Source organism: Salvia hispanica, chromosome 3 (genome assembly GCF_023119035.1).
Source record: "Salvia hispanica cultivar TCC Black 2014 chromosome 3, UniMelb_Shisp_WGS_1.0, whole genome shotgun sequence".
NCBI lineage: Eukaryota > Viridiplantae > Streptophyta > Magnoliopsida > Lamiales > Lamiaceae > Salvia > Salvia hispanica.
Window position 1 is genome coordinate 47,448,948 of NC_062967.1, and position 71,754 is coordinate 47,520,701.

General features: G+C 35.5%; 8 protein-coding genes, 1 long non-coding RNA gene and 2 pseudogenes across 9 annotated transcripts; 3 read left to right on the forward strand and 8 right to left on the reverse strand.

Annotated features, from left to right (window-relative positions):
• Nucleotides 1-8,597: 8,597 nt before the first annotated feature.
• LOC125212973 lies at nt 8,598-11,668 on the reverse strand (annotated as a pseudogene).
• Nucleotides 11,669-15,971: 4,303 nt separating this feature from the next.
• LOC125212546 (protein BRANCHLESS TRICHOME-like) lies at nt 15,972-17,058 on the reverse strand. Its single transcript, XM_048112749.1, has one exon. It carries the CDS (start codon nt 16,933-16,935, stop codon nt 16,231-16,233), a length of 705 nt encoding a protein of 234 aa, XP_047968706.1. The 5' UTR covers nt 16,936-17,058; the 3' UTR covers nt 15,972-16,230.
• A 2,768-nt stretch (nt 17,059-19,826) lies between these two features.
• LOC125211742 lies at nt 19,827-23,401 on the reverse strand (annotated as a pseudogene).
• Nucleotides 20,046-20,477, reverse strand: LOC125210371. Its single transcript, XM_048109927.1, has one exon. The coding sequence runs from the start codon at nt 20,475-20,477 to the stop codon at nt 20,046-20,048; it is 432 nt and encodes a 143-aa protein (XP_047965884.1).
• A 1,867-nt stretch (nt 23,402-25,268) lies between the features above and the next one.
• Nucleotides 25,269-27,022, reverse strand: LOC125213966 (protein CANDIDATE G-PROTEIN COUPLED RECEPTOR 7-like). Its single transcript, XM_048114791.1, has one exon. It carries the CDS (start codon nt 26,911-26,913, stop codon nt 25,597-25,599), a length of 1,317 nt encoding a protein of 438 aa, XP_047970748.1. The 5' UTR covers nt 26,914-27,022; the 3' UTR covers nt 25,269-25,596.
• Nucleotides 27,023-29,745: 2,723 nt separating this feature from the next.
• On the forward strand, nt 29,746-34,612 carry LOC125211348 (reticulon-like protein B16). The gene is made up of 6 exons (XM_048111086.1): nt 29,746-29,985; nt 30,720-30,863; nt 32,177-32,354; nt 32,444-32,585; nt 33,898-33,967; nt 34,319-34,612. Exons 2-6 carry the CDS (start codon nt 30,722-30,724, stop codon nt 34,483-34,485), a joined length of 699 nt encoding a protein of 232 aa, XP_047967043.1. The 5' UTR covers nt 29,746-29,985; nt 30,720-30,721; the 3' UTR covers nt 34,486-34,612.
• A 2,131-nt stretch (nt 34,613-36,743) lies between these two features.
• Nucleotides 36,744-39,514, forward strand: LOC125212138 (probable lysophospholipase BODYGUARD 1). Its single transcript, XM_048112218.1, has 4 exons — nt 36,744-37,562; nt 37,640-37,968; nt 38,223-38,422; nt 38,946-39,514. The coding sequence occupies exons 1-4, from the start codon at nt 36,821-36,823 to the stop codon at nt 39,268-39,270; spliced, it is 1,596 nt and encodes a 531-aa protein (XP_047968175.1). The 5' UTR covers nt 36,744-36,820; the 3' UTR covers nt 39,271-39,514.
• A 3,724-nt stretch (nt 39,515-43,238) lies between these two features.
• Nucleotides 43,239-45,108, reverse strand: LOC125212947. Its single transcript, XR_007174802.1, has 2 exons — nt 44,855-45,108; nt 43,239-44,751 (listed from the first exon to the last, which is right to left on the reverse strand). It is a non-coding gene; the product is annotated as an uncharacterized LOC125212947 (long non-coding RNA).
• Nucleotides 45,109-54,206: 9,098 nt separating this feature from the next.
• On the forward strand, nt 54,207-55,239 carry LOC125212233 (homeobox-leucine zipper protein ATHB-12-like). The gene is made up of 2 exons (XM_048112334.1): nt 54,207-54,598; nt 54,793-55,239. The coding sequence occupies exons 1-2, from the start codon at nt 54,296-54,298 to the stop codon at nt 55,075-55,077; spliced, it is 588 nt and encodes a 195-aa protein (XP_047968291.1). The 5' UTR covers nt 54,207-54,295; the 3' UTR covers nt 55,078-55,239.
• A 5,272-nt stretch (nt 55,240-60,511) lies between these two features.
• LOC125210797 (methionine gamma-lyase-like) lies at nt 60,512-62,630 on the reverse strand. Its single transcript, XM_048110392.1, has 2 exons — nt 61,813-62,630; nt 60,512-61,249 (listed from the first exon to the last, which is right to left on the reverse strand). Exons 1-2 carry the CDS (start codon nt 62,579-62,581, stop codon nt 60,678-60,680), a joined length of 1,341 nt encoding a protein of 446 aa, XP_047966349.1. The 5' UTR covers nt 62,582-62,630; the 3' UTR covers nt 60,512-60,677.
• Nucleotides 62,631-68,025: 5,395 nt separating this feature from the next.
• Nucleotides 68,026-70,266, reverse strand: LOC125211874 (methionine gamma-lyase-like). Its single transcript, XM_048111824.1, has 2 exons — nt 69,426-70,266; nt 68,026-68,721 (listed from the first exon to the last, which is right to left on the reverse strand). The coding sequence occupies exons 1-2, from the start codon at nt 70,192-70,194 to the stop codon at nt 68,141-68,143; spliced, it is 1,350 nt and encodes a 449-aa protein (XP_047967781.1). The 5' UTR covers nt 70,195-70,266; the 3' UTR covers nt 68,026-68,140.
• Between the last annotated feature and the right edge of the window lie 1,488 nt (nt 70,267-71,754).

Here is a 71,754-nt window from a genome sequence, read left to right on the forward strand (position 1 = left end):
GTTACAAGCCATTTTGATAGTTAAATCTGTAATTATAAATTTTATATTTAATATTTTTATGAATTGCATATTTTTTATTTTAACTTTTTACTTTCAAAATAAATTTATAATTATAAATTTTATATTTATTATTTAGTCAAAATATCACTAATTGGGCGTTGATCGTCAGTTTTTTTTACGGAACCGTAAAAAAAAAAACCAATCTGACGACAATTTCATCTGTTTAGGACCTGATTTTCAAAAAGTGAATATTTTTTAGTAAATTCATATTTCGGTCATATATTTATGACCACTTTTTACCTTTACTCTAAAAGCAATATATGGTAGAGTTCTTAGCTAATTAACTATATTATGAAACAAATTAAAATTTGATACATCAGTACAAGTTAAGTAACAATTTGGATTGCAAAAAATTAATAATTTTTATTTAAATTCGTTACTTCCATAATTCAATTTCTTTAAATTCTTATTGTTTCGAATGTTATAGTTGAACCTTGATAACAAAATCATACTTTATGTTTCTAACTAATCTATTTAATACCTATATTATTTTCTACTTTTTTCTTATATAAAATATTAGAGTTTTAAGCTCCATTGAGTATATCATTAAATAAATTAAAATTTAATAAAAAAATTAATAAAAAAATAATAATAACAATAATAATAATTGACTTTATAGTTTTTGTTTTAAGAATTTTGTAATTTTTATTATACTACTTCTTTCCTTTCCAAAATTTTAATTTATTTAAATTTTTTATTTTTAGAATATTGCAATCGAACTTCGATCAAATAAATAATTACAAGGTATTTTTTCTTTTGCATTATAAATAATTGAGTTATTAGCTCAATTCATGAAATAAAATTAAGAAAATATATATACTATATTAATACTAATTGGGTGTAGGTTCTTTTATATCTTACTTACTATTCTAAATTATTCAATTTTGAAAATTTAATTTGTTCAAAATTTTAATTTTTGGAAAATTATTGTTCGAACCTTAGTCAAAATAAATATAATACTAATTGGAGTTATTGTTTTAATTTTAAGTATTTTATAATATTAGTACTCTAGTTTGAACCTTAGCTTTATTAGTCTTTATTATAGAAATTAGATCACCTCCTAATGAGTATTTAAGAAATGGGAATAAGTATTTATCTTGGTTCTGTCCGTCGTTTAATTTGCAAAATAAATTGATAACAAGCCCATGTTATTTCTTGATTGAGATAGGCCCGCATTGAGTTTATTTAACATAATCGAAATTCAGAGCCAATTAAATCCAAATGGAGTACTACTCCATCACCTAACTTCCCCCAATGTAAAAGCCACTGTACATTTGCATTTATACCAAACGGCTACATCGTTTAGCAGCGACCAAAAAATGTGTTTGTATTAATTAGCAGCTATTAGAAAATGTGTTTGTGAAAATAAACAGCTACTGCAGCTATTAGAAAATGTGTTTGTGAAAATAAACAGCTACTCCTTCTGTTTCACTTCAAGTGAGAACGTTAATTTTTGGCCGTTATTTTGCAAAAATGATAATAAATAATTCAAGTAGAGAGAAAGTAAAGTAAGAAATAATAATATAGAAGAGAATCGTATATACATTATTCTCTGCTTACTTTACTTTATTCTCTGCTTACTTTACTTTCTCTTTTACGCTAACTATTTGTTACTATCATAATTGCAAAACAACGTTCGAATAGAAACACATGACTATGACTTGTAGTGGGACAATGGGAGCGTAAAAAACTGTGTTGGCATTAATAGGAAGAAACAAATCAGCAATTAGCATGCGGCACGCAAATCCCCTGGGTTATGTGTAAAGCTCTCTTAACTTATACGATGATACTTATTATGGTAATTAGTGAACTTTTATAGGGGTAATTTTGTCTAATTAAATTTAAACAAAAATAGTAATGACATCTAAATTATTTAAATAAGGACTACATATATGATATACTCATTTCGTTCCACTTAAGATGACTTACTTTTCTTTTTGGTTTGTCCTAATTAAAATGACTCATTATTAAAATTAAAAAGATATTTTTTTCTACTTTATTTTTTCTCTCTTACTTTACTCTCTAAGGAATGAATCATTTTTCTTGGTACGGAGGGAGTATATATGTAAAGGATTTATTGAAATGAAACTATACACAATTGTGGCAATGGATAATTCGGATACTTGCCGTCGCCGCCGAGTGGCGTTCTAACGCCGGATTATCGCCGAGCGATCGCCGGCCACTGTGGCGACGCTCGGCGATAATCGGCGATAATTAAAATTTTTTTTTTTTTTTTTTGAACCCAACGGCTATTTTACATTCCACCCCTATAAATATTTCCTCCACTTCCTGCATCCAACACCTGCAGAGTACGCTGGGGCTCGATCCCGACGCCCCTCCGGCCCCTCCGTCTTAGATTTTTTTTTTTTAAATCTTTGTTTATTTGCGTTTTTTATTTGTAGTTTTTTTTTTCTCGTTGTATTATATTTTCCAATGATTAATACAACGATGAATTGTTCATTATTAGTCTATTTATTAAATACATTTGTAGGGAAAATTAAATAATATAAAAAATAATGATGTAAAAATGAAATGTTGAGTTAGGGAGAAATAAGGGAGAAATAAGGGAGAAACCAATGTAGCACTTGGCTAAAAACTGGGGATAAATTTTGGTGCTGATGTGGCGCTTATTAAAATTAAAAAGATATTTTTTTCTACTTTATTTTTTCTCTTTTACTTTACTCTCTAAGGAATGAATCATTTTTCTTGGTACGGAGGGAGTATATATGTAAAGGATTTATTGAAATGAAACTATACACAATGGAGTACAATAATATGGATACTTTAAGTATGTGTTTCGTTTATCATGCAATAACTAGAATTAGGCATAATCAAATTAATTATAATACCAAATTATGGAAAACTAAACTCTTTTAATTATATAAAGCCCTAATTATGAATTATACGCTCCGTTTATCGATGACAAAGAATAGATATGAATTATAAATGTTATTTGAAAACTATCATGCCCAATTATATATTGCACGTCATTAATCCTAATTATTGATTACAAATTAAAACCCTATTTTAATCCTAGTAACAATGAAATTAAAAAATATAACAAATAAATTACTGAGAGGTGTGATTGTATGGTATATATCTTTTTCCATTGAAATGTGTTACTTTTTAGAAGGGTATATTTCAATTTTTAAGAAGGTAAATACATAATATATTTTTTTTATAAGATGCTGGTAGTTGATAATATAGTTAGTGTCAATTGACAATCAACATCGTTGATTAATGTCATAGTGTTTTAATGCTGTAATTAGTTTCAAACTCCGCATGATGGGCGACAGCCGACTAAAATTATGAAATAAAATAGTGTTTTTAAAATGAGAAATAAAATATTTATGCATAAAAATATCAAATACATGAAATAAGGGCCAATAAAATGATGAAATCTTCCATATATTAAGTGTATTTAGTTTCCATACATATAGTTTATTGATAACACTTGTTAAAAAACTATTAGTTTGGCGTACCAAATCATATTGCCAACTAGATATGCCGGGACTATGGAATATTTTCTAATAGCGCATGCAAGTTTTGTTCTAAAATAAATGGCCCCAATTTAAGTAAGCCCAATTAATGCAGTTTCGATACAAGGCCCAATTTAATAGCCTTTCCACTTAACAAGTTATTAAATTGTTCTTGTTTAGTCCCAAACCCAAAATGTCACATTAGTTGTTGAGAGGAACGTGTAAATTCACATAAAAAAAATAAAAGAGGAACGTGTAAATTCCAAGCATAAATGGATCGTATAAAGCAAGCGATTTTGCACAAATGTTTATTAGCCTCAGATTCATATATATCTGTGGCAACTTGTGTGTAGAACCATTATTTATTACTCCAACCTTTTTTTTTTATGAATAAATGAATTTAAATTTAAAGATCGCGTTATGGAAGGACTCGAATTTGAGGAAGATAAGTGATGAGATGTATCCGAAAAGGTATATTTACAACATTTGACATTACTGGCTTAGAGCATCCGCATCAGGATGTTGTCCGTCCGTGCCAGTGGCATGGACCCCGACCCCGCCGTCCGCCAATGCATGCCGTCAGTCCATGACAGCGGTACGCCACTGCTCTTAAATAAGAGCATGTCCGTGCCGTTGAGAAGTCATACGTGGCAGCTTCTGATTGACCAACGACATAGCTGTTGATGTCCAGAGTCTTTAACCTAGCAGCAAGGAGCTTAGACATCAATATATGAGGTGCCGAGTTCGAGCCCTCTTGACATCAATTGTAATTTCCTCATTTCTTAGGAGTTTATTTGTAATTTCCTCCTTTATATTGGAGATAATTTTTTAAAAAAAAAATGGCATAGCCGTTGGCAAATTGATTATTTTTTTTTAAAATTCGAAATTAATTAAAAAAATATTTTTAAATAAAAAAAATATTTTCCCACTTGCCGATAAATTATTACCGTTTTATACACATTTTAAAATTATTTTTCAATTTTTTTTTCCAAAATTCACATTTTCATCTATAAATACTCCCACTTCACACAAAAAAATTCTCATAACACTACACAATTCTCATCTATTCTATCATCTAAATTCTCTCATCTATTTTCTCATCTATTCTCTCATCTTTTTTCATCTATTTCCTCCCGCGGTTGGAACCACGATTGGTTCGGCTCTGAGCCATTCCTTAGTCCGGAAAACGCAATTTTCGGCCCCTCCTCAAGCCGAATGTTCTCAAGTTCCGGGTGGCTACCGGCCTTACCCGGTGGACGCCCAAGATGCCGCCGATGGGCGATACGGGTGGGCACCCGAATCCGGCTCGGGAAGGAGCGGCAGCTCTACTCCTACTCCTCCTACTCGTGGTACCCGCACCCGTATACTCCAGATGAGATGATCCAGATGTTCAAAGCCTACTTGACAGTCTCCAAAGATCCGGATGTTGGCACGAACCAAACCGTGGAAATGTATTGGTGGCGCATCACTCGTCTTTACAATGAAACCCGGCCGGGGGAACCATCTTTCGTAATGATAGTATGGTGCGCAATTGCATCTTCAAAGCCAACAAGGCAATCGGTAAGTTCCAGGGGTATTACCAACAGGAAGAGCGGGCGGCGGAGAGCGGCAAGAGCGACCTCGACATCATCAGTGCCGCCTTGGCGACCTACCAAAGCTTGGAGTTGAAACCGTTCAAGTACCTCAGTTGTTGGCAGGAGGGGCGCCAACATACGAAGTATAGGGGTGGCGTAGTAGCATCCTCCTCCAGCTCCTCCAGCCAAACGGTCGAGGTCGGTAGCCCTATCCGACGGAGCCTCCTATGATGTGGCTACCCAGCTTTCCGGAACTAACTTGGGTAGCCCCGACGTTGGCCCGAACAGTTCCCGCCGGCCGCAAGGAAGGAAGAAGGCGACGGCCAACCGCCGTCGCGCCCCGACTCCATCCGTCCCCGCCCCCGCTCCTTTATGCCAACTCAACCCTCGACCAACTCGCTGTGGACCCTCTTGGGTCAACTCAATACGACCGATAGGTCTAACATGACTCCCGACTAACTTGCAACACATGTGGCAATGATACGGGGTCTCAAGAGAACATTGGGGATAGATGACTAGTCTTCCACGGGTGTATTTTTAGTCTTTAATTATTTATTTTTATTTTTTAGGATTTTAATTATGTAATTTTTATTTTTTAGGATTTTAATTATGTAATTTTTATTTTTTAGAGCATTCACAATGGAGGGCCAATGGAAGGGCCTTCCCCATCGGCCTCCATAGTCCCACCATTGCGGCGGAAGGGCCTTCCGGCGGCTCCCCCTCTCTCCAAATGGGCCGATGTATCGGCCTTGGCCGTCGATGAGGGCTCGTCGATCGGCCCTCCATTGTGGAGCAAGGGCCTATCGACGGCCCTCCCTAATTTTTTTTTGTTTTTTTAACTATTTTTTTTATTTCATTTTTTCTACTATAAATACCATATCCCATTATTTATATTTTCCACACCAACATCTTATCTTCTCTCATTTTATCTCAATACACTTTCTCTCTCTAGTACATTATTAAATGTCTTCCGGTAGCGATTCCGACGACGAAGTCATAAACCGAGTGGTGCAGCGCGTGCTTGCCGGGGCGGCACGATGTAGTGAAGAAGCGAACCAATGAAGATTTGCGTATTAATATTTTTGGTTCTAATAAAAAATTAAAATAAAATAGTGATGATGTGGAAATGAAATGGAATGGGAGGGCCCCATTGGGAGGGCCCTTCCATTGCTGGGAGATAGGCCCTTTGGCCAAATGCTGATGTGGAATGGGAGGGCCCTATGGGAGGGCCCTTCCATTGTGAATGCTCCTAATGTATTTTTATTTTGTAGAAATGTTTTTAGTAATTGAAGTGTTTAAATTGAATATAGAATGGTGGGACCTTTGAGCTTGTCCTTGCGAAAGAACACGGATGTGGGTGTTGTGCTCTTGCCTAAGGATAAGGAGTAAAAGTGGGTCCGGACCCACTTCCGTGCTCTTAGTTAAGAGAACGGATTGAGATGTTCTTAAATACAATATTTATCAAATTTCCACAACAAAGAAGAAATGAATGCAAACCAACTATTATTTCATGTTTCTAACTGTGTTAACGAATGTTTCTCTAGGATACTGTAGCGTAAATTTAAATTTGTTAGCAATATACTGCTCCCTCTTCGTTTCATTCCATAATAGTGAAGTCATTTTGTCATTTCGGCACGTTCCATAGCAATGGAGTCATTTTCTTTTTTAGGGTATGTTTGGTAGCTTTCCATGGCTTTTAATAAGTTTCCACATATTTGACTTTTTCGATTATTTTATATGTTGTTTGGTAGAAATCTTATTATAGGTAATACATCATTTGGTAGGGATTTGGCTTTGTACTTGAAAATGCTATTACACATTGAGTTGACAAATTTAGCCTTGCTTTTTCATCAGTGAATAAATTGGGAGGAATGAATTACTTTTATCCCAATTTTAATATTCCATACAAATAATGAAAATAAAAATAAAAAATTGGCTCATCAAATCATATGAAGGCTACAAAATGGATTCAAATTCATTAATTTCAATATGCGAATTTGCAAAACTGTAAATAGAATTAGAACAAATTGAAGAAAATTAACATGAAAAAAGGCAAAATTTGGAATGAAAAATCCCCGTTATCATCTTCGCCGCCTCCTCATCCGCCGCCGCCATCTTCTTCTGCGCCTCCTTCGCCTTCAGCGCCTGCAATTTGGAGCGATTGTAGTACGTAACGCCTAAAAGCGCCAATCCATACCTGATCAGATTCACCGGCGTGACGGTATCCTTAATCACCAACCACGAGAAGGCGATTAGGAGCCAATTCTTGACAACTCCGGATACCTCGAATTACCGCCGCCAACGAGTGCTGAATGGATGCCGCTGTATTTGTAGCGATAGGAAATTTAGAAGGGTTAATTTGGGAATAAAAAACCACAACATGAAGTCGGAGTATCAGTGAAAACATAATACCCCAAACTTTCTGGTGTAAGGAATTGCTGGAACCGCTGAAATTTTTGCCAAATTCGGTGAGGTCCGACAATTTAGTGTCGGGTTGTAAGATAAAATTGCCCGCTACCAAACGGGGGAGAAGGTGAGATGTTGGCCAGTTTGGGTGAGCTTTTATGAGGTATTATGAGTTTGTAAGGGCTATTAAACATAACCTTAGTAAAAAAAATACATTTCTTCTCACTTACGTCTCTCTTACTTTATTCTCTCTTCATCTCTTTACTTTTTTTAATCTCCATATTGAAAAAAAATGCCTCCACTAATATGGAACGAAATGAGTACTAGTATTTAGATTGAAATTGGGAAACACGTGTGTCTAACATTAAATTTGGTTCAACCTTTCTCTTTGAAAAATAATTAGAAACTTTTATAACGATAATGTTTTAATGTATAACTAGTAATTTAAGAGAAATAAAGAAAGAAAATGTAAAATAATATTTAAAATAATACAGATTTTATTGTATACTCCCTCCGTCCGTCATTAGGAGTCCCGGTCACTTTTGCGTACCCGCTTTGTAAAAATGATAATAATAAATAGTTAAAGTGGAGAAAATGTAAGTAAGAGAGAGAATAATGTTGACAAGAATCTTATCTAGGTTATTCTCTCTCTTACTTTACCATTTCTCAACTTTCACTATTTATTACTATCATTTTTACAAAACGAATGCGCAAAAGTGATCGGGACTCCAAATGACGGACGAAGGGAGGAATTAATAATTTTTTTTATTATACCCATTTCGAAAATAACAATCTAAAATAGTTATAATAAAAAAAATGTAAAATACGAAAGAAAATGAAAGAAAATAATGTTGAAAAAAATTTAGCTTATATTTGGACAAATGTTGGACAAATGTAGTATCTGATTCAATTTGGTTGTCAATTTAAAAATAAATAGCAATGACTAGTATACATTTAGTTTTAATTCATTTTTTTAATTAACTTTAAAACTTTAGAAATGACTAGAATATAAACTTTTTATATTTTCTTAATTTATCTCACAATGGTCAATAATGCTAATGTAATAACAATGTGTATATGACAACGAAATTACTTTTCACAATCAACATCATTATTGGTTCTCCTTTTTTATTTTCCATTTTAATTATTTTTGTTACAAGCATCGGGGAAAATAAGGCACAAAGACAATCATATACTTCAAATAAAGGAGAAAAGTAGTATAGTAGTTCCATTCTTCCACACCGTGCAGGCAAGTTACGCCTTAGTGGGATCCTGCATTTTCGACAGCGCCTTCTCGAATTGGGTCCACTTCTGTTCCAACGTGCCGTTGAAACCGATGGACATCCTAATCAGCCCGGGCGAGATCCCGCACTGTTCCTTCTCCTCCTTGCTCAGCTCGCTGCTCGTGCTGCTCCCCGAGCACGACATGAGGGTCTCGTAGTATCCCAAGCTCACCGCCACAAGCCCGAATTGGCTGCAGTTTTGGAGCAGTTTCAGTAGCCGGTTCGCCCTCTCCTCCGTCTCCATGTCCACGCATACCAGCCCCCCGTACCCGTACTCCTTGATCGCCATTGACTTGAGCGTGGCATGGTCCGGGTGGTCCTCCAAGCCTGGATAGATGACCCTGAGCCCGAGCTTCTTCATCCTCGTGGCGTACACCAGTGCCCGGTTGCAGTGCTCCTTCATCCTCAGCCCTAGGTGAGGGAGCCTGCCCGCCAACTCGAACGCCACTTTCGGGTTCATCGTTGGCCCCAGCAGCATCAAGCTCCCGTCACGACTGTCCATCAATGAGTTCACAAAGCTTGCTGGTCCACACACTGTGCCTGTGTTTTATTTTATTATTAGGTTCATACTAGTATGGATTAGACTAAATTACAGGATTGGTTGTACTAGTATCATGATGAAATCAAACAAAAACACAGAATTTAAGGACAAATTAAAATTGTGCACTGCCTTCTTTTTTCTTTTAGAGTGAACTACGTGTACCTTTCACTTTCACATATAAATGGTACATGATATTTATTTTATATCGTTTTTGGTATCCATGACAAAAATAACTCTAAATACTAAACATGTGATTTTTTTGTTTGAAGGATATTTTGGAAAATTTCAACTAAATGGGTACCAAACATGTCTTTTTTTTCTTTCTTTATTATTTCTTTTTTCCTTCTTTAGTTTCTTCTTCTTTCTTTTTTCTTCATTTTCTTCTTTAGTTTCTTCTTCTTTCTTCTTTCTTCATTTTCTTCTTTCTTTTTAGTATTTTACACTTTTATACATACATCTAATTGCATTCATAATATAAATCAAGAACAAAACACCTAATTAAATTAATTATTTAAAGAAATTAAATCATTTGAATATTTTTTATTAAATTATTTTATACTCATTTTAAGGTTAGAAACACCTAACTAAAAATATTCAACTCTTTATATCATTATGAATACTATTCACAATTTTAAATTTTTATTAAGACTATATTGGTTAGTTATTAAATTAATATAAAAAAATAACAAAAATAATCATTATTATTATATAGTAATATATGATTCGTAATTTTAATAATTATACTATAATTATTTATTAATTACTACAAATATTTAGTATTATATCAATATTATTATTATTATAATTAAATATAATTATAATTAAGTATATTTGAATGATACTAAAAAATAAATTAATTTAATTTATACCATCAAATTGATTAATAATAATAGTATAAAGAGTGAGGAGAATGAGAGAAATATTATAATATCATTTTTGGTACTAGTTTTGTGTATGTCTAAATTATCTATGACACAAATGGAAAAATGTATTTGTTTAGAGGGCATTTTGGGGTGAAAATCACATGAGGTACCAAAAATATGGTTTATAGGTAAAAAAAACGACATAAAATAAAAATCAGGTACCATTTATGTACGAAAGTGAAAGATCAGGTACCATTTATGTAGTTCCGTCTTTTTTTTTAAGTCAGTCAATTCTAAATTATGGAGCCAAATAACCAATAAGGACATCATGGCATATGATCCCGGCCATAATTCGGTTTGGATACCATCAACTCTAGACCAACGCTTTTTCCCACATCGCAGCTTAGCTTATAAAGAAAGCACATATGAGGCCAAAAAAATATACTCACGAGTGGTGGATTACAAAAAATAAAGAATCATGCTTTTTCTTGGGTCCGGATTTTTATTTTCGATTCTTATTAAGCTTGGTTAGCCATGGTTAAGCATGTACCAACTTCAACAGAAACGAGTATTTTTTTTTAATTGTGAGTGCCTAAGACAACTTTAACTTTATGATAAATTTGTATTTAGTGGAGTAATTAACATCAATTTTCACTAATAATGGTATGGAAATAAGCAGATTAAAGGGGAAACAATGTACCTGCGATTAAATCGGCTGCACCGCTAATGAACTTTGACATACTGTGCACAACGATATCCGCACCAAGCCTAGCCGGAGAGACCAACATGGGAGCGAAGGTGTTGTCGACGACGGCTGTGATCCCCTTATCATGCGCCATCCTGCATAGCTCCGGCACATTAGCAACAGTGAGCGTAGGATTAGACATGGTCTCAAAGTAGAGCACATTAGTCTTTCCCTGGACCATGGCATTCCGCACTGCCTCGTGGTCACGGATGTCCACAAACGATGTCGTTATGTTGCAGGTGCGGGGCAGGAAGTGCGCGAGCAGCGAGTGGGTCCCGCCGTACAATGTGCGCGACGCCACCACGTGCCCTCCTGCGCTGCACAGCTGGAGGATCACGGAGGAGACGGCCGACATGCCGGAGGCCGTGCAGGAGGCGGCCCAGGTTGAGCACGGTGGGGTTAAAGTGGCGGCTGTAGGAGAAGAAGCCGCGGTCGGGGCCGAGCTCGCCCATGATAATGCGACGCATCGTCTCAGGCTCCATCACGGTGAAGGTGGCAGAGGCCTCGATCGACATGTTCACGCCGCCGTGCTCACCGAACTCGTGGCGGGCATTGGCCAGCGCCGCCGCGGGGTCCTCTGGGTGCCGCGACAGGGGCTTGGAAAGGGTATGGTGCTTCGTGGCGGCTGGGAAGGGGTCGCAGTGGTCGGAGGAGGAGCCCGAGCGTTCGTTGCTGCTAACCACGGACGCCATTTGGAAGGTAGATTTGAATTTTTTTTCTTTGGCTTTGGCTTTGGTGAGAGACTAGTGAAATGGTGTCTCTATTTATAGAGTGGAAGGTTTGAGATTTATTCCTATTTTATTAAGATTATGTCGAATTATTCAGTAAACATGATCAAGGTTAGTAATTATCATTAATTCATTATGCAAGCTAAATTCCTAATTGCAGACTGCGACATTAATTTGTGCTTGGCTCATTTTGCTACATTTCTCAACTTTTTAAGCGGATGAGATCTTCAGTCCCGCAGTTTTTTATGCTTCACCATTAATTTTATTTATTTTATAGTAGTAGAAGTTTAGAGAGTAGCGGACTAGCGGTAGGACTAGTGGTTAGGGCGTGTGTTCGTCCACTACTGGAGCCGGCTAACGGATGACGGACGAACGAGACAGACGAGCGGTCGGGCATCGGTGGGGGCCGTTAGCCGATCGCTCGTCCGCTATTGTGGTGACGCAATCGGCGTCCGCATTTTTCCATTTTTTTAAAAAACACTCTATATATACGTCTCGTTGCATTTAATTTCATTTGCACCACTTGTGTTAATGAGTTTCTCTTCCTTCTCTCTTCATTTCTCATTTGATCTGTGGATATAAAATGGCTAGCGATGGGGATGCTCCCGACTCGCGGCGAATTAACGAAGAGGTGCTGGCCTATACATTTGCGGAGATAAATCGGTTGGTGCAAGAGCACTTAAACCAACAGCAGCAGCCGACTGTCCCTCGCCCCATCCATCATCGAACTGTAGTCACCTGTGATCACCTCGATGCCCACCAACGGTTGCTTGACGACTACTTAGCTGAGCAGCCGTGGTTTGGGGAGACCTTTTTCCGGCGGCGTTTTAGAATACACTGGCCACTATTTATGAGTATCGTGAACGCTTTAGAGCGTCAGTACAAGTATTTCCAGTTCAGGGAGGATGCGAGTGGTCGATCCGGTCACTCGCCCATACAGAAGTGCACTGCTGCAATCAGGCAGTTGGCTGACCAACATGTTTCACGAGTACCTTCACATAGGCGAGACGACTGCCCGCGAGTGTTTGGAGAATTTTTGTCAGGGCGTCATTCACATATTCGGGGATAGGTATCTTCGTAACAATACCCAACAATTTCTCCAAACAAACATGCCCAAAATGTCATCTTATGCAAAGGTGCATGATTTTAATCTTTTTTCCTGCTAACACGAGAAGTGACATACTTAAGAGTCATTTTGGTCGTCTCACAATAAGAGTCACACTTCATTTTTACCATAAATGGTAGGAATGTCTCATATTCCACTAACTAATTTTACTCACATTTTATTATAAAACTAATATAAAAAAAGTGAGTCTCATCTTTCACAAACTTTTCCAACCCACTATTCTTTCTATATCTTAAAACTCATGTCCATAATAAGATTAATCTTTATTAACGCTTTTCATTTACTTTCTACTATATTTCTTAAAATTTATGTCCGATATATACAGTGGAAAATAAAAACGAGTATTCTAGTAAACGGTGTAAAGCAGCTAGGGTATAAGTTTGAAAGAAGGTAGGTGAATAATTATAAAACGGAAAGAACAAAAAGGTCTTTCTTTGACTTTAGGTACTTTTCATTGGTTCTAGTAAAAACTCAATATTGGACGGCTGTAACTTAACATCTTTTTACCCATTAATTTGGTCTCCTGTTATATTGATATGGACATAATATTCTATTTTTTTTTGGAAGGGAACTAATATTTTTTTCATATATTTATTTATATTTTAGTATTATTTAATTGTTATTATTTTATTTACATTCCATAGTAGGTATGATTTGATTTGCTTTTAATTTACTTTTTTTAGTTTATAGGAGATCTTTTTGTACCACACATATTATAAATATGTGTGGAGTCTTTTGTTATTATTAAGCAGAATGAATTAAATTAATATTTATCATATCATTCTCTCCCTCGGTTCTCCCTCTTGGAGAAATAGCCAGTTTCTCAAAGTCACACAATTCATTTAATTTCTTAAGATAGGAATTAATGTCATATGAATTCCTATCAAATTGGTGTTTTTATTAGGTTCGCATCCTCCAATTGATTTCCTTTCTACCACCATGTCCGTTTTGCTGTCAGACTCTCCTCCTACCGCTCCTCGATTTTTTGGTGTTAAACCCATGAGATGGATTTTTGATATTCAAGAATATTTTGACTATTATTTGTTCTCTGATTCCGATCGCCTGTTCTTTGTGAGGTTATTTTTTGACCATCCAACATCTGTATGGCTCCATAAGTATCGACGCACAAATCTTGATTGTTCATGACAATAATTTCTGGATGCTGTTTATTGTAACTTTGATGAGGATGTCATTTACTTGGCCGAGACAAATAAACTTCTCAACAAAATTATAGAGGCAGACGCATATTTAGCTAAAAAGGAGGCCACCTCTGTTTCTATCATTGAGCCTGTTGCAAAAAATGATGATGAGCCAACAACAAATGTCAAGTCTGATCCCATCATCAATGGGATCATAAAAATTGATGTGAATCGCCTCAAAAGCTGGATGAGCCAATGATTTTGGCGGAAACCAAATCACATAACCTAAAAATCACTGTTGTCATCATTGGTTATGTCACTGAAGTCGCGGAAGAGATCTCATGTCCAACGACGGTTTCTCTATCACTCGTTGCGGTCCCAAACGATATAATTTTGTTTGCAGACGAAGGTCCAAACAAAGACATCGACAACGAGATGGAAGATTATTTTTCTAACTTCCACCTTGAGGGCAAGGTGGTTTTCTGACTTCCACCTTGAGGACAAGGTGGTTTTCAACGATGAAAAAGTTGATAGGGACCTGATATTCTATTTTATTCTGAAAGGGAGCTGGTATTCTCTTCATATATTTATTTTATTTATTTATATTTTGGATCATGCCACCATTTCCAAGTCCCCCCTATATTTTGGAGCTGGTATTCTCTCCTTTTGCTGAATGTTGTTGGATCATGCCACCGTTTCCCAGTTCCCCCTATATTTTAGATTGTTTCATCTCTTTAAGATATTTTCTGGATTTTAAACAATTTTATTTCAAAGTACGGTGGATATAATTGGATTATTAAACCGTGAAATAGGGATTGATAAGCTGTATTTTAGGAAATTAGGGCACCTGCAGTTGTGCTACGAAATTCAGTCATATTTGAACCATACACTAATTTTGTTTTTTATCAGTTGACACAAGAAGTTTTATTTCAATCACAAAAAATATAAAGCAATCACAGAATTTCAGTTTCATTTCATCTTTATTTGGCTCAGTTCAAGTATTATGGAAAGCATAGATTATTAAATTCCATTTTAAATGTTAGTATATATGGCATTGTTGTTGACAAATTGTTAGGATAAGATCATATATTAATATGGTACCGTATAATGGGTAGTGAAACCAATCACTATCCTGTTAACAACAGAGAAGAGCATCAGTTGATAATATAGTTAGTCAATTTGCAATCAACATCGCTGATTATTTAATGCTGTAATTAGTTTCAAACTCCGTATGATGGGCGACAGGCGACTAGGGCATGCAAGTTTTGTTCTATAATAAATGGCCCCAATTTACGTAAGCCCAATTAATGCAGTTTCGATACAAGGCCCAATTTAATAGCCTTTCCACTTAACAAGTTACTCCCTCCATCCGTTCATAGTAATAGAGTCATTTTATCATTTTGGTACGTTCCATAGTAATAGTCATTTCCCTTTTTAGTAAAAGTCAACACATTTTCCCACATCTACTTTACTGTCTCTTACTTTATTCTCTATTCATCTCTCTATCTTTTTCATTTTCCACTTTATTCTCCCTTTACTTAACTCACCTAACACAATTTTTCTTAATCTCCATGCCGAAAAGAAACGCCTCCATTATTATGGAACGGAGGGAGTACTTATTAAATTGTTCTTGTTTAGTAAGGAGCAACTAAATGGCATCCCAAACCCAAAATGTCACATTAGTTGTTGAGAGGAACGTGTAAACTCCAAGCATAATAAGTGAATTAAATAAATTTTCAACTTCCAGCCTCAGATTCATATATATATATATATATATATATATATATATATATATATATATATATATATTCATTTTTCAAGATTTGTGGCTACTCATAGAACATTATTTATTACTCCTATTTTTTTATGAATAAATGAATTTAAATTTAAAGATTGCACCATAGAGGGACTCAAACTTGAGGAAGATAAGTGATGAAATGTATCCCAAAAGTACAATTACAACATTTGACATTACTGACTTACCAAATACGCACAGTATTTATCAAATTTCCATAACAAAGAAGAAATGAATGCAAACCAGCTATTATTTCATCTTTTCCACTACCAACAAACACATGAACACAACACTTCAATTCTACATCAAAATTCTTCCCATTGCTACTGATTCAACAACTAAGACACTAAGCACCGTATACTATAACTTCCAACGGATTATTCTCCCTATAAACATAAAAAGAGCACAAAATTCATAGCAAAAATAAAAAAAAGTAAAAAAAATCAGCAAGAAATCAAGAAAGATAAAAAAAATTTAAAAATATAACTACATCATCTTGCAATAAGGCCACTGAACCTGAGCGGCCCTTTCTGCTTGAGTAGTATCTTGAGCTGCGCCTTCTGACACTCCAATTTGCTCCCCAAATGCTTACTACTTGTGCAACCGATCGCTCTCACCACCTTTGGAAACTCCACAAACCCCTTTATCCCTCTCTTTATATGCGGATTCTCAGCCTCCTTCGTCGTCAAACAATTCCTCTGATCATCTCCATTTTTTATTTGGAGCTGGGAGAGCTTCTCCTCGAGGAAGAACTTGGCGTCGGAGAGCTTCATCTGCAGGCGCTCCTCGCGGATGACCTCGGCCGTGCGCAGCATCTTCCTCTCCTCCTCCATGTCTCTCTTCATCTTCGCCATCTCGGCCTTGTGGGCGGAGAGCTCCGCGGAGAGGTCGTGGCAGGCGCGCTGTAGCGCCTCCCGGGCGCGCCTCTCCTCGGCCAGCTCCCGTGCGAGGCGCCTGTTGAGAGACTCCATCTTCTTGCGAGCTTTGCGCTCAGAGTCCATGTGCGGCTTGATGAAGGGTAGGTCGGAAAAGGAGGCTGTGATCTTGCGGGATGATATAGGGAGGTGGAGCGTGTGGATTTGGGTGTGATCTTGTTGTTGGTGGGAGATATAAAAGGGATTCTCATAGAGTTTCCAGGTTGGGGAGATCGGGGTGGGAGGGAAAGGTGGTTCCACTTCCATCACCATTGTCATCATATCTCCCCCATTCTTGCACACCCTTTCTTCATAATATATTATGGTTTTTTTTAGCTTGGGCCTTGGGTGTTGATGTGAAGAGTAGGGCCGACTAAGATGGATGAAAATTCTTATTTGGAAGATTAAAGTAAGAGACATGTATCACATGCAACGCTTGTTGGAATTTAATGAGATTCGATGGTGGGAGGTGGACGTCGCCGAATTGTATACATTGCTGAATTGTCTTGTTTTAATCTTTTCAATACAATACAAAACACATACATTAATGTTATTTCTAGTATTGTAAAGACGAGTGACTTTAACTAATAATATGTCACAAAATAAATAGTAGGACTAGACAAAGATTTGAAGTAACTGCTTATATATATGTAGTGACTCTTAAATGGTGCTGTTGGTGATGGGTCTCACTCACATGCTTTAGTGTGAGTTAACTTCACGTGGAAAAGGTGAATGTGCTTTCGAGATGCATACACAAACCACACATGTGTCTCTTTTGATTAGTTTTTATTGATATTGAACAATGATGAGTAAATTATACTCCCTCTCCCAAGGTAGTCGGAGTATTTTTTTAGGCAACGGGATTTAAGAAATTGGTGTGTTTAAAGGTTAAAGTGAAGATAGTAAAATAAGAGAGAATATGACTCAACTAACTTAAGACGGAAGGAGCAATAAGAATTGATGAATTCTAATTGAGCTGAATGCAAATCTTTGAACAATATACTGTATATGCCTAGAGTCTGAATTAAATGTAGTAGTAAGTCATTTTGTAGGACAGGTGGATCTATTTTCTGAGGGATAAGAATAGTGAGTCCAATACAGAATGCGCAGTCTGATTAATTCAGTTATTGTACTTGATAAAATATTAACTTTATTATGTGGGTAGCTTGGGACTGAATCTATTAGTATTCCATTAATGTTGTGGAGTAATAATTAAAGTTTAGTTAAACTAATAAAAAGAGGTAATACAGTGGAAAAATGGGGTGTCGAACGCAATGCATGTAATGATTGTAGCGTTTCACTTTAACCACATGGGATGCTCCGCTGCTGTGTCACCTTCCAGGGTCCCTCTCCCTCTATCCAACCACCTACTATTTCACACAATCTTAACTAAGTTTATATCATATGTGGCATGGGGCGACCTCAACTATAGTCTATATATCCACTCTTACGAATACTACCATTAGTCATTACTGTCTAATTTCATCAAATATAAACACATCAGTTTTAGTTTCATATATAAAATGAATAATTTTATCTTTTAAGTCATGGACATGAAGCATTGGTGGGGCAAATGACCCTAAAAAATTTATAACCTTGCTACTTTTTTTTTAATCAAATTTACTTGAATTTCTCCAATAAATGCCCCTTCTCAATATTTCAATTTTTTGTTTATAATATATTTTGTCCCTCCCACACCAAACATCAATTCCGGGATCCGGCGTCCCTGTGGAAAAGGGTTATAATTAACCGTATCTTTAGATCATAATTAAATCGATAAAACTTCTTATTATAACTTCAATACACGAATCTTTCTATTTATGTATGAATCATAATTGCGAAAAGGCGAAAACATGGCCAAACACATATAGAGCCATAGAGGTAGTGGAGAACTAGAGTGTCCCCAACGGCCAATGGGTATACCAATTCATAATTAAGTCCAATAATGCAACAAATAGATTAATACAAAAGAAATGAGTGATGTTGATAACTTTATAATTTAATTGGCAATCACTTGAAACATCAATATTTCCTCAATCTTTATCATTACAAAACACCAATTCGATCGTGTGAAAGTGTAGGCTCCTTCGCACATCAATCAAAATAAAGGGAATTTGGTCATTAATTTTGGGTTTTAAAATATAAGTCTTGTACTATTCATGTGACAATTAAGCATCTCAAAATTTTTACCACAATTTTCACGGGCTACCATATATTTATTTATATTGTAATTATAAAATTAAATAAATAATTAAAAATTACTTGACTAAACTAAAAAAGCACATAATAAAATTTGTGTCTGCATATGTACTCCCTCCGTTTCACTATAGTTGAGTTGAAACTTTTTGGCACGGAGTTTTAGAAAGTAATGTTGGGTGTGTTAAATAAATAGATAAAAATAGTAAGAGAGAGGAAAAGGTAGAGTGAATAAAGTATAAAGTGAATAAAGTAAAAAAGAGAAAAAAATGACCATATTTGGAAACGACTCAACTATGAAGAAACTTCTCGAAATGGTAAAATGACTCAACTATAATGAAACGGAGGGAGTACTATCCATATATGGTGTGTACTTGTTAACACTAAAAACCATTGTTTAACTTGATATACATACACAACAACTTGTAACAAATAATATTATCACAAATATTAAATCTAAAAAGGAAAAGAGAAGGGCCAACCCCAACAAAGTCGGGGCACCATACAATTCTGCTATCATTATGCGATTGTAGCCTATAGGCCTTACAATCCACACAAAATGCATTGGGTTTCTGCCTTGCTAATTTTCACTTCCCCTACCTTATTTTTTAGTACTAAAACAAAGGAAAAAAAATTTGATCCCTTAAAAGTTAGTAACTCCCTTATTCTTTTCATTGTTCGGCACATGTGCAAGAGTAGATGTAGGGCAGTGCTTGATGAAAAAGAGGTTGAATTGTTTGGACTTTGGAGTTGTAAGTAGAAAAGCTAAATTCAAGTTGGCAGAGACAAGAAGTGAAGTAGTGGGGCTAAAGAATATGAAAGAAGTACTAGCCTTGACGTTGACGCTGGGCTACCTCGTCTGAGCTTAATTATTAGATTCGATATTATTAGCCCATTTAAATCATTTGTGTGTATATCAACAAAAATTACTTTCGCTGGCTTTAATAGAGTATTAGCCTAGTTGTTACACTTGATTGTGCACTCAGAAATATTCAAGAAGAGCCTTTACCAAAACAATGCAATCTCATCTTCCCAAACAAATCTGACAAAAAACTCCCTCAAAAAAAGAAATAAAGAAACATACTAACCATAAAATAGCTATACAGTTGCAATGGACAGTTGAACATTTAGAAAAACAACATTTGGACTGAAAGAAGAAAGCATAAATTTGCATTTGTAACAGATTCAAATTAAAGTTAAAGTTGGAGCTGAAGCTGCGGATTATTTTGGGTTATGGATCTCCAGAAGCAACCATTCTTGTCTCCGTAACTTTTCACTAGCTCCAATGAATGCTCAACGCTCAACATCTGCAGAGACGAAGCCTTACGTAGGAGTCGATGTGGCAGCTTCTTCATACCTTCACACCAATTGATAGACAACCGTGTGAGGCATGGCATCACGGAGAAGGTCACAGACTCCTCTTCTTCCGCTGTTATGTCCTCCCACTCCCACCATTTGTGGCAGCCACTAAACGTCAGCCCCTTCAGTTTAGGGAACACAACAACATCATCGCTTGATGAAAAAGAAGAAGAAGACGAAGTTTCTACTCCCAAAAGCTCCCTTCCCACCAACTTCATTTCTGTTATTTGCTTAATGTAGAGAACTTCCAAGAAAGGTAGTTTCCCCATAGGTGGCAATGACACCACCTCACTTAACTCAATGAGAGTAATCTCTTTCAACAAGTTGAGTGGCGACGGCATCCAATGTGGAAGTCTGGACTCTGGAGCCTCTAAACCCCCATATTTTCAGTTTTTGCAGCTTCTGATTCGGCTGCAGAGCTTCTATTATGTCTATCCACAACAATGATGCTGGTGACAACTCCTTTTCATCCATGAGCTCATCACAGAACTGTACATCGAGTCTTTGGATGTGCGTCTTGCTCCTTAGATCTGCTTCTCGAGCATCCTCAACCAACTCCTCCACATCACTTGAACTACTAGCGTGGATTTCCAATTTTAGAGTTCCACTAAGATGGCTGAAGTGTTTTAACAATCCCAACTTGTTGCATTCACTTCCTCCATGGAATGAACTCAATCTGTGGAGACCCTTTAGTTGAGTTAGACCCTGAGGAAAACGACGACATGCAGGAGTGTGCTCGATTAGAAGGTGCTGCAGGCTTTCGAGCGTATGGAACCCTTCGGGAAGTCCAGAGAGATCACTGCAGCACTCAATGTTCAAGATATGTAATTCAAGCAATCTACACAAGCTCTCTGGTAACTCCTTTAACTTATTGCCACTTACATCGAGATGTCTCAAGTGAACCAAATTCCCAATTTTATTCGGAATCTCTTCCAGGGAGCAGCATGTTAATAAAAGAGTATGCAGTTTAAGCAAACTACACATGTTCTCTGGTAACTCGGTTAATTTTTCATTGCTACTTAAGTTAAGGTGTCTCAAATCGACCAAATTGCCAATTTCAGCTGGAATCTCTTTAAGAGAACAACATGCCAACATAAGACTTTGCAAGAAATGAAGCTTACAAATGATTTTGAGGTCTTCCATGGAAACTTTCGAACCACTTAATTTCAACCATCGCAAGTGAATCAACCTCTCCATTCCTTGTGGCGGAGGACCAAACAATCCCCATTTAATTCTAAACACCCTAAGACTTGTAACGCAACCACATATATTTGTAGGTGATCCTTCTCCCCAGAATAAGCTACGATATTCTTTGGCCTGAGAAACTAATAAAGGGTCACACATTTGACAGCCTCTCTTTGTAACTTCAGCAGCCTCCACTCCACCATTATTCTTCCTAACAAATCGAGCAAAATCATGCACTATATCATGCATTTTACACCATTTTATCTGTTCCCTCGAGTCATAACTTATCTCAAAGTCTTGAAACAAAGAACTCATTGCCAACTTGTTGAAGTACTCTCTTCCTTTAAGTTCCACTCCACCATTTTCACTAACAGAGCCTAGGTAACCTAACGCCATCCACTCTTCTATCAATCTCTTAACATTAATTTTCAAATCTTTAGGATAGATGGCACAATATAAAAAACAACGCTTGAGAGTAGGGGACAACTCATTGTAGCTCAAAAGTAAATGAGGAAAAAGCTCCACGTCTGCCTTCTCCAATTGCCACATTTCACTCTCTAGTACATTTTCCCACTCTTCCAAGTTGTCCTTGAATTGTAGAAGACTTCCCAAAACATTTGCAGCAAGTGGCAAGCCCTTGCACCTCCTAGCTATTTTATGACCAACATCCTCGAATTCTCGACATTCCTCGTCACCTCTTCCGGAAAGGGATATGTGACGCAACAATCTCCAACACTCTTCATCAGTAAGTTGTTGTGGGAAGTAAATGTCACTGTCTTTGGTGCCCATCATCTTAGCCACCCTTTTATTTCTTGTTGTCACCAAAATTTTACTAGCTTGTGCACCATGTTTGAGATTGACTTTTAAGAGCTCCCATTTGTTGTAGTCTTTGTCCACACATCATCGAGGACAAGAAGGAACTTCTTTCCCTTAATAGAATCTCTTAATTTGTGCAATACCAAATCTAATTGGTTGGTATTTGGAGGAATATCTCTTTTCCCACACTATCAACAATCCCTCTCGCAATCCAATCCACATCAAAGGGATCGGAAACACATATCCAAATTCTTAATTCGAAACAATCCTTTACTTGAGTATCATTATAAACAAGTTGAGCAAGGGTTGTTTTACCGATTCCCCCCATACCAACTATCGACATAATTTGCCAATCGCCACCATTGAGCATCAATTTCCTCACTAAGAAATTCCTATCTTCATCCCGTCCACATACTTTCTCGAGTTCAATTGAAGATGTGGATTGAACTCGCCACGATTTAGGTACATGATCATTTGGCGGAACAGGCAGAGACATCACAAAATTAAAATCATCTTTCTCCTTCAAACTCTGATCAAGTCTAGCTTTCACATTTTGTATTTTCTTTGCAGTATCACGATGAACAACAACTTTCTTAAAACATAAACATGAAGATGGAATGAGGGAGCAGCATACCTTTTGCTTATGTTTAAGAATATCATACTTCCATTCATCCAAAATGTCGTCCATGTCATAAGCAGTATCTTCAAGCTTTTTCAGCCAATTTTGAACACTTTGATCCGTCACTCCTCTTTTTTCTGCATCATCTAGCACATCTCTAATTGTCTTAAGCTTGTTGGAAAGACCAACAACCTCTTTCTTCACGCCTCTAACCAAATTCACTTGGTAATGAATTTGATCTTCTATTGTAGCTGTGATTCTATCTGCCACAATTGAAATTATTGCATCCACCATTATCACTACACTGTCCCCTTTTTTCCTCTGTTTTTTTCTCTGATATTTTTGTGTTCGATGGTGGATCTCAATTCATTATAAGTGAGATTAAATTTTACAATTAATTATGGGTATTCCATGTGTCCTCTTTAGCAAAGTCAACAAAATTGAAGCTATTTCGCAGCAAGGCGCTAGCAAAGTTGTCTTCACCATTTCGTCAACATTGTCGGCGTAACTATTCTGCAATAGATTTTTGTCTTGCACAATGCATCACTCTGATGTGCTTTTTTGTTAAACTATGAAATAAACTTCTCAAATCACATTTTTCAATAAGTGTATCAGACAATTTATTAATTTTACATTCTATTATAAAATTAATATATAAAATCAGAACTTATATTTCATAAATTTTTCTTGCTCATTTCTTTCACGTATCTTAAAACTTACGTCGAATTAAAGTAAGTTTACGAAAAAATAATTAATTTAGTTAAATTTTTCTGCTTTTAAAAAAACACCGTATATTTCGTATATGTCACATGTCATAACGTTAAAGCTTTATTTCACTCTCAACAAATCTCGTTAAAATTGAAAATGTATATTATTCATGTATTAAATAAAAATTGCAATTACTCCCTCCGTCCATGAAATGTTATCCAAGTTCGATATGACACGAGTTTTAAGAAATGTGAAAAAAAATAAATGGAAAAAATTAGTGGAATGTAAGTCTCACATTTATATATTATTTTTATAATAGAATGTGAGTGTAATGAGTTAGCTGAAAATAAAGTCCATTTACTAAAAATGGAAAAAAAAAAAAAACAAAGTGATTCACGAACCCCGAAATAGCAGTGGATAAGATATGGTACTTATATTAACACTTTAAATATTGGAAAAGTTTTGTTGATGGTTCTAGACTCTAATGAGTTAAATATGAGCTACTATAAAATAGAATCACTCTTAAATGAAATCTTACAGTGTCCATGGGTCTAGAAAAAATATGTTGCAGTCCCTATCTCTTCCTCACACGAAAACAGAATTATAAAATAAAATTAAGTTAAAATCTACGATAAAATGCAAACTCATATATTGTACAAACTCCAAACTTGATCTGGACATTGAAAAATGTCAACAGATGATAAAATTACATCAACACAAAATGTCAATACAACATCAACCGGACATTGAAAAATGTCAACAGATGATAAAATTACATCAACACAAAATGTCAACACAACATTAACCGCTGACACTGTGTTGACATTTTCTGTTGATATAATTTTATCATCTGTTGACATTTTCTGTTGATATAATTTTATCATCTGTTGACATTTTTTAACGATCCAGATCATAGTTTAAAGTTTGTAAAGTATTTAGAGTTTGAATTTGATCACATTCCTGCGTAATAAACATTAGTAACAAATTTGCCTCATATGCATATTCAATATGCAAGCCAAAACTTGTAATCTTTTTCCCTCTTATTTCTAATTCTCACTTCATTTATTTTAAATGGTATATTGACATTCAATGCTTCGAACTATTTTATACAGATTTCTCGATTCATATGCAATGAAACAGTATCACAATTAAAAATTATACAGCTGATCACCAAATACACAAAAAATACCATAAATGGAAATGCACCGACACACACGGGAAATCATTTGCTTACATAATAAAATAAGCAAATCCCACTATCCGGACCACAATCAAGTTCAACCCTACATGCGTGGTATTAGAATTCCCAGCTGTAATAATCAATAATGGATTGGAAAATATAATTTCAAATCTTCACCATCACCAATAATGTGTTGATGTAGCATAACAATGAGTCACTGTATCCCAAAACAATGTGAAACTTCACCACAGCAATGCTGTAGATCCACTAATCTAACATTCACCATCTACTCTCAACACAGAAGTAAGAATGAAAGGACACCAAACTATAATGAAAGACAAATCCAAGTACCAAACAGAACACCATTCTTGGATAAAAAGAAGTTGGATTTGAGGGGAAATCTGCAAATTGGCTAATCATACTGTACGGATCTCAAGTCCAATGTAAATGGTTCCATATCAGTGGTTTTTAATCCAACACAATACCTGCATTCATAGCTCATACAAAGAGCTAAAGGATTTAAAATCCTTTAATAAGCAACTGTGGATTCACTAGAAGAATCTAATTGTAATCTATAACTGATATATGAGCCAGAGCCCGTGTCAAAAATCAATCATACAACGACTAAAGAAACGCTGATCAACGAGATTTATAACACAGCAAACGTTATTCTCTAGGGTTCTCGACTAATCATTTTCTTCAACAAAATTGACAGGATTCAATCCAACTTGTGAATTTAAATTCTAGTGTTTATGTATATATAAGCCATGGCGACAAATGAAAGTAAAAGAGAAGAGAAAAGATACACAGAGGAAGAACTAGACAACCTGTATAAGGGGGAGAGCATTCATCACTATGAGGATGCAAATGGTACATCCTCTCACAACTCAAACTCGTCTTCAAGCTTCAATTGCTCCGCGGCAGCTTCTTCCTCTTCATCATCAATCACAAAATAAGGATTATGGACCTCAGGCCTGAACTTGTATCCTGTGAAGATATAGAATGCCAAGGTAGCCAACTCCCCCGCAACCACGCTGGTCCAGAAGTACTTGTACGATGTAATAGTTTCGAGAGCATAGACTACAACCCTAGTGAAGTAAATGTAGCATATGACCACGATGTAATACTGCCTAAACAAAGTGAGCTTCATCAAATTCACCGCAGCCTTGCCATCAGTCTTGGCCGCCTCGCGCAAGTTCTTGATCGACCAAACAATGGGGAAAAGCACGGCGCAGCAGCAGATGACATCTACGAGCAAGAACACCTGCTTCCACGCGATCCAATCCGCCCCAAACGGCCCTGTCTCATCAATCACAACCTGAGCTATGTTGGCGATAACCTGAAGGGGAATCACAATCATCAAAACCTTCTTCTCCTTATCCTGTAAATACGGCTTCAGAAACGACCATCCAGTTCCGATCAAAACGATCAAGGAGAACAACGTGATGCCCTTCAAAAAACTGAATATGTAAAACAGCACATCCCAACCGTGCGCCGATCCGGTGCGCTTAATATACGATTTGTCCTCAGCCTCACACAACAAATTCAACGTCTTCAGCAATACCACAGCCAACATAAAGAAATGGATTCCAAAAACAGTCGATCTCTTCTTGTACAAGACATTGATCCAAAGGGCGGCCATAATGAAATAGATGAGGGAGAGCAGGAAGTAAACCCTAGGAAGAATTGTTTTACCAGCAGAGAGATAATCGCGGCGGTTGGATCTGCCTCCTTCCAAATTGTACATCGCGGAGCGGACGTTCATGGAGACCTTGAGCTGCGGAAGGCAGTTGGCGAAGATGAGCGTGTACTGATCGGCGGAGGACTCGGCGTAGGAGAAATTGAAGGCGGAGGCGGAGGGGGAGGAGAGCTGATCGAAGATGAAGACGCGCTTGATGGCGTCGGATCTGAGGACGCAATTGATCTGCGCATCCTCGATTTGCTGGAGGACGTGCGCCCAGGCGTCGATGGTGCAGAGGAAGAAACCGACCTTGGAGAGCTCCGGCGGGTCGGGGGTGGATCCGGAGAGGGAGAGGTGGGAGACGTTGAGCTCGAGCTGGCCGCGGTGGGTGAAGCCGAACTCGTCGAGGAGGATTAAGGGGCGGGCGTCGGATCGGATCTGGGTGGAGCGGATCTCGGCGACGGAGAAGGAGGCGGAGGCGAGGAGGGTAAGGAGGAGGAGGAGAGGGAGAGACATTTCTGAGTCGGGTCGGATCTCAGTCTCTCGGGTCGAGTGGAGTTAACACTAGAATGGAAAGGAAATGGCTGTAGATTTGATGGTTGGGGTTTATTTAGCGATTATTCCTCTCTCCGAAGCTTCCTTCAAATTCAAGTCGTATATAAATATTAAGATTAAATATTCCAATTTTATTTTTCACAATATTTGAATTTTCCAAGTCAATAGTCTTGCCCACTATATCACGTTATATATAGTGCAATAAATTTCAGGATCATGATAGTAAATTAGAATGAATATACCAGATATATCTTGCTTATACGGATAAAGTTAAGATTGCTTGTGTGTTTTAAACGTGTGTGAGAAATGGAGTAGTATAATTTATGCTTATTTATATGTAAAAAATCAGGATAATTTATGCTCATGCTCGTATTTAATGATATATATGTAATTATATAGAAATAAAATTATATTCAAATTTTAATTGGTTGCACAGTCTGTCGAGAGTTTTCTTAAAAACTCAGATGTTTTCATAACATTGTAATCAAGACATTTGTCAAGGAGTGTAGACTTTAAAACAGGTCAATAAATAAAAGGTGAATGACAGATGGAGTTAGAAATTGGAGTCGGTCGGCGGCGGATTAGTGGGTAGGGGCGGAAACCACGAGGATGATGTTGATAACTCAATTTCATTATGATACTATTTAATATACTAGTAGTATTTATACAAATAAATTGTACTAGTAATCAATGTTCAGTGGGACTAACGAGATGATGTAGATTAATTTCTAATATGATAGTATTGTACTATTGTTTATCACTTCGTGCATAAAATTACATAAAGTATGATAATTAATACCGGCTGGGCAAATATATTGTACTATTCCTTATTTTATCTAGTCTCAATTTATAAATAGTGAGAGGCTATTTCGTCAACTATTTGAGTTGAGCAAAACTTAATTCTTTGCTCAGCGTATTAATGGCGGTAGAAGTGGAATAATCGATGGTTCTACTTTCCTCAATAGTCAACTTGGTGATATATAGATTATATAGATACACTAAGATAAACTGTTGATTGGGCTTATAAGAAATTACTAACCAATTTTCATTTTCTTTATAAATCGATTATTCAACTTTAAAGAATAAATTAATGGCCTATCAGCCTATGTAACAAATGGAAACATTCATATTCCTTGGCGCCGGTTTGAAGTGGTTACATTATTTTAAAAATCATGTTAATAACTTTCCAATAAAGTAATTACTACAATTTACCGATATAATTAAGGACTGAATTTTCACGCTCAACCATAGTTCATGTATCTTTTTGGCCGTATTTTGCCGAACTTTTAACTTGCTAATTGTTGCATAGGCTTTAAGTATATATACATTTGCAAGTTAATATTAGGTCAACAAAACCCTCATGTCCCAAGTTGAGAGTAAGATAACCACCTAACTTAAGCAATTCATAATTAGGAAGAGATATATTAGCAAGTACTAGTAATTAGAAACTATAGAAGATAGAGATAAATATGTAAATTAGAATAGAGAAAGATATATTTCTCTCTGTAAATTAGAATAGAGAAAGATATATTTCTCTCTTATAAAAGGAGTCCCTTCGTGTATTCTAAATCAATTCATTATGATATTCGTAGTTCCTGATACAATAGAGGAAACTTACATTTTAAACGTTTCTTATAAATGTTGAAATATAAATTAATAATCCTCTTATTAACGGTATAATTTTGAGGTAAACGTAACAAGAAAATGATATCACAATTTTTTTGGAGTATATTTATTAGTACAGTACTTCTTTATGTTTTCCCATATGATTTAGGGTGATGCTTAAAATCAAGAATATTTCCATAAAATGTGTTTCTTCTTCTCCACTTGAGAGGTGCATTTTACATGCTTTTATCACTTATATACTGTATTGTATTTATGACCTTCAGGTATGAATTTGTCACTTGCCAATTATGTCACTCAATAAAATTTCCACCTTGTTACTAGTATTAAACTTTCTAAAAAACTGTATTTTTTCTATGATGAAGTTCTAGAATCAAGATACGTAGAAGATGATCGAATGAGTAAATAATTCAAGCAAAGACATAGCTTAGGAATAATTAGATCTTAGAAACATCAACTTGTGCATCAACATCTGTAACATGAAACAAATTTCAATTCTAACGAAACAGAACATATACTACTAAGCAGATTCCAAATATTTCATAAGCATTTAGTTTTTACATCACACGACTAAACTATCATTAGCCACCAACACCAAATAATCATAATTCATATAGATTTGTGAATACCTTCATAAAATTCTCTGTCTAAAATATAATAGATCTTCATTGAGAAAATGTAATAATATACGTATTATTTAAATATTTAAATAATGTAATTATGTTTTTTTTGGTATTTAATCAATATAAATTAAAGTTATTGCATTTATTTACAAATAATAAAAAATAGAGTTAAATACTAATATGAAAAAAAGGAAATAAAAAATCAAGTTCATGATTTCAGATTCGATTGAGCATAATTAAACAGTTTGAGGCTTGTCTCATGGAATAACACTGCTCAAATAAAATACATTGTGAAAAGCAGTAACAACACCTTTGGAGAATGTGTTTGTGAAAGGATTTAAGCGTGAATTTTAAGTCTGGATATGTACGAAAATATACTTATCAGAATCATCGATTTTATAGTTCATATTTCTTTGATTTATTTGTCTCATTGTTTTATTAATTTTATACTATGTCGCATATGTGTTGGGGTTGGGGCACTATCAAAATATTGAGAGTTAGGTAGTAAAATATTAGGAGTAGTTGAATTCGAAAAATAGGCATTTTAATTTTTAATTAATTAGCTCAAGGTGTCGTAATTTCAGCCGTCGCTCAACATTTCCCTTCTCCGAAATTCCTAATCTTTCCTTCACTTAATCTTGGCTTCTGCATTTGGAACCCTAAGATCACAGAAGCTGAGGCCGGATCACCGTTGCGGTGACAAACAGTGTTGCTGCGTGGAATTGGTCTCTATCTACTTGCGACTAAATTGAATTTTTGGGCTTTCGACATTGATTTCCCCGATCAGGTAACTTCTGATCTTCTTCTCACCTTACCTTTCTGCATTTCAATTTTATTTTACTTTTGTCTAACTGTGAATAGCTATTTAAAGTGGAATTCATGTTATTCGGTTGATTTTCGAGTTGTATGTATGATTGATTAAATTTATGTAGATGACTTTCATGCTATTTGAGAAATCATTTGATATTAATTCGGTTATGGTGATTATATGCCCACCCTGTGCACAAGTCTTCGTTTCTAGAGCTCATAAAATCCGAGTGTAGGTAGAAAAACTAAAACTTTTGGATAATCTTATATCTTGTCAAAGCCGTAAATGTTCCCTTTTTTACTTATCTGATTCATTACAAAGATATTTTAATTCACTAAAGCTTAACTTCATACCATAAGGATTCAACCGAGCTTGAGCTCTGACTATTATGTTGGCTTTGTTGTGTTGTAGCCCTATTTTTGACAAAGTATAGAAAATAATATAAGTTGTGTATGCTGTTGTTGCATAGAATGTCCTCTTTTCATGTGTCATTGTGTAATCACTGAAGCAACGTTAATTTCCAAATTCAGTTAAGAACTGATTATCCATATAAGAATCCTGCTGATATCTCTTTGATGATTAAATCAACCCTATTGAATTGTGCTGTAGGTAGTCCTAACTTGGGATAAAAAGGTGTCTATTTTTCCAAATTCCTTCTTCCGTTGACATTTACAATTCTTTTGGTTGAATATTCGGTTCTGATATGTTCCTAGAAATGGAGAATTCAAATTCAGAAGATCTGTGCTGCATGGAGCCAAATGTTGAGGGAACAATTGATGATCCAGCTTCGACAAGCTCATCCTACAGCCTGTTGGGCCGTCACGCAAGTGGTCGTCACGTGGTGGGGGGCATTCAAGGTATGTAATAGTTATAAATCTTGTCATATATGATTAATTTGAAAGTATGTTTGAATACATGCTTTTCTTTGAATTTCTGAAATAGGCATTCAAGATTTGACCTTATCATGAGTTTAGTTCTTCGCCTCTTTTTATCATGCTGATTTAGAATTTAAGAATATGTGTGTATGCGCGCACAAGTGTGTGTTTGTACTACATGATTTTGGGCTCATGTTGTGTTTCAGTGACTAGTGCTGATTTTTGTAGCTCCTTGATGATATATTAGAGCTGAACTATTACTTGATGCATAGATGATGGACATTATGTGTTAACTTTTTGCAAGGAAACAAAATGCTTCTGACCACTCTTTGATAAATCATCAATGGGCTATGTAAAAAAGATTAAGTCATTAACAATCACCAATAATGTCTCCTTACTAAGAATATGTATTTATGAACTTGAAAAAGAATTTTCCTTCTATACCCGTATTTACTAATGTGAGAATAAAAGGTTGTCAATTCAAAGAGCAGCAAGTAGGTTATCTTAAGGAAAACAGAATTTGGTGCATTTTTAATTAAAAAATAGAATGAAATATTTAACGACATCTTTTTGCAGTATCGAGGAATGATTAAAATCTTGAAATGTTAATTTTAAAAATAAAATATACAGTTAAAAATTGAGTTTTGGATGTTAAATCTGGATATTTGTTGTAAGAATATCTTGAAATTTAATATGGGGCGGACTTTATTGTAATTGGAAGACTGTGTCAAAACCCTTTCTGATATTGTTATTTGCAGTATTGGTACATAAATAGGTGATGCTTTTGGGTCTAAGTAATCATGAATAATTGAATACAATATTGTTTACCTAGTATACATGCTAGCTCACTTGTTTTACTTTTATCTTAAATTTTGATGTCTAAAGTGTAATATTTTCTTTTTCAGTCAATCAGTTCTATGGCGCAAATTTTTTGCTTCTGGTAGCTTATATCACGAGGAGGAGAATTATGTGCTTCATCGCGTAGCTATGCCAATTTGGTTGTTATGGGGTGTTAGTGTTTGAAAATCCATTTCTTAAATTATAGTCTTGAAATAGGCTCCTATGCTTTGACAAGTGATTTGTGAGGAATATAACATTGCTACTGAAAGTCTGAACCTAGTGGTTGACATGGCTATTTGTTCTTGTTCTACATTATTTCCCTCAATCGATTTTATTTTTTTTCTGAATTTTGGATATCTTAGCAGTGTGTTTGTTATGCTGCCGTCCTTCATATTCCTTCCTGCTTCAACTGTTTGCCCATCTCACTGTACTGATTCTCTCCCTCTGATTTTTAGCTGCTGACGTCATATTGTGGAGGCGTTATCGGGTTTCATTTGGCTTAGTTGTCACCACATTATCCTGGCTATTAATCGAGCGCTCAGGGATACCATTTTTATCCCTTTGTTCAGATGTGTTGCTGATTATAGTTGTTCTATTATATCTTCAGGCAAACTATGCCGAATACAGAAATAAGTATGATTCCTTCAACTTTTGTGTCCCACATTTCAATTTTGTTGTGTCTATAATGAGTCGTCTGATATCTTTCTGTTTTTGGTTGCCAGACAACTTCCTACATTACCGGAACTAATTCTATCAGAAGAGATGGTAAACAATGCTGCTGCATCTTTTCGTGCCAAAGTGAACTACATGCTGCTCATGGCTCATGATATTACTCTCGGCAAAGATTTCAAACTTTTTTTCAAGGTTAGCTATGATTGATTTATGAAGATTGAAAGTAGATGATCAAATTAGTGAATGACTTCCCATGTCTTTTTCGTGCCCTTCTCATCTATCTTTTCACCCCATAGTTGGTAGAATGATACTAATAAATTTGCTGAGTGAATTCCAATGCTACTGGAGGATACAGAGAAAACAACAAAGTCAAGACTTCTCTACTTAGTTATTAGCTCATATAAATGTTCTGAGTTAGCGATAGTACTATGATATGTTTTGTGCCATCTCCCTCTTTGAGTGTTGGTTTGGGGGTGGTCCGGTTGATGGGCGACTTGGAAAGAAACCATAAAAGTCCTGGAAGAACTTAGTCCAGATAAGCTCATAATTGGATTGTCTTCTGATACCATTATCCTTTGTTCATTTCCCCTTTTTATTACTATTCCATTACTTATTTCAATCAAGTCACCGAAAATGCAGACACCAAAAGAAATAATTAAGCTTCCACTACTGTAACTCCTTTAATTAGCCAGAGTCATTACTCTCTCGAATGATCCCAAACTGCAGTCTCATTCTGGATATCATATGTCCAGAAGTAATATAACCTTGATTCAGGTGAATTGGGTATGCAAAACCTAGTTCAGTTCTTGAGAAAAACTAATGTTTTGATATTATGTTTTCGTTAAACTAGATAGTTCTTATTGTGTTTACGATCTCCAGCTTAAAGTAGCAGGTATCATATTGCTTAATATCTCCACCTACTGCTCAAGTAAATTTCTTAAATTTTGTGGAATTACAGAGGAATCTTGCGCTCGGAACAGGGCACTCCATAAAAATGGTCGACATGTATGAGTGCAAATGACATGGTTTTGATCTAGTTTAGCACTTTTACGTATTATTTTTCACTGATGTCGATTCTCTTGTAATATGATGTTGGCACTTTTAAATTGATTTTTTTTAGCGCAAGACACCTCTATTGGATACTGTGGATCTTGTTAACCCTGAAAGGAACATTGTCTACTACTTCTGGCTAAAATATGAAATAAGATGAAACAATAAACATATGCAAATTACTTTCATGGTAAGTAGTAACCAATGGGCTTATACCCGTGGCAAGAGAGTTGTCCAGTGCTATGGGCTAAACATGTCAAATAACATGATTATGCAAAACTATCCAAGATAGCATGTCTCTGGTATCTACTCTGAAATAGGCATGTGGCTTTTACCATCCATGTTTTATCCAACTTAATTGGTATGATGAAATTTTATGCTTTTATGCAACAATGCTTCTGCTAGCTGGTTCATTTGGAAGAAGTGAAATTCATGACCTTTGTAAAACTTGCAGGTCGTGATTGCTCTATGGCTCTTGTCTGTGATCGGTAGCTTGATATCTTTTGCCACTCTTTCCTATATAGGTATAGCTGTTTGTCCTTGGTATATTTGCTCGGTTTTTATTCTCTACTGTAACTTCTCAGTTTCTTTTCTTCTTGCATCCGTCGATGTTGCTATTCATGCTTCATCTTACATAAACTATTGGAAGAAAATATGACGGAGATGTAGGGGCGTATGTATGGGTTGTGGATTTTGATTCAAGCATTATGTTTGATAGTTCCATTATTTTGGTAATTTGTATCTCTTTGAAACTTGTCTTAAAAATAACTTGCTAACATGTTGCATTTCCATCAGTCTGAGCTCGGGTTTTGAGTCCCATTTTGTCATAGCAGTATGCAACCGTTGATTTTCTGATTGTCTTACATTGGCAACAGGGATCATTATTTCCATTATAATTCCAGCATTGTACGACAGATTTGGAGACCGAGTGGACCAGTGCGTCGGGATGATCCATCGACAGTTTTCTAAGCATTATAAGATAGTTGATGAAAGTCTCAATAGCAGATTACCTAGGGCTCTCGCCAAAGACAAAGATACTTAATTTTGATCTGCCACCGATTTTCGGAGTAACATCTTGTAAGAATACAGTATCATCTATCTTTTCTCGGCTAGACTTGTCCAAAAAGATTAAAAATTGAAGAAAAGTTTAATCTCTCTGTTTTCCACCACTGATTAAAATGGTTTAACTGTTAGATTAAGGCATGCATTGGGTTGATTGCGGCATGCATTAGCTGAGCATACATAAACGCTTGAAATAGCTAATAAGCTGTTTATATAAGTTTCAATAGTTTATAAGCTCGTCAAAAAAAATAAGTTTCTGATGAGTAATTTATTTTTGGGGTAGGTCCCTAAGATAATAAATTGTGGCAGGAATTTGGTATTGCCCACGACTTGTTTTGTTGCTAATATGATTAATTTACGCTTTGTAGCAAATTTTCCACGAGTTTGATTTCCCCTAAATTGAATATGGCGTGACATGTCCGTTCTTGTAGATAGACAAATCGGTCAATATAAAACAATGCAACTTTTAGTGGGTGTAAAAGGTGTGGTTTTGTGCGTTAACTTATTTTTAAAAATGTCTCCCATAATCATGGTATACAATTTTCTAAAATTTCAATTTAATTATTTTAAGTATTTTGTTAGAAATGTACTCCCACTATCTTCAAATGGAACTTCCAGTTGAGTTCAGATGGAGTTTTGATAATTGAAAGTGAGTAGACTAAGACGGCGGAATGAGACTAGTCTCATTTTCATAGATTAATTTTATAATAAATGTGAATGAAAAGAGTCGTAAAACGTGTGACTTACTTATCATTTATTGAAAAATAAACTGTGATTTTTAATTGTGAACGAACCAAAATAACAAATTGGGCCTTCAATCCACGGACCAATGGAGTATTATTAAGGGTGTCCACAATAGGGAGCCGCGGCTCCCGGCCAGTGGCTTGGCTGAGCCGCGGCTCCCTATAGCTGAGGAGGGTCGCGGCGGGGTCGGAGGACATGGGCGCGCCACCTTGTTGGCGCGGACATGGTGCCCGGGCCCGTCCGCGGCGCCCTATTGCAGCGGCCAAGAGTCGCGGCGCTGCCCAAGTTTTTTTTTTCGAATTTTTTTAATAAATTCTTCAATTTACACATTTTCACCTCAAACACATTTTACACCCTAATTTTCACTCTTTATATTTTTTTAGTCTCAATATGCAAGGTGGAGATGATGATTCCCCCGGCTATGGAGCAGCGGGCACGACGATGAAGCTGGAAAAGAAGCGGAGGATTCTGATGACGCCACCGAGTAGGCGGTGTTTTTTTAGTGTTTTTATAAAATTGTCGTATAATTTTCCCCAATCTATAATACATCGAAGATTTGGTTTTAATTTTTTTTATTAAAATATGTGTTTTTTTTTAATTATTATAGTCCGATAATTTTTATTCTAATTGAATCAAAATATACCAACAATTGAAAAAAATAATAGATTTGTGGTTGTGGCTTGTCCACTATTAGACAAATTTTTTTGTGGCTCTGGCCTGGACAAGTTTTTGTGGTCGTGGATAAGCATTCGTGGCTTGGGCATGGGCTAACTACAGTGGACACCCTAAAGGATCCCAACTGGACAGCGCCGCCCTAGATGACTCAGTCTCCTCCACAAAATAGGGACACCCTAAAGGATCCCATCTGAACAGCGCCGCCCTAGATGACTCAGTGTCCTCCACAAAATAGCCCCAAACCTGAGTGTCACAACTCCCATCTCACATCCTATAACTTTTGCTTATTATCATTATTACAGTATTGTTTCTCATCATCATTATTGGCTTTATGAGGATAGGTCCTGAGAGCCTATTTCCCAATTTAACTAGTGGAAGAAAAGATAAATCTTCCTCGAACTGGAATGGAAGCATTTATAAACCCCCTTTTTGCGAGTAGAGTTTGGCAACATTAAGGGTGGTAGGGACTTATGTCCCTTATACTACCATCCATTAATGCCCTTTGAAAAATTCTCCACTCATTAATTAAGATTTTTTCTACCACCTTCACAACTATAATATTCTAACTTCTAACGTTAGTATAAATTTTTGTCTGTTGGTAATTAAACTCAAACTGATCAAAAATAAAACATTAATTCCACATATAACCAAATAGTCCACCAACCATGCAACTAAATACTTCTCTATCTCGTATGTAAAAAGAAAAAAAAATGAATTGCCCTGCAAGTTTCTATTTTGGTCCACCATACATTTTCATAAATTGAAGAAAGATGGTTTACTTGTAGACTTGTAGTAGTGTAGTTATATATAGATCAAAGAAAGAGAGATACACAAGTTAGATTCTTGAGAAAAACTTGTATCTTCTTCGAAGGAGGTTCAACCACCACCAACTTTTAATGAATTCAATTTATCTGCAACTTATGTTTCGTGTCAGAAACAACCCCTTATTCTTCTCCATCCTGTCCCTCTCTCTCACTCTCTCCACATTTGCATTTGTGGCCTATAATTTAGTGCCCCTTTCCCTTTTCTGCTCACCTTTTTTGCTCCTCCCATTCTTGCACATTACCAATCAACATTTTATTTTTCTTTATGTTGTGAAGAAGATGATAATGGCGGTGAAATGTGGTGCGAGAATGGGAGGGCAATTGGTGAATGATATAGTGAGTTTCCTAGTGTTTAGTATGTTGGATGTGGTGGATGTGATTCTGTGCTACGTTTACAAAGTGGCGGACTTCTTTTTCGAGGCGGAATGGAAGGCGTGCTACTGTTCCGCCTCGGCGAAGGAGTCCATTGCCGGGAGAGGCAAGATCGTGGTGTCTGAGGCTCCCGGGGAGTCGAAGATCGTGCGGCTCACATGCACCAAGATGCAGCTTGAGGAAATCTCCGACACGCTCTACACGCGTCCCTCCCTCGTCTCGGCCGTCTCCAACTCCACCGCCCTCCGCCCCTCTAAGCGGACCGGCGTCCGGTCGTCGTTCACTGTGAACTCGACCGTAATCGAGATGCTGCAGGGAAGGGTCGGCGGGCAGCAGACCCTTCCCGTGCCGAGGTGGTCGGATTGTAATTGCAAAACTTGCACTTCGTGGACCGCTGCGTCATGCAGGGACACACTCTTTGTCAAAGTTGACGGAGCCCGAGGTAAATTACTGTCAACTCGCTTCATAAAAATGTTTTATTTTTTACTGTTTGGTGTGTAATAAATGAAGTGTTGGCAGAAAATGCGGGGGAAGATGTTGTCTTCATTCACGGCTTCATATCGTCGTCCGCGTTTTGGACGGAGACGCTCTACCCGAATTTTTCGAAATCCGCAAAATCTAAGTATAGATTGTTTGCGGTGGATTTGCTCGGTTTCGGGCGGAGTCCAAAACCGACGGATTCGCTCTACACATTGAGAGAGCATTTAGACATGATCCAACGCTCCGTACTTGACCCGTACAAGGTCAAGTCGTTCCACATTGTGGCGCATTCGCTAGGATGCATTCTCGCTCTAGCTCTTGCAGTCAAGCACCCTTCTGCGGTCAAATCACTAACGTTGCTTGCACCTGTACGTACCATTACTCCAACTACGCTTTCATGATACACGTGGCGTGCATCGATGATATTTAAAAAAAATGTCATTGTCAAGAAATAGTAGCCATTAGTCCTTTATCTTGGACTATTAGTGACTAGTAATTAAGGACCCACTAGAATCATGAATGAAATGTTAATTGCACCGCATATAGTTAGTTAGGATTCTAATTGGTAGTACATATGTGACGTTTATGATTTGATCTGATTTGATTTGTAAAACATTAACAGCCATATTTCCCGACGCCGAAAGGCGAGGCAGCGACGCAGTACATGATGAAGAGGGTGGCCCCGAGGCGTGTGTGGCCGGTGATCGCGTTTGGGGCATCGATGGCGTGCTGGTACGAGCACATTAGCCGGACGATCTGCCTAGTCATTTGCAAGAACCATCGCATTTGGGAATTTCTCACCAAACTTCTCACCAGAAATAGGTGCGCAATTGCTCCTACCATGTCACTCTCATCAACCCTTAATTAATTGCTGCATCAAATCCGCACCTAATTAACGTTGGTGCACTATAAACCAAGTATTGCCAATAGTCAAAACTACCATTACTTTTTTTGCTATAAACATTTCCCTTCATTTCCACACGCAACATTAATTTTAAGTTGTAGGGTCCATCGAAACGTGATAAAATCAATTATAATTAGAGTTTATTCAAGTAAATAAAATAATTACAGTTGATAATTGGATTTTACCAATTAGGACTAATACATCGTACCATGCTTGTTCATTTATTTCAGAATGATCACACATATATAGGGATATAGGATATTTTCCGGCAGGGACCATTAACATACCCTAACTAGGGTATGTTGTGATATTCCCAAATCTATCCATTCATTTAATACTACAACACCATAGATCATACTAGCTATGGCAAAACATGTGAGACCACGAAAATGAATAGCATTTCATTAATTTGATGAATGTGTTGTGAATCATGTGATCCAGAATAAGGACATACTTGATGGAGGGTTTCTTTCTGCACACACACAACGCAGCGTGGCATACGCTACACAACGTTATATGCGGCACCGCGGGCAAGATCGAAACCTACTTGGACGATGTGAAGAATCGACTCAAATGCGACATCACCATATTTCACGGCCAAAATGACGAACTCATCCCCGTGGAATGCAGCTACAATCTGCAGTCAAGAATCCCTCGAGCGCACGTTAAGGTTGTCGAAAATGAAGATCACATCACCATTGTTGTAGGAAGGCAGAAGGCCTTCGCCAGGGAGCTCGAGGCAATATGGAGGAATGCAAGCCCTTGATCAAACTTATATATACTAATACTATACTATCCTATACATCCGAAATAAAAAAAATGAGAAATGTATTTAAAAATCATTCCTAATCAAGAAACCTTTGGTTGATCGAGATTAGGGCTAAAGCAAGTGTGGAATATCCGTCATAGTTTTTTCAACTATTCCTAATTTCTTATTGTACCATGGAGGTTCTATAATTATATCACCGAATTAAATTAAATAGTGTGTATTTAATTATAACTTCTTTTAATACTTTTATATCAAATTAATTGGTGCAGTTGTTGTGAGGAGACAGTGGAGAAATTAATCGAGGCCAATGCAACGTAAGCCATGTATATACATTTATATTAATTAAAAAATTGTATTTTGATGTATAAGTGTGTATTAATTTGTTGAGTTGACTCGATCTAGTGCGTGGCCGAAAACGAAAAAGCAATAAATCTTGTTCATGTACTATATTAAATGCAGTGCTTAAGTTGAAGACCCTCTCGAGAGGATTGGGATTCCAATATTTGATAACGGCTAGACTAGAAAAACATTTTGCAGGCACATACTAGAATATAATTAATATTTCGATCTTCAAATAAATGGAAGAGCAACTCAAAAATCGGAAAAGTCCGGTGCAGTTTTATAAAATGGACAAGGAATAGTAGTATAGTACTACTATTTTTCCATTTTTGACCTTCTACAAAAAAAAAATTATAACCTATTTTTTCATATTTTTAGAGCATTTTAGGTGTAAAATGCCTATTCATATTTCCATAATAATTAATTTTGGAGTTTTAGGTGTAAAGTTGTTCATCCTCTAAAAAAAATTATAGTTGAAAAATGCGTAGAAAGGCAAAAATTTGTGTGCATTTAGATTTACAATGCGTGTATATCCTAATTAAACTCAATTAGGATTCATCAATCCGCAATTATAATTTATTAAACTTAAATGAATTTATAAAATATAATTAGAATTTTACATAGGTCGGATGCATCGTCCATCCTAATACAGTTCCTCAACTAGAAATATGTCGCGATAGTATTAATATGTAACGAGATCGGTGAACTTTATTAAAAATAAAAAAATCTCTCTTTCAAATGGGCCTTTATTCACAGAGCATATGGTAGGTATATCTCACATGAAAAGGCAAAAAACCTACTGCACACTTGATTTTACAAACAAAAGCGACAATTTTCTCTAATCCTTGAAATTTACATTTTTTTGCAACTTTAATTTGATATTCGGTTTTTAAAATATTATCTGAAAAATCTAGAATATTTTAACCAACAGCAATTAATCCAAAGCATAACGTGCAACTTTGGTTGTGCATGCACTAGGAGCTGTTTGATTGACAAGATTATATCCCATGATTGAATATGTATCATATTTGATTCATAAGATTGAAGCTCATAAATTAATCTTAGATAAATAATCATATGATAATGAATCATGACAACCGAATGTTACCTAGATGAATTATTTAGTCCAATTTCACTAAGGATCAGCCTTGTATTTCGTGATCGACTCGCTCAAGTCAAGGCATATGTTAGCAAGATAATTTCCTTTGGAAGAAAGTGATTAATTAAATGAACAAATTATAATCACGACAAAAATTGAAACAAATTAATTTTAGAATTGCTTACGTAAATGCTAACTAGTATAAGGGGAAACGATTTGAGTTATCATGAGTTAGATGGAGAATAATTCTTGATTATTTAAAAATATACGAGAAAAGTCGTACTACATATCAACATCTATATGAGAAAAGGGAGTACTCTTTATGAAAAGAACTTTTTAAAATTTTTGTCTAAACTATCAATAAATCCCATTACAAAAATAGTTACTCCAAAATTTAAAATGATTGAAGAAAGCATGTAACGGTAGAATTTGGGCTCCGAAGCCCATATATCATGGCAAAGTCACGTGTCTTGTATATCCCGCCGTCCACTAAAAAATACTCTCTCCGTCCACGAATAAGAGTCTCATTTCTATTCGACACGGGTTTTAAGAAATGTTAAGAAAAGTGGATGGAAAAAAGTTAGTGGAATAGGGGTCTCACTTATATATATTAGTTTTAAATAATATATGAGTGGAATGAGATGGTGAAATATGGAGTCTCTTTATCATTTAAGGTATTTATGAACCAGGACTCTTATTCGTGAATGGACCAAAATGAAAAAATGAGACTCTTATTCGTGGACGGAGTATCTTACACAAAATTGAGACATCACTGAAATGGAGTACATACATTAAAAATTGGATCTAATTTAATTTGAAAACAAGATTCAAAATTTTGTATTTAAATTGCAATTATCTCTAATACACTTAACCTAGAAAACCTGATAAACTAAACTAGTACTCCTCTGTCCCTGAAAATTTGTCACTTAACTTCATTTTTCGCCCGTTTCTAAAAATTTATCACCTTTCACTTTTATCATTTATGGTATAGACCCCATAACTAACCCATTCACACTCACATTTTATTTTAAAACTAATATATAAAAGTAGGACCCACATACCGCTAACTTTTTCAATCCACTTTCTATTACATTTCTTAAAACTCGTGTCGGATCAAATGGTGCCAAATTTTAAGGGACCTTCATTCCACTAACCCATTCATACTACATTTTATTTTAAAACTAATATATAAAAATATGACTCACATACCACTGCCAAATTTTAAGGGACGGAGGGAGTTTAATTTTGATCCTCACGGTTTTGCTCTTGGGATACTCCCCAAAAGGAGCCATACTAGTTTATACTTCCTCCGTCCCACGAAAGATATCACACTTTCCTTTTTAGTTTGTCCCACAAAAGATGTCACATTTTCATTTTTGAAAAAAGTTCTCTCTCACGTGAATATAAAAACCTCCTAAAATCCTATACCGTCCCACAAATGTGACATCTTTTGTGGAACGGAGGGAGTACTAATTTACATGTTGGGGCCCAAAAGACCTCATACTACTAAAATTGGAGTAGTCCATATATATAATTGTAGATCTTACTCATTCTCCGATATGGGATATGGTTTGCTTCCCCGATTTACACATAACTATAATCCATAAAGTAAGAATATTCGAACATAAATCTTAATCTCAATAATTCGATTATTATAGTGTTAGGTCTCATGTTTCAATCTTAGTATGAAATGCTTTCACATATAGTAACTTGTTTAATTTTATTACAAAAATAAGAGGCGACGATGAAATTGTGGGAGTAGAAGCAAAGACCTGCACAACTTATGCCGACACCTCCATACATCACCACTGTTCTCACTAATAAAGACAAAAATTGGTCACTTCAGTTTATTTTTTTTTTTTTTGAATTTGGGGATATCACCGTCACTCACTACTCACTATATATGCAGTGTCAGTGAGTGTGTGGGTTACAGAGAGATATAATATATATATATATAGGGGAGCACTAGGGCGCATCCTTAATTAGAGTGCTAACGTACATCCAATCACGTGCTGCCATGTGGCACGAAAAATGCAATATTGTATATATAAAAATGCAATACACATTTGTAAAGTTGTTCATGCATTTTCGCAGATTGCATTTTAGTTATAGGAAAATTGCATTTTTTATTGTTAAGTTTTGCATTTCACATAAATTGCATTTTATATTGTTAAGTTTTGCATTTTCACATATATAAATGCAATCCGTATAGATATAAAATGCAAATTAAACAGTCAATATCGAAAATGCAAAACTCAACAATAAAAAATGCAATCTTCATATAACAAAAATGCAATCTGTCGAAATTCATATTGCATTTTTCTGTATATAATATTGCATTTTTCGTGCCACGTGGCAGCACGTGATTGGATGTACGTTAGCACTTTAAAATTAGTTAGCATATTAGTACATCCCTATATATATATATATATATATATATATATATATGCAGTATATCTTTATGATAGTATAGACTATAGAGTATAGTGTGGTTGAATTGCATAAGAAATGTAGAGAAGGGGCAAGAAACAGAAATGAAAATAGTGAGAATTTGTAGGAGATGAAAGCATTAAATGTTAGGGGTGAAGCATCAGCATCAGCTTCAGCAATTGATGACACAATGAGAAGGCCAGTTTAATTTGTCAGCCTTTCTTGTCTGAAACACACTCAGATGCCTTCTATTTCACTTTTCCACATCATTTCTTTCATATCATTTCCTGTGCCTCTACCTCTCTATATATCAATCTCCCCAACAACTATTCCTATTTCCACATTCATACATCTCTCTCTCCACAGCATCATCAAACCCCAAACTGTGATATGATGAAGAATTCAACAGAGTGTGTAGAGTGTGTGTGAGTTGGTCAAGCGGTAGAGTGGTAATGCCCGAGGCCAAAGATCATAGGTTCAAGTACACACATAAACTTTAAATTTATATTCATTTGTCCATAAATAAAGATAAAGAATTCTACAAAACACTACAGATAATCCATATTTCAATATACATGTGTGGGGCTATTCATGTTAAATAAAATACTCATGCATAATGCAATTGACTTTCACAGTATAAATAAGCAGTATAAATCATGTAACCTTACACATGGAGTATATACAATTACATTATTATTCTTGATTTCTATATCCCACTGGACAATTGTTCAAGTAAACTCTACCCTCCTGACCTACTTTTTTGAAAAATCCCATCAATTCTTATCATTCAAATCATATCAAGTTGTTTTTTTCTTTCTTTTTTCCTTGTTTATATACTAGTATTTTGAAAAGAATACCTATACCCTTACACGTACTATAATAAAGGATGATTTTTTTTTTCTTCCTATTCATGAATGACAGTGATTTGAGATGGCAAGGTTATCACATCAGTAAATAGAAATTATGCTCATCAACACGCTAAGAATCATTCATACATGTTTTTCCTAAATCAGTCATCACCTTCACACTCACACACACATGAGAAACCAGCATTGTGAAATTGTAAATTAATTAATGTTCTAATTTATGGAAAGGTACCACGAAATTTGATGAAGTACTATTAGAAACTCAAAGCGTATTGCTATGAGGCTCAAACTCTGTTATGAGGCTCTCACAAATTCAAAGGCTTTAATTTGGCAGCTATAGAGGATTGCTAATTTTTAGCAGCAAAAAGAGTACGAAACCCTGAATCAACTGTGAGAAAATAAAGGTAACAGAAATGAGACATGATGAGCAAGCTGCCGATAAATGGGCAACGATTAATTTCGAAGTTGGTTTGTATATTGTATAGAGCATGAGGTAGAAAATGGTATGGTAAAAAAAAGGAGATCCGATGGAGTTCACACACATTGGAAAACCGACACGGAAAAAGTTAAGAAACAAAACAAAAACCCATTTTACGATTGTTAGAAAAGATGAAGAAGATAGAAAGAAAATGGTAATGATGAAGAAATAATACATTAGTAGCAGTAGCGGTGCAGGGTGTACTTTTCTTGTTTGAAAGCTCAAGTCAACTTTCATAATCATCACACCAATCTGCTCTTGCGTGCCTAACAACCTCAAACCAATTGCAAAACCCAACAAATTAAATAAATGCACACACACACCCAAAAATATACTACTACTACTACTACTAATAAGTAATAATAATACCAATATAGCCGGCCGCCGGCGACAAGGGTGGATTACAATTGCAAGGAAGCTAGAAATTGGGGGGAATGAAGCCTGGTCCGACGCCTAACATAGTAATAACCGATACAAACGTATGCATAAAGATGCATATGTTATGGCCTATGGGCCTCGAGCCAAACAACATTCCCCTCAAAAAGTAAGCTTCCAATCTTGGATGAGAATTAGGGTTTTCACTAATTTGCAGAAGAGGGAATGATATGAAGATAGAGAGGAAGTGTGTGAATTGCAGTAGTAGTAGTGTGAGGATGAAGAGTGGGAGAGAGGGGAGTGATAAATAAAGGGGTTGGGAAAGGAGAGAGAGAGAGAGAGAAAGGGTGTGTAAAAAAGGACAAACAAAGTCATAAAAGCTAAGCAGTGGACAGCTTTTACACATAACATAATTTACAGCAATTTGCTCCATCACTACTTAATCTCTAAGAAGGTGATTGTTAAAGTAGAGTGGAATACCAATTCTTCTGTTTTTCTCATTCTTTTGATTCCTATGATTCTTTCGGAGTTGAATCACCATGAGTTTGAAATACACTAAATGGCCATTCATTCACAATCCTTGACACAGTACCACAAGAAATTTGATACTCCATATGATTATGTTAAAATATTGATAATTAATTTCGAAATATAGTACTATGCTATATGTAAATTGTTTCCGACAAATCTAATTTTATACTATTACGTATATAAATATCTGTTTACTATTTAAACTTATAATTTACAAACTTCAAATGTTCTCAATGAGAAAGAACAAAACTAGGACATGATTTACTACAAGAATCGGCCTATTTCTCGTCTAGACATACAAGGCCTTTGACAGAAAAGAAAATTTGTAATCTAACACCATGGAATATTATTATAAAGGTAATTAATCGTTAAAAATGACCATATATGATATAAAAGCTAGTGTGTAATGTTCAACGATTCGACGTCACGCTCATACACTGTAATCCTCAAAGTTCATGCATTCAAAAACTAATGACTCATCCGTGACCACTTATAATTGCACAATCAACCTACTTTTGTAAACTATTTATCAATTAGTATTTGTATGAGTCAATAAAGATTCAATTTCAGTCAACCGAATGACTAGAATTAATGCGATGTAAAGGAGAAACTCAAGACTCAAAATAGTCAGATGTGGTATTTCATATTTTATGAACAAATATAGAACAGTGATTAGTAGTATACGTAGTACTATATTCCTTGTTATTGTCCTAGCTCAATGTTTTTAAATAAGATTTCAGATTTTTTCCAACCAACCACGAGCATAAAACATGAACGCAACTTAGTACTTATGAATTCCTTTTTTCAATCAGAACAATTGTATATCAATCAGCTTTTAAAAAAGAATAGAAATAATTAAGGGGTGGGTTGAAGCTTTTTGTTAAAGGCTTGTTTCATGCAAAACAAAAGTCTATACAGAGGGGTCATGTCCAGTAATATGGACCCATTTATACACATGTTGTTAAATTATAATATTATATAATATTCTGATGAATTATCATAGATCTAGCTATATTTAGATTAATTATCTTAAGATTTTGCAATTTCCTTTTCCAAAGGATGGGGCCATTAACCAGCAAGAATTCAACACTTAGTTTGACTTTCTATGCCAAAGGTTTAAACGTATTATTAGTAGAGAAAACAAGAACAAAAAGGTTAAATATCATATATATGCAGCTAATCCTAAACTTAAAATTTAGTTTAGTTGGTTTGAATTGTGTCCCGGTTAAATAAAGGAAAAAAAATCATTTAAATCATAATTGTTGGTTAACTTCTGATTCATCGCATAACTTATAGAAGTAGCTAATTAAATCATAACTTTTGTACATATCTCAATTGTCCCGTACAAATAAAATTTTAATGAAATTTGTTGTGATTTTCGTACTTTTCATCATTATATATTCACCAATTACATAATAATCATCTAAAACTGACCATCATAATATGGAGTGATGCTAAATTTATCGAAAAGTTAACAAAAAATCATGACAAATTTCATAAAAATTTTAATTGTATGGGACAATTGAGAAATGTGCAAAAGTTTTGATTTAATGAGCTAATTTTATAAGTTATGAGATAGACCAAGTCAACCAAAAGTTGTGATTTGAATGACAATTTTCCCGATAAGTAAATATATCAAACTATATTGAGTATATTGCTATCTCAACTAAATCGTGGAAAGATTTCTTTGTTTCAATCCATGCCTTTTAGACACGTAAAGCTATATTGGGTGAACTATATAGTACTAAAAACTTGTCTTTGGAAAAATGGACTTCATCTTATGAATTTTTTATTTTGTGTTTTCTTTACTAATTTCTACCATGCACCCATGATCATCATCTTTACACTAGTACGACTACTTTGATCTTGCTAGTTGGTTTATATACGTATTATATGATTTTGATTATTACATTGTCTTACAATGATTTTTGTAAGAACAGTGTAAACGAAAACATCAATCTCCGACCACATCATATTATACAATTAATGGGAGGAAGCAAAATCAATAATTAATGAACAGGAATATTACATTTCCCTATCATCAAAAGTTTTTGACCTAATGCATCGAAAACAGTAGTTGTTACTAAAACTTTTTGACCTTATAATTAACCTTGAATTTTGGTCCTGAGTGTGAATTGAACTGTCCAATTATTTAAGATAAAATTTATCTTTCATATATAAATATTGCTAAAAGCTCTCAATTATTATGGCTGCGTTCTCTATGCTCCATTTGATCAATGCTGAACATAGTCATTTGCGCCACAAAAGTGTACTCTTTGTTATACAATGATAAACATACACTCACATTCCTATTAGTATATGACTGAATAAAACACTTCATTATCGTCTAAAGTGTAACCTCTAGAATCCAGATCCCCTAAGTATGTCCACTGATGCTACGAGCGGATGCAGAAATGAACATTAGTATGGGTTACATTTTCAAAATATTATTTAAAATATTTTTAAGTAATCTATACAATTAATAAGGGCTTTACTATAATTATATGTATTAAATAAAAATAATTTATAAAAATTTATTAAAGAAAAAATATTAAAAGAATTCATTAATGGCTGAAGCCCCACCCTATCTAGTGTGGGCTGTCGACAACTAGCTAGAACATATTTTAATCATTCCATTGCATGCAAAGAACATATCATATGTAACAATTAATACCTAACAAATTAAAGGATCTTATATAATTGTTTGACCTGGATTATCGCATATGTATTGGCATTATAAATTAAAACGACGCAATTTGCTTTTTCTAAAATAATTAATTTCAGTGGATCATGGATTATTTGTATGAATTGCAAAAGGTGGATGGAGATGGAGTAGTTGAAAAGTAGAAAAGCTAGAATGCCTTTTTTGTGGAACCTTTTTCACAACCCAAAGTCGCACGTAAACTTAGACTAAATGTTTCTTGAGTAAAGGAAGATTCTTTGCACGCAATAAACCAAATCACAAAACTAAGAATAATTAAGTGTCATACACTTCTAACTCTTGCTGTAAAATATGTACAAACAAACAATACATAAAGCACCATATATAGCTCACCTTGATTTTCGTTTTATTTGTTGCATTATGCAAAACGTTTTGCAATTTGTTGCGTTCTAATTGAATAATTTTGGTACAAGCATGCTCACAATCTCCCTTGAGCTGTTCTTTTTAAATTCGTTAATATGTTTGTTTATGATTATTGTTCTTTTTAAATTCGTTAATATGTTTGTTTATGATTATTCACATTGATAAGAACACGGTATTTTCTTAGTATAACATTTTCTTGTGTTAGAGTTTGTATACTAGAAATCACGTTTCGAGTGATTGAATACTGTAAAACTCTTATTTTATTTTCCAATGAATAAAACAGATTATTTTTGTCATAATGTTGTTATGTTTTACATTTAATGGATGTTAATGCATGTTTAAATGTATAAGTTAACTTAACAAAGTCTAAGTCTTTGTTTTAGTAGACCGGTTGTGGGCGTCGTCCACTTTAAGGTAATACGGTCAGTTCTAAACAAAGAAAAATATGAATTTCACAACCTAGATGGAATTAGACTACCCATCGAGAAAGGTTGCAATGTCAGTCCGCATATTTCTAAGCCTTACTGAAATAAGATGACATTGGTGTGGTATAGCACTGAACGGATCTAACAGCAAGACTTGCCTTGGGCTATCTACTGAAAGGCGAGGTCTTGATAAATATTTATTTCTTAATCAATGTAGGTTAGCATTGAGCATACGGTATTGATTATGCATTGCTTTGACTTATCAAATGGTGCGGGTTTTTCGTAACCCAATTATCCTGATATATTGGGCAGTGGTGATCGATATCTAGCGGTGCTAGGATTGCTATTATATTGAATCGTGCACGAGGTGAGTCTCGTTTGATAATGTCCTCAAGAGGAGCGCGAAACAAGGTTTTATTATTCGGAACCTAGCTAGTTGGAGTTTGATTACTCTATGAATAATAAATAAGTGTTTCATGCTAAGTCCACTCTTGGAATTAATAAGAAGTTAATTAATTAAGTCAATAGCAGACATTAATTAATTAATGGACATATTAATCTTAAGCACGGGAAATGAAAGATAAACGGAAACCCGGATTACTTATAATTTCGGATTTGGATGGGGAGAGTTCAATATTACTTCTGTAGTGGCTGCTCGTAATATTCCAATTATAACTTATATTAAATTGTGGGTTCAATTTAATTAGTAAAAAGTAAATTGGATGAGCCCATATCCAAAGCCTTCCATAGATCCCTGTCTGGGCCCAAAAGGAACTTAATATAAATAGGAGAATAAAGGAGACAGAAAATAACACAACTTATTTTTCTTGAAATTTTCGAAAATTACATAGCTCCCAAGCTGTAGTGTTTTTCGAATTCTACTCCTGTTTCAAAAAGGATTTCTCCTGTCTTCTTTATTTAAGTCCTAGTATTCTAGTAAGATCAGCCCACACTGATATTGGAGTACAGTTCGGGAACCAGAGAGAAGATTTGTGGTCTAGTACTCAAAAGCTTCACGTGGAGAAGTCGCTAGCCATCTTCAATTCTTTGGAGAATTAATTAGGTATTTTTCTGCTCCGTAGAAAAGCATGTTTTAGGTTTTCAATATTCTAAAGCATGATTAATTCAAGTTATGAGCATGATACATGTGATAATTACGCGAATAGATTTTGTCTAAATAATCTGCTAAATAGATCCGATAGATCTGATTATTTGGATTTAAATTTCGCGAAATTCATGTATGCATGTCTTAATTGATTACGAAGCATGTTCTTGTGTTTTTATTATTTATCTTTATGCATGTTGAACTCAAGAACATTCGAATCATAGAACTTGAATTATTCGAACGAACTAGATGTGCGATTCGTCGGCACTTGCGCCGGGACGAATCGCGCTATGATCGATCGAAGAGGGTTGTCGAATTGAGTGGGAGCCGAGGGTCATGGGCAAGGGGCGACGCGCCGGCGAGATTGGACTCGCGCGCGCCACCAGCCGAACCCATCTAACCCTAGCCGGCCCCGATCGAACTCGACGTGCCGCGACATCAAGCAGGAGCCGCGGGAGCGACGATCACGCGGCGACGCGCTGGCGAGCATGGGCTCGTGCGCGCCGCCGGTCGAGACCGCGACCCGAGCCGGAATCTGCTGTCGCGCGATCAACCGGCGCGGTGGCTCGTCCGAGGGCTGCCGAGACGCCACCTAACCCTAACCCTAACCCTAATACCGAAACCCTAGCCAAACCCTAAGCTATCGACGCCGAACCGGAGCTGCACCGCCCTTGGCGGCTGTCGCTGGTTCGAGCGAGGTCGACGGTGGAGATGGGTTATCGCCGGAGTGATGCGGAGCAGCCGCGTCGAGGCGACGCCGTGGCTGAATCAGTCGCGGCATGACTTCGCCGGGGAGAAATTCGGAAGAGGAAGCGTTGCGCCGATCGGCGCAAACGGCCGGCGGCTGTCGGGCGGCGAATTCGCCGCCCCGGCGAGAGTCTCCGGGCAGATATCTTCAAATATTCGTCGTGTTGATTCGTGCAAACCTCGAATCGCAAGATAATGACGAAAGATTATTTTAATGATTATTTAATTATTTAATTAATAGATATCATTAAAAATAATATTATTTAATGAAATAAAATATTTTGGGAAGATTTCCCTAGATTTTAGGAATATTTGGATTATTTTCTATATCTATGAATATTTTATATCCTAGATGATATAGATAAGAATAATTTAATAGTTTCCTAATTATAATATATCTAGAATCTATAATATGATAAGTGTTATTTGTTAGTTGTTATTTGATATGTGAATAATAAGTGTTATTTGTTAGTTGTTGACATTTTCATACGAGTTGTTGACATTCGATATTCTCGGTATTGATATGTGAATTATAAGTGTTATTTTTTAGTTGTTGACATTTTAATAAGTGTTATTTTATTGAATGTTGAAGATTTGAAGATTTGAATGTTGAAGAGATTTGAAGATTTGAATGTTGAAGATTTGAAGATTTGAAGGTTCGAATATTTGAAGATTTGAATGTTGAAGATTTGAAGATTTGAAGATATGAATGTTGAAGATTTGAAGGTTGTAGATTTGAAGACTTTGCGGCTAGAGTTTTAGAGAGGATTTTAGAAAATTATTTCAAACACAATTTAATGAAAAGACAATTATACCCCCTTGTTGACATAATGAGGTATTTGTTGACATTTTGTTAATCTTATGGATTAGTGACCCATATTGCATCTCATTTCTCAATTTAGCTAAATAATCTCAACCTAACAAGACCATATATATATATATATATATATATATATATATATAGGGTCTTGTTAGGTTGAGATTTATCAACCTAATTGAGAATTGAGATGCAATCTCAGCCACTCATCCAGAATATTTGTGAAATGTCAACAGCATGTAGTTTATGTCAACAGAGAGGCATAATTGTAATTTTATTAATTTTTTTTATTAATTTTTTTTCATTTTAAAAAAAAAAAATTTCAACTACATATACAATTCATGTCAACTACACATCAAATGTCAACAATTTTATTCAATAAATACTATTTGACATGAATTATACATGTAGTTGACATTATATTGTGTAGTTAACATGAATTGTATATGTAGTTGACATGGATTGTACACATAGTTGACATTATATGTGTGTAGTTGACATGAATTGTGTGTGTGATTGACATGGATTGTACACATAGTTGACATTATATGTGTGTAGTTGACATGAATTGTATATGTAGTTGAAAAATAAAAATTTAAAATTTTAAAAAAATTAAAAAATTAAAAAAAAAAAAAAAAAAAATTAAAATTAAAAATTAAAAAAAATATTTATTGAATAAAATTTACCATGATATTACCATTCTGCCCTTTCATAATTAATTAATCTAAAGATATTTTTCATGTGGAAAAATCTGGACCACTCATTTAATAAAAATGAGTGGCTGATATTGCATCTCATTTCTCAATTAGCATAAAAAAATCTCAATTGATCACAATCCTATATATATATATATATATATATATATGAGTTGGTCATTAACCCTTGTAATCCTTAAATGAGTGATAAATTGATTTGTTTACATGATTCTTTTTATAATTTGTTGTTTTTGTATAGTTGATTACTTGATGTGTCTACAATTTGTCGTATCATTCTATTTTTTTACGTAATGGATTCGACATTGAACTGTGAATTTACCATATGAGAATTAAATTTCTGAGTAATTAAGAATGTTCGATTCAATTAGGCGTCCAACACACCACATTCTTAAGAACTGCACCGAACTACAAACATCATTTAATAATAGATTTAATTAATTAAATAAATATTTATGAATATATAGTATGTGCTACTCATCCATCCCGGCTTAATAAAGACGTTTCTATTTTCACATAGTTAAATTATTAATACTATTAAAGTAAGAGAAAGAGAATAAAATAAGAAGGAAAAAGAAATAATAAAGTAGAAGAAATGACAAAATTAGAGAGATAAGAAGACAAAGTAGGAGAGATGACATAATTAGAGAGGTAGTAAGAAGATAATGTAGGAGAGAGAAGTGGGTTAATTATACCAAAAGAGGAAAACGTCTCACTTAGGTTGGGACTTACGGAAAAGGAAAACGTCGTTTGGGAGCACACTATACCGATTTGACCGGTGAACCATAAATCAATAGTTTTATGGATTCGGATACTGATTTTATTTTTAAACATTGCAATCCATGCTATTTTATGCTCCCGTGTCAAATCACGTTGGTGCTTGATGATTCTCTATTCGGGCGCATATTTTTCGAGTTAAAATTGGTAACGGCCCATTAAGTCAAAATTTGTAAAGGCCCAGCAAGTCAAAATTGGTATTGCTATTAACTTTTTTTTAGGGAGATCAACTAGACCCTAAACATTAATTTCTATTGAATTGGTTAAGACATAAATTTCTATTAAATTTTACGTTTTCATGTCATCCATTTATGTAATCTATACCAGTACAATTTGAACACATGGATCAAAACCCACAATATAAATCTCGAAAAAAATCGCAGCACAATCAAGGAGGCTGCTACATATTACTACTAATCTACTATACTAAATCATAATTAAGGCAGTGCACTTCAACATTAGATAGATATGTAGTACTAGTATAAATAGAACATCTATAATTGTTTATTAAGATGGACTTTGATACTTTGAGATAATTGTAACTTTGAAATAGCTAGGATTGCAAAAGTCCTTGTAATAAAGAGAGAATATTTAGCTATATATACACATCATCATACAAACATAGCCTATAAATAATTTGCATTATCAGTCACTAGCATGATGAGATATGTATATATTCCGAGGACAACAAAGGCCAATTTTGTCTTATAACTAATTACTACTCAATACGACGTGTCAACCGCCGAGTGTGAAATCTACTCTTCTTTCTTTCTCATCTTCACATCGACACTTATTTTATTTCCCATCTCCAGCCAGAATCAGGATCACCCTTATCTTCAAACTTAATTCCAGTCGCTTTCACCCCACTCTCATTTCCTATATATCCTCTCTATCTCCTAATCTTTAGTAGTATCATTATCTTTACTCCCCATTTAAGATTCATTATTTTAGGATGTTTTAGTGAAGATTTATTTTTCTATTATTTCTTATTACATCTGCCACAACTCAATTATAATTATAGTAGAATAAGTATAGCTTAAAACATCGACCATGAAAAATAGACTAATATACAGAGCTGACACCTGGTATGTTATATAGCAAGTGCTAGTGGCCCACCAGAAATCAAGATATACACGTTTAATTTTATTTGACGTAAAGACGCTTCCACAGAGCCAAATAAATGAGTGACAACAAACTAAGCCTTCGCTTCCCAACGTCCCAAAACTGTGGAAAGCATGTCTATCAATATTCAAAAGAGCTTCAGAAACTGTAGGAAACAAAGATTCAGCGATGACCAAATCAAGTCACTGGAGACGACATTCAAGACGGAGGCTAGACCGGAGCTACGCCTGAAGCATCACCTAGCTAACAAGCTTGGGCTGCAGCCACGACAGATCGCGATATGGTTCCAGAACAAGAGGGCTAGATCAAAGTCCAAGCAAATCGAGCAGGAATACAGTGTGCTTAAGTCCAACTACGATCACTTAGCTCTACAGTTTGAGGCATTGAGGAAAGAAAACCAAACATTGCTTATCCAGGTATCAGTTCTTGCTTCATATTTACTTTACTACAGGGGTTATAGGCTTAGATTAGATTGATGATCAGGTTCAGGTGCGAGCTTTCTTTATCGACTAATCCATTAACCGTTATATATTCTCAGTCTAATCTATCAGCTCCAAAGTAAATAACTAACTGTGATATGATATGAGTCTAAGCTTTTCACAATTCACAGGTGCAGAAACTCAGAAAGAAGGCTGATTGCGAGGAAAATGACAAGAATACATTGAAATTGGCAGCTTCTGAGATCCCAAGATTACTACTAGACATCAACGGCAATGAGATATGTGGTGAACTGAAAGGAAGAGTAGATTACCTGGAGGAAGAGGCAGATGCTGACGTTCTGTATATGGCTCAGATTGCTGAAAGTTCCTTACCATCGCCTCAAGACAGTTGTAGCTTAGAATCTTGTAATTTTCTTGATAATACTGGAGGTAGTGCACAGTGGTGGGACTTCTAGTTCTAAAATATAGAGTGAAGATACGTGTGTGATCGATTAGGGAGCAGAGTATTATGAAGTAGGTTGTGTAAACTCATACTGCATACTTCTTCCAATTTTTATTTATGTTTGCTGTAATCACCCTGTAAAAGCAAAGCCATCTCAGATGGATTTTCGTGATCATAAGGCAGAATCCAGGATTAGCCTTGTGTTGCATTTAAAATATGACATTCTGTTCCTAAAGTAAAAAAAGAAGTAAGTCCAAAGGGAAAAAGTAAATATATGCTACCAAGGTAGAAACACATGCTGCCATGTAATATTTTGAAAAATATAGGACAGCCATAAATGAGGCTTAGATATTCACAGAGCAAGAAAATCTGTTCTAGCAAACACTTACCAAACCTTTTGCTTAGAGGCATATCGATTGTAACATGGTGAGATTTCAGACCCCAACCATCAGACTGCAATTTGTTAATTGAAATTCTTCCAGGAATTAGTACTAAAACTATATATTTTCATTGAGGTTCCGGAAAATATTAAATGAGCTTGCACAAGCAGTAGGAAGCCGAAAATTGGTCCTTCAAGCTAAAAGTTTTGGTTACTCAGTTACTCTGCTCATATTACAAAGAAGTAAACAACACAGTGGATGATTGAGAAAGTTTTCCAAATTTTCAAACATCTGGTCCTCTATAATTGTGATTTCTATCCACCTTATATAAGTATCCGAATCAACCCTGAAGCTTACCAACTGTTAACAAAATAGGAGTATTATCATAAGAAAATTACTATTCAGATTGAGCACTCAAGTTATGTAACATAGAAGAGTTCTTTTTAAGTCTGTCGAACACAGGAAAAAAAAAAGAAGCTTTTGCATTTTACTTGGCAATTTCAAATGTCAAATTTGTTAGCTTTGGGATGCCAACAGCAATCTTACTGACACATAATTGAAATAGTTTTTCTATCTGTGAAATAGTTTGAAGGCAGATTCAAGATGTTTAACACAGTATTCAAAAAGTCTGTTCTACATGCCCATAGCTCAATCATGATAAAATCTATATACATTCATATACTAATAAAGTTAAAGAGCTTTTTAAGAACACTGAAACACCTAACAAACATGGGGGAGTTGTGCGCAGAAATGTTAACTAAACAATTCACTGCTGCAGATGCAAAACGTATCTCCGAGTAAGCTTCATCGTCATCAAGAAATTACCTTATCTATTTCCATAGTCAGGTGCACTTCTTATATCTTATTAAAAAACCAAAAAGATCAAAATAAAAGCATTCAACTAATCAATTCAGATATAACATATAAGATGGTAAGATGGAAAAACCTTCTCCAATTGACACAGAATATATAGGAACCTAACAAATGCAGATGAGAAGTGCTGAAATATTACAAAAGCTCTGTCATCAATTTATCATATCATACAAAGATCCTTTCAACTATTATCTCCATTTTGATAAATCTCACGAAATTTCTCCAGATAAAACAGAAATAAAAGAAATGTCAACTTATCCTTGTTATTCCAGAAAAGTAAGAAAATATTAGGTAACTTCTAGCATTATTACCTTAAAAATTAGGAAACTTCCAGTCCACACTTAATCAATCCAAGTCCATGAGCAAAGTTTAGAACTAAAAGGGGACTAAAATAATCTGAAACCTCAGATTCACATATACTGCAAAGGCAACATTTTGAAATCCGTTGCATGCTTGGAATTTGGAAGTCAGAGACATAAAGATAACCAACAAGCATAAACGCATGAACGAGGCAACTGTGCAAATGCATTCATAAACAAAAACATAGACTAAAGTCATTTAGGTTATTGGGGATTGAACTGGTGACTAAAACAGGATATGTATATTCACCTGCAGTCATAAACTTTGGTCAACGTTAGTGTCACTTTATAGAACTAATTCTGAATGCATGAAATTACAGTTTCCATAAATCAAACATAAGAGCCAATATTCTTGTAAACAAGCATTAGTCCTAAGGTTAGATATCTGATTATGGGCAATGCAGCCATTCAAAACATCATGTGTTAACTCATCTGGATTCAATCAATCATCAACAAAATAGATCTACATTCATGTGTTGCATTATTATTATAAAGAAGATATCAAAAACAGACTTTTTCTCAACCTTACTTTAGGACCTCCATCGTGTTACAAATTTTCAACATATGCCCAGCTCCAATTCAAAATTATTCCATTATGACCAATATAAACAACGAGAATTTAAGAATAATCCGTAACGCAACAAACTTAAATGTACAACTGTAAAATCAGAATCCATGAGACATCCATTCAAATGACCAAAGTTGATTACAGATCTAAGCGTAAGGCGTATATTCCTCTAAGCAGCATTCCAGAAATAGGCACATAAACCCTTGAATTAAATAATTGACTATAATGAATAACAAAGATGAAACAGCGAGGAGAGCTGGTGCAGAAGTCCTAGGGTTCTATTGATCGAGGTCATAGCTTGAGCTTAGTTCTGCTTATGATCGAAGGCCTTGCCGGCGGTGGTGGGCTGGTGGCGATAGGTGAGGGTTTCTCCGGCGAGGTGTCGCTGGCCTTGTGTTAACGAATGTTTCTCTAGGATACTGTAGCGTAAATTTAAATTTGTTAGTAATATATTTAGATTGAAATTGGAGATGTCTAACATTAAATTTTGTTCAACCTTTCCCTTTGAAAAATAATTCAAAAACTTTTGAGACGATAAATATTTTAATATATAATTAGTAATTTAAGAAAAATATAAAAAATATAAAATAAGAGAAATATAAAATAATATATTAAACAACATAAATTTTAATGTATAATTAATAATTTTTTTATGGTGTCCGTTTCGAAAATAATAATCTAAAATAGTTATAAAAATTTCGCTTGTGATAGGACTGATGGAGTATCCGATTCAATTTGGTTGTCATGGCCCGTGAAGCCTTGCCATCATTTGGATTTCAACAACTACCAATACTTTCAGTTAGCTCGTTGTCAATTTAAAAATAAATACTCCATCCATCCCATATAAATATGTCATATTTCTTTCGACCAATCCGATCGCGAACTGGCAAGCAGTCTGGTCCGGTTCACCTCTTTAAACCAGTAACATGTTGAACCGTTGCAAACCGTTTGAATCGTGAATCAGAAACCGGTTTTTACCATAAAATATCATAATTGTCCGATTCACCTCTTTAAACCAGTAACATGTTGAACCGTGAATCGGAAACCGATTTTTACCATAAAATATCATACTTTTCCGGTTCACCTCTTTAAACCAGTAACATGTTGAACCGTGAATCGGAAAACGGTTTTTACCATAAAATGTCATAATTTTTAAAATTTTGTTACTTGAAGGATTTGAAGACCTTTCCTCAAGAAGACCATCGCTTCTACCACCCCACCATATGAACTTTTGATAGTATTGTAACATTATATATTCTTATACAGGGGTGCCTACCCTCCTTATCACCCCTAGGAGCACATTGAACTATCCATGTGGCTGAGAGCGCTCACAGCCCAGGCACAGCAATCCAATTATCATGGGCGCGCTCTACCACTGAGCTAATAGCCCGTCGTGCGAGCCTCCCACTAGAGGCCCACTATGTCAAAAGCGAGAGAAACCCCATCCCTCTCTTTCCTTTTTTCGCCTCCATGTCCCCACACGAGAGACATGGGGACGTAATATAAAACATATGACTAATATAATCCCTTGGATCTATTAATCTAATGGCTTTTATTAAAAGCATTGTCGTACATTATTATACAATTTTCATACATTAAAGGGAAATTTAGGTATATTACTGTTACATCATTTATACTCTCTCCGTCCCAAGTTACCATGTTCCATTTTAGATTGTCCCAAGTTACTTGAGTCATTTCTCTTTTTGGCTAAAAACAAAATATCTAATCACCCTTACTTTATTCTTACTTTTACTTTACCCTCTCTCATCTCCCTTACTTTATTCTCTCTTCCACTTTATTTAATTCATTCACTAAACATTGCCGGAAAGAAACGCCTCAAGTAACGTGAGACAGAGGGAGTATGAATTAGTACATTAATTTAATGTATATATTAATATGTTATTAATGTAATATTAATGTGTTTTAATGCATATGCCCCTTCTACATAATGTAGATTATAATTTATTGAATGAGTGACGAAAGTTATATTCATTCCCCAAGGGTTTAGCAATCCATGAGGCTAGGGTGTAGTACCGATTCAGTAACACAACGTTCATTAGGATAATCTTGTGGATACACTACCATAGCCCTATGGATAAGTTAACCATAGGGGACTGGATTAACTTCCTCTGGTTAGTGAATGTTATATTATATGATGGTACTATACCTTAGCCCCATGGGCTACTAAACCCTTGGTGAATGATATTAACTTTCGGTCCTAAAGGAATTAATACGATGCTACAATACTTTCCGACTCATGAATTTGTGAATTTGTGGATGCTATGTAGTATAGCTTCCATCCATCAGAAAGTAATGTATGATATACCCATGATAATGTATACATTATTCACTCAGATACGTACATTAATGTGTGAGACTTGTACATTAAAATATCATTTTCATACATTAACATCATGTACTAATTGAACATGATGTACAGATATAAGTCATGTATAATTGTGTTTTACTATTTTTACCCTTTTTGATTACTTTATTAATTTTAAAATTTCAAGTGGCTTCCAAATCAACCATCAGATCACACCTAATCAATGTATCTTCTCTTTTTTAATAGTTTTTTACACATTAATTTAAAGCCCTCCTTATACATTAAACATGTTTTTTTATCTACCCAAACTTTTAATTCATGTGTAATTTTATATTTTCTTTTAGGTATACAACAGTAGTATTGAATTATAGACTAATTCATTATATTAATAAAGTATTTTTTTTATACCAAAATCAACTAACAATTCATGTTTTAATTATATATATACGATAACTGACGTGATCTTTATCTATTTTTATATAACAATATTAACTTTTATCTACACTAATTATATATTTACTAAAAAAATAATTATATTTTATTATTCACCATAGTCATTTTTTATATTTTATAATTTTACATATATAACTAATTATAGTTAAAATTTAATGGTTTTTTTTTTTACGTATTTGTATTATCATTGCAAAATTTAATATATTTTATAAATTATATATTTAATTTTATATATTTATATTAGTAAAATGGTTCGAACACTAGCTAAACCGGTCCGACCAATTGAAACCTTTGCCGTTCACTCATTGGTCGGTTTTTAAAACATTGTAAATTTGTAATTACTAGTATATCATTTAGTTTACATTCATTTTTTTATTTAACTTTATAACTTTAGAATTTCTAGAATATAAACTTTTTATATTTTCTTAATTTTTCTCACAATGGTCCCTAAAGCTAATGTAATAGTGGAGTAGTATATGACAACGAAATTACTTTTCAGAAAACAACATCATTATTAGTTCTCCTTTTTATTTTCCATTTTAATTATTTTTGTTACAAGCATCGGGGAAAATAAGGCACAAAGACAATCATATACTTCTAATATAGGAGAAAAGTAGTAGTAGTTCCAGTCTTCCACCCCGTGCAGGCAGGCAGTTACACCTTAGTGGGATGATCCTGCATTTTCGACAGCGCCTTCTCGAATTGGGTCCACTTCTGCTCCAACGTACCGTTGAAACCGATGGACATCCTAATCAGCCCGGGCGAGATCCCGCACTGTTCCTTCTCCTCCTTGCTCAGCTCGCTGCTCGTGCTGCTCCCCGAGCACGACATGAGGGTCTCGTAGTATCCCAAGCTCACCGCCACAAGCCCGAATTGGCTGCAGTTTTGGAGCAGTTTCAGTAGCCGGTTCGCCCTCTCCTCCGTCTCCATGTCCACGCATACCAGCCCTCCGTACCCGTACTCCTTGATCGCCATTGACTTGAGCGTGGCATGGTCCGGGTGGTCCTCCAAGCCTGGATAGATGACCCTGAGCCCGAGCTTCTTCATCCTCGTGGCGTACACCAGTGCCCGGTTGCAGTGCTCCTTCATCCTCAGCCCTAGGTGAGGCAGCCGGCCCGCCAACTCGAATGCCACATTCGGGTTCATCGTCGGCCCCAGCAGCATCAAGCTCCCGTCGCGAGTGTCCAACAATGAGTTCACAAAGCTTGCTGGTCCACACACTGCGCCTGTGTTTTATTTTATTATTAGGTTCATACTAGTATGAATTAGACTAAATAACTGGATTGGTTGTATTATGATGAAATCAACCAAAAACACAGAATTTATGGACAAATTAAAGTTATGCACTGCTTTTTTTTTTCTTTTAAGTCACTTGTATTCAAATAAACCAATAAGGACATCACGCCATATGGTCCCCGGCCATGATTCGGTTTCGATACCATCAATTGTAGACAAATGCTTTTTTACAGTCAAATAACTAGCCGACACATCGCTACTTAACTTATCAAGAAAGCACATATGAGGCCAAATAAATATAAGGATCAGGAGTGATGGATTACAAAAATAAGGAATCATGCTTTTTCTTGGGTCTGGATCATTAAGTTCGATTCTAAGTAAGCTTGGTTAGCCATGGATACTAACTTCAACAGAACCAATAGTCTTAGTATTTTTATCATTTGAGTGTCAAGGACAGCTTCTATTTTTTTTTTGATAAATTTCTATTTAATGAAGTAACCATCATTTTCACTAATACTGGTATGAAATAGGCAGATTAAAGGGGGAAATGTACCCGCGATTAAATCGGCTGCACCGCTAATGAACTTGGACATACTGTGCACAACGATGTCCGCGCCAAGCCTGGCCGGAGAGACCAACATGGGCGAGAAGGTGTTGTCGACGACGACGGTGATCCCCTTATCATGCGCCATCCTGCAGAGCTCCGGCACGTTAGCGACAGTGAGCGTAGGATTAGACATGGTCTCGAAGTAGAGCACATTAGTCTTGCCCTGGACCATGGCACTCCGCACCGCCTCATGGTCACGGATGTCCACAAACGACGTCGTTATGTTGCAGGTGCGCGGCAGGAAGTGCGCAAGCAGTGTGTGGGTCCCGCCGTACAGTGTGCGCGACGCCACCACGTGCCCTCCGGCGCTGCACAGCTGGAGGATCACGGAGGAGACGGCCGACATGCCGGAGGCTGTGCAGTAGGCGGCCTCCGTGCCCTCCATGGCGGCCATGAGGCGGCCCAGGTTGAGCACGGTGGGGTTGAAGTGGCGGCTGTAGAAGAAGAAGTCGCGGTCGGGGCCGAGCTCGCCGGTGAACATGCGACGCATCGTCTCAGGCTCCATCACGGTGAAGGTGGCAGAGGCCTCGATCGACATGTTCACGCCGCCGTGCTCACCGAACTCGTGGCGGGCATTGGCCAGTGCCGCCGCGGGGTCCTCTGGGTGCCGTGGCAGGGGCTTGGAAAGGGTCTGGTGCTTGGTGGCGGCAAGGAAGGGGTCGCAGTGGTCAGAGGAGGAGCCAGAGCGTTCGTTGCTGCTTACCACGGACGCCATTTGGAAGGTATATTTGATTTTTTCTTTGGCCTTGGAGAGTTAGAGAGTCGAGTGAAATGGTGGCTACTTATAGAGATTTATTCCTATTTTATTAATTTTATATATTAAGATTATGTCGAATTATTCAGTAAACGTGATCAAGGTTAGTAATTATCATTAACTCATTATGCAAGCTAAAGTCCTAACTGGAGACTGCGACATTAATTTGTGCTTGGCTCATTTTGCTACATTTCTTAACTTTTTAAGTGGATGAGATCATCATCCCGCTGTTTTTGATTCTGCAAAACTAATTTTATTTATTTTAATAGTAGTACTCCCATTCAAAATATATAACTCACTTTTCTTTTTGACTGGTCTCAATCAAAATGACTCATTACTTAAAATAGAAACACAATTATATCTACTTTACTCTCGAAATATAATTATATCTATTTTATTCTCTTTCTCTTACTCAATTCTCTTTTTTTAATAATAAAATTTACTCCATCCGTTTCGGATAATTCGTCTCACTTTGACCGGGCACGGATTTTAAGAATTGTAATATAAAGTGAGTTGAAAAAGTTAGTGGAGTGGAATGTGGGTCCTATTTTTATATATTAGTTTTATAATAAAATATGAGTATGAATGAGTTAGTGAAATATAGAGTCCACTGCTAAAAATAGTAAAAATGAAATAGGATAAATTTTGAGGGACGAACAAAAATAAAAAATAGAACAAATTTTCAGGAACAACAGAGATAGTAATTTATACTGGCAACATATAATACTTCCTCTACCATACTCTATGCAAGATGTAATTTTTTTTATCCTACGTAAGATGTATCTTTTAGTAATAATTAACTTACTGCATTCTCCTATTTTATTTTTTTATCTTTTAAATTTTATTTTATTTTTTATTTTATTATTTTTTCATCTTTATCTTTCTTACTTTATTTTTACTTTTATTTTGTTTCGTCTTCTCTGATTTACTTTATTTTCACTTTTATTTTATTATTCCGTCTTTCTCTTTTTTCACTTCATTCTCTTTTTCTACTTTAACTAAACATCACTACCTAAATTCATGTGTCGAAATAGAAACGTCTCACTTAAGCCAAAACGAAGGGAGTATAATTATCATCTCTTACTTTACTCTATTTTCACGCTTCTACTTTATTTTCTTTACTATTCCCTCCGTTTCTTGAAAATAGAGATTTGAAACGGCACAAGTTTTAATTCAAAATTTGATAAAGTAAGAGAGGGGGGAAGAAAAATTGGTAAAGTAAGAGAGGGGAAGAAAAAAAATTAGTAAAGTAGGAGAGAGAGAAAAAAAAAGTTATAGAATTAATGTTAGTTGATTATGAGACCCACTTTATTAGGGAGGTGTAAATAGTATAAGTGGTAAATAAATTGATGTATAAGGGTATACAGATTTCCAAACATGAAAAGTTTGAAAATTGTTATTTTTAAGAAACGGACTAAAAATGGAAAAAGTTGTCACTTTTAAGAAACGGATGGAGGATTTCATTATCTTTCCACTTAACTGTCTAAGGTCATTTTTTTTATATTTATTATCCAAAAAACGTATAGCTTATGATGGAATAATGGGAATATAAAAATAATTAACATTAATTGCTACTTATATTAGGGATCTTAGGGAGTGTTCGGTTTGCAAGATTATATCCGGGATTAAATTTGTAGTGTGTTTGGTTTATAAGATTCAATCTCATAACTCACTCAATCCTAGATGGATAATCATGGGATAATTAATCTTAGTTAACCCCCCTATAACTAAAATAATCTCACAACTCAATCTTAGATTATATTTTGATATTATTTTATCTTGTCAACCGAACACCACCTTAATGTATAGTACAGAGGAGTACTATTACTACAGGTTGGAACTTAAAAATTATACCTTTCCGTATTCATAAAATTTGCTCGATCATTATCTACTTTGTGTTTCTGAACGTTGCTATAATATCATTTGTACCCTTATTTTTACAAAATATCACCACATATATTTAACTTTGATGTACGTATAGAGTAATATTGTTGAAATTCAATTTTAGTAGACGAAAATTGCCTTCAATTCTTAAGGGATATTTTTGTCAAATTAATTTTATTTTTTTATTCCCTCTTTCCTCTCTCATCTTAAATTTAACGTTTTTATTCCCCCTTTCCTCTCTCATCTCTATATTTTCATTGTTTTGTAAATTAGATAATCATCATTCTGCATCTCATGACTCCCACGTGATTCTCTTTCAACCATATATATCCATTTTTACAGCTGAATTATTGTGTTAGTATTTCTTCCGCAATCCATGTACCCCCGTCCTGAGATAAATGTCACCCTTAAAAATGATATAGTAGTACATATTTTTATTGTGTTAAAAGTTGCATTATATTGATGGACTCATATCGATACCATTGGTCTACCGTCTAGAACTCTTATTTGCGGACGGGTAATGGTCCTGGAGGTTAGTAGGGATTAGGTTGCGATTTTTAGGAAAGTATGAAACTGACGCGCGCAGCTGATGATCATTTAGAGCCTGATCATAGAATTGCGCAGAATTTTGGTAACACTGCTAAAATATTGTCTGTTTAATTGATAAATGGAGTAAAGTACAAATTTTGGCTCAATTTATATAATGTTAGTTATTTCGACTATTGCGATATTAAATAATAATTCAGTCTTTCGTTTTGTTGTGGATAAAATATTATCATTCTTTCGATCATTAAATAAAATAATACATGCACCAAAGAAATCTGTATATGTGTCCATAATTATATTCTTTGAGCCAAAACTTTGGAGTAGTAATTAATATGTATGTTCAGCTAGCCATCAATTTTGATTGGACAGAAAATTTTGGGCGTCTACAAGATGAAAGGTTAAAATAACATCTTGTGTCAAAGCTCCTATATTATATGGCAATTAAACTAGTTATTCAATGATTTTATATTTTAATAAATATTAAAGTAATATTACATACTCAAAAAATATTATAAAGTATACTAAAATTGGACAATTTATGTTGTGTCAAAGCTCCTATATTATTTGACAATTAAACTAGTTATTCAATGATAATTTATAAATATTTTACAATTAAACTACTTATTAGTTTAATATTTTACATTTTAACTTAGAATAGTTTATACTCATAAAAGATTACAATAATATTTTTTTAGTATAAATTATTTTTACTCATCAGACCTATATCATTTGATCATCTGATTTGCCACAATATTAGTGACGAAGGCCAAACAATTTTAAAGGTAGTGTCCGAAACAAAAATTCGATCAATTGGTACTGTAATTTAAACCAATCAAATAGCTCTAATCATAATTAATTAGTTACGGTCAGTTTAAATTTGTTGTAAATATATTCCATGCCACTTTCGATTTGACAACTATAAAAATTCAGGCAATTAAAGTTAAATAATACTATAATTTTTTTTATATAAAATAAGTGTCCATAAGACCATAACCATTCTGAACCCAATTCCCCTAAAATACGCATACCATAAATCCTATGTTCTTCCCTATATACACATGCATATCACCTATCTAAGTGTAAAGAATGCTTACTCTAATTAGTTTAAGTAAAATCTATGTCGAATTTAATTTTATAGATCAGTTATACCTTAGAAATTGTATAATTCCATCACACTATCAAATACTCCTTCTGTCCCACTATAAAAATAAGACACTTTCTCTTTTAGTATTTCACCATAAGTAAGTTATTTTATTTTTTAGCTAAAGAATAATACATTTTCTCTCTTTTACTTTGCATTTGACCTACCTTTTTCTCACTTCATTTTTTTCCTCTAATATTTTACTTTTTCTTTATTTAGCTTTTTAAATATTCATTTCTTATATTTTATGTTTAAATGAAGTGTCTCGCTTAAGACATTGGACAGGAGAAATATTAAATTAAGTGGAAATATGCAACACTAACTATGTTGAGTAAGTGTACAATTTGCTTTTCTCAACTTATAAATAAAAGTTTTAAATAAAATCATTTTGCACAAAAAGACAATATATAGGAGTATATCATTAGTGGGTTCCACCGCTATTCTTTTATTTATTAAAGCAAGACTTTGACATATGCTTTCATTTGCTTCTTTATTATATATGGGAGTATTAACTCTAGGTCTTTATGGATTCCATCCAGGTCCTAAGGGCGAGGAGCATTATTTTGGATCACGTTCCCAGGTGTCAATAGATAGTAAAGTATTTTATTTGTCCCAAAAATTATACTGTAACTGTAGGCTCTTTTATATTGATCATCATTATCTGATGCTTGTGCAAAGTTTGGGGACAGACCGACAGAGTTGTCAACTGAACTGGGTCAACCTGGCTTAGACTCGGTCCATCAACAAAATGAAGCCGACCTGGGCTAGGCTCACATGTTGAAATGGGCTCTAATTGGATAATTTTCCAAACTCAGACCCTGTCTAGGCCTATCAGAAGTTCAACTCAGACCCACGATCAGCCCATCTCTAGCCCAAATATGACACACAATTAAAAATTAATCTTGTATAATACTTCCTCCGTCCGCGAATAGGAGTTCCATTTTTTCATTTTAGTCCATCCGCGAATAGGAGGCCCGGTTCACTTTTACAATAAATGGTAATAGGGTCACACACCCACTTTCCACTAACTCATTACACTCACATTTTATTTAAAAATAATATATGCAAGTGGGACCACCATTAAACGAATTTTTTTCCATCCACTTTTTCTTAATATTTCTTAAAACTCGTGTCGCTGTGAAATGAGATTCCTAATAGCGGACGGAGGGAGTAGTATAGTAGTAGTAATTATTTCACTTAAGTCTTAACATAAACTTTATATTATATATTCTAGATTTTTATATTAGTTTATATTTTTTTAAATTCCTCTTAACATTTCAAATTTTTCAAAAATAATTACAAGAAAATAATTTTAAATGTTATTATTTATTTAATAAATATTTATGCAATATTTCATATATATAATTCTAAATTATCTAATTAATAAATATATATGAATTCTAGTGCAAATATAAAATATCATACTAGTAAAAATGAAACAAATTTTTTAATTTACATATCTAAAATAACATTTAAAAATACGTAAAACATTTTTGAAAAATATATGAAAAGTTAATTTGCTGTGTAACTCAACCAATTCTAACCCGGTCCGGCCCGACTCATTCGTTGGTGATCCAAGACTGGGCCGGGTCCCAATTTATAGAAAAAATCACAGCCCAGTCCAATTTGCTAGTTGGCCGGGTCCCAATTTATAAAAAAATCACAGCCCAGTCCACTTTGCTGGTCGGTCGGGCCCCAGTTGTGGGCGGGCTTGGGCTGACCCGGCTAATTTGACAACTCTATTAGGGCGAATTTTATTCATGGAATAAAATATTTTGGTTAAGTGAGATTAGTTGAGGTTCTTTGGTTCTCATTTAAGAATCGGGAAGCAAACGACACAAAGATGAACTCTTATAAACCAGAAAAGTAGTACTAGTTACATAATAGTACTCATACGGCCATTGACGTTACATATACGATATACCCACGAGCCATGACACTACCCCATATCATATCTTAGTATTGAATAAAGTGGGATCCTGCATTCTCGACAGCGCCTTGGTGAAGTGGCTCCACTTCTGCTCCAAAGTCCCGCTGAACCCGATGGACATCCTAACTAGCCCGGGCGAGATCCCGGCCAGCTCCTTCTCCTCCTCGCTTAACTCGCTGCTCGTGCTGCTCCCCGAGCACGACATGAGGGTCTCATAGTATCCCAAACTCACCGCCATAAGCCCAAATTGGCTGCAGTTCTGGAGCAGATTCATTAGCCGGTTCGCCCTCTCCTCCGTCTCCATGTCCACGCAAAGGAGCCCCCCGTACCCGTACTCCTTGACCGCCATAGACTTGAGGGTGGCGTGGTCTGGGTGGTCCTCCAATCCAGGGTAGATGACCTTGAGCCCGAGCTTCTTCATCCTCATGGCGTACACCAGGGCTCGGTTGCAGTGCTCCTTCATCCTCAGCCCTAGGTGTGGGAGCCTGCCCGCCAACTCGAACGCCACTTTCGGGTTCATCGTCGGCCCCAGCAGCATCAAGCTCCCTTGGTGAGTGTCCATCATTGAGTTCACTAAGCTGGCTGGCCCACACACTGCGCCTGTTTCAATTCCGTACAATTTGAGAATCAAACTAAATATATCATGATCACACAATTTGTATTTGTGGACAAATTAAATTGGTGCACCTCTTCTAAGTTGCTTGTTTTATTTTATTGTTCATCTGATGGGGCCAAATAACCAACAAGGACATCATGTCACATGGTGCCTATTATTCGGTATAATCCAATTCAATCAATTGAAACAAACGCTTTCCCACTATCAAATAAAAATCCCACACATCACAGCTTAACTTACCAAGAAAGCAGAGATGAGACCTACAAAGCCAAAAAAAAACACAGGATCACGAGTGATGAAACAGTACAAAAATAAAGAATCATACTTTTTCTGGTGTCCGGATATTTTTAGTTCAATTCTTATTAACAATGATGTTAGTGTATCCAATCATATAAAACGTTAACTGTCACATCCAATATTATCTGCAACTGAGTGGGTATTCTATAGCCATGTATTAGCATATACCAAAAAAAATGGAATATACATGAACTATATTATATAAATATAGTGTAATTATATTATATATATTTCGAGAAGTGTTTAAAATACATTAGTAATTACTACTAGTAAGTAGAGGATTTCAATAATACGGAGTACTATATAAGGGACGATTATTGTGAGAATTTTGTGAATTTATATCGAAATAGAATTATAGATAGAAGTCGCAATTAATGGTTTAAAAAAGTACCCGCGATTAAATCGGCGCCACCGCTAATGAACTTAGACATACTGTGCACAACGACGTCGGCGCCGAGCCTGGCCGGAGAGACGACCATGGGCGAGAAGGTGTTGTCGACGACGACGGTGATCCCCTTATCATGCGCCATCCTGCAGAGCTCCGGCACGTTAGCGACAGTGAGCGTAGGATTAGACATGGTCTCGAAGTAGAGCACATTAGTCTTGCCCTGGACCATGGCACTCCGCACCGCCTCATGGTCACGGATGTCCACAAACGACGTCGTTATGTTGCAGGTGCGCGGCAGGAAGTGCGCAAGCAGCGTGTGGGTCCCGCCGTACAGTGTGCGCGACGCCACCACGTGCCCTCCGGCGCTGCACAGCTGGAGGAGCACGGAGGAGACTGCCGACATGCCGGAGGCCGTACAGTAGGCGGCCTCCGTGCCCTCGAGGGCCGCCATGAGGCGGCCTAGGTTGAGCACGGTGGGGTTGAAGTGGCGGCTGTAGATGAAGAAGTCGCGGTCGGGGCCGAGCTCGCCCGTGAACATCCGGCGCATCGTCTCCGGCTCCATCACGGTGAAGGTGGCCGAGGCCTCGATCGACATGTTCACGCCGCCGTGCTCACCGAACTCGTGGCGGGCGACTGCCAGCGCAGCCGCGGGGTCCTCTGCGTGCGGCGGCGGGGGCTTGGAAAGGGGGTGGTGCTTCTTGGCGGCGGAGAAGGGGTCCCGGTGGAGGTCGTCGGAGGAGCCAGAGCGTTTCTTGCTGATCATGGTGGCCATTTTGGAAGGAAAATTTGAATTTCTTAATTCCTTCTGAGAAGATTAGAATGTAATGGCTTTAGCTTTTGTGAGAGACTTGTAAAATGGCGTCTCTACTTATAGAGTAGGAGAAGTCTCGAGAGTCATTCCTAATTTAATTTTACTAATTATTAAGACTATATCGAATATTATGACACATGATCTTCAAGGTTATTAATTATCAATTTATCATTATCCAAACTAAATTAATGCCTAATTGACACATGATCATCAAGGTTATTCATTTTCAGTTTATCATTATCCAAGCTTAATGCCTAATTTGAGAGTGCGACATTTATATATTGTACTACTACTTCTCTATAGAGTTTTTTATTTTTAAAATGTTCTTATTAATATGGAAATAATACATTATGGTGGCATTCGGTTGTCATGACTAATTATAATGAGACTATCCATCTAGGATTAAATTGTGAGATTATTTTAGTTGGAGGGGAAGGCTATGACTAATAATCATGAGACTATCCATCTAAGTTGTGGGAGTTAATCTTATGAACCAAACATGATACATATTCAATCATGAGATTTAGTTTTGCCAACCGAACACCCCTATATGAATATTGAGTTGTTTTCCAAACTTTAAAGTTGAGAAAAAATCAAGTTTTCTGGTTTAACATTTAGACTCTCCTCCTTACACTATGGCAAAGTCCTCGATCTGGTTAAATACCTCGACATTTTAGCGGATGAGATCTTCATTCTTGCAATTTTAAATGTTTCACCATTTTTATTACTACTACTGTTTTATACTAGTAGTTTGTTATAAGAATCAATTTAAATTTATAATATTATTGAAATTTAAAAAGGTTATACTCTCTCCGTTAATATAAAATGTGTCTATTTGATTTACTAAAATAGTTGATTGTGTGATTTATTTTAAGAATTGAGTAGACCCACTTTTAAATATATAGTGGATAACTGGATATTGAGTTATGTGACCCTTCATAAACGGAAATGGACAATTTTTTGTAGATGAATAAAAAAAATTAGGGATGAATTATTTTGTGGATGGAGAAAGTATAAAATTTTGGAATAACAAATTAACCCAGATAACAAATTACTAACTGAAAATGAATAATATGTAAACAAGTATAAAAACTAATTGGATAAACAAACTCTAATTATTAAGTAAAATTACAGTATCTTGTACTAATCGAGTAATTACTGGTACTGCAGTTAAATATTTTATGTTGTTTGTATCGTAAGATCAATAAGCATACATGGACAACTAGATTTATAGCTTAGTCCTATTAATTGTTATAAGCTCGCATATGCAGTTAACTTATATATAGTAGTTACGTTTTTTCAAATTGTTGGTTTATAGTGTGATTTACAGTTAGTTAATCTATTGAGGAATTGTGATGTCCTAGTTTACTAACATGTTATGAAAACCTTTCCTTACATATGTCGGATATGATGATAATACACTTAAATGAAAAGCATAAAATAAACAACACAAAGAATTTAACGTAATGTTGAATAAAGTCTCGTACACGATTTGGTAACACTGGATAATCCACTAATTGA

What these genes read in the sequence shown, in the direction of transcription:
- LOC125212546 (XM_048112749.1), bottom strand. Translation starts at nt 16,935, where the DNA reads ATGATGACAATGGTGATGGAAGTGGAACCACCTTTCCCTCCCACCCCG.
- LOC125210371 (XM_048109927.1), bottom strand. Translation starts at nt 20,477, where the DNA reads ATGGGGAAACTACCTTTCTTGGAAGTTCTCTACATTAAGCAAATAACA.
- LOC125213966 (XM_048114791.1), bottom strand. Translation starts at nt 26,913, where the DNA reads ATGTCTCTCCCTCTCCTCCTCCTCCTTACCCTCCTCGCCTCCGCCTCC.
- LOC125211348 (XM_048111086.1), top strand. Translation starts at nt 30,722, where the DNA reads ATGGAGAATTCAAATTCAGAAGATCTGTGCTGCATGGAGCCAAATGTT. An exon ending in TATGCCGAATACAGAAATAA is followed by an intron (nt 32,355 to 32,443) that starts GTATGATTCCTT and finishes TTTGGTTGCCAG; the next exon opens with ACAACTTCCTACATTACCGG. An exon ending in ATTTCAAACTTTTTTTCAAG is followed by an intron (nt 32,586 to 33,897) that starts GTTAGCTATGAT and finishes TAAAACTTGCAG; the next exon opens with GTCGTGATTGCTCTATGGCT.
- LOC125212138 (XM_048112218.1), top strand. Translation starts at nt 36,821, where the DNA reads ATGAATTCAATTTATCTGCAACTTATGTTTCGTGTCAGAAACAACCCC. An exon ending in CAAAGTTGACGGAGCCCGAG is followed by an intron (nt 37,563 to 37,639) that starts GTAAATTACTGT and finishes AAGTGTTGGCAG; the next exon opens with AAAATGCGGGGGAAGATGTT. An exon ending in CACTAACGTTGCTTGCACCT is followed by an intron (nt 37,969 to 38,222) that starts GTACGTACCATT and finishes AAACATTAACAG; the next exon opens with CCATATTTCCCGACGCCGAA.
- LOC125212233 (XM_048112334.1), top strand. Translation starts at nt 54,296, where the DNA reads ATGTCTATCAATATTCAAAAGAGCTTCAGAAACTGTAGGAAACAAAGA. An exon ending in ACCAAACATTGCTTATCCAG is followed by an intron (nt 54,599 to 54,792) that starts GTATCAGTTCTT and finishes CACAATTCACAG; the next exon opens with GTGCAGAAACTCAGAAAGAA.
- LOC125210797 (XM_048110392.1), bottom strand. Translation starts at nt 62,581, where the DNA reads ATGGCGTCCGTGGTAAGCAGCAACGAACGCTCTGGCTCCTCCTCTGAC. An exon ending in TGCAGCCGATTTAATCGCGG is followed by an intron (nt 61,250 to 61,812) that starts GTACATTTCCCC and finishes AATAAAACACAG; the next exon opens with GCGCAGTGTGTGGACCAGCA.
- LOC125211874 (XM_048111824.1), bottom strand. Translation starts at nt 70,194, where the DNA reads ATGGCCACCATGATCAGCAAGAAACGCTCTGGCTCCTCCGACGACCTC. An exon ending in TGGCGCCGATTTAATCGCGG is followed by an intron (nt 68,722 to 69,425) that starts GTACTTTTTTAA and finishes GAATTGAAACAG; the next exon opens with GCGCAGTGTGTGGGCCAGCC.